The 72,089-nt window shown below is 45.2% G+C and overlaps 1 long non-coding RNA gene and 1 pseudogene across 1 annotated transcript; both read right to left on the reverse strand.

Annotated features, from left to right (window-relative positions):
- Positions 1–6,265: 6,265 nt before the first annotated feature.
- Positions 6,266–58,162, reverse strand: LOC103642806 (60S ribosomal protein L6-like; annotated as a pseudogene).
- Positions 7,697–12,323, reverse strand: LOC103641759 (uncharacterized). The gene is made up of 5 exons (XR_560488.3): positions 12,077–12,323; positions 11,810–11,945; positions 11,611–11,727; positions 7,965–11,481; positions 7,697–7,765 (listed from the first exon to the last, which is right to left on the reverse strand). It is a non-coding gene; the product is annotated as an uncharacterized lncRNA (long non-coding RNA).
- Positions 58,163–72,089: the final 13,927 nt, after the last annotated feature.

Genomic DNA, 72,089 nt, shown 5'->3' on the forward strand with positions numbered 1-72,089 from the left:
CAGCATCAGGTCCGAACAGGCGGTGGCGTTCTTCACCAACATCATCCATCGCTTTGGGGTCCCGAACTCCATCATCACCGACAACGGCACCCAGTTCACCGGCAGAAAGTTCCTGGACTTCTGCGAGGATCACCACATCCGGGTGGACTGGGCCACCGTAGCTCACCCCATGACGAATGGGCAAGTAGAGCGTGCCAACGGCATGATTCTGCAAGGACTCAAGCCACGGATCTACAACGACCTCAACAAGTTCGGCGGGCGATGGATGAAGGAACTCCCCTCGATGGTCTGGAGCCTGAGGACGACGCCAAGCCGAGCCACGGGCTTCACGCCGTTCTTTCTAGTCTATGGGGCTGAGGCTATCCTGCCCACAGACTTGGAATGTGGATCCCCGAGGACGAAGGCGTACGACGACCGAAGCAATCGAACCAACCGAGAAGACTCACTGGACCAGCTGGAGGAGGCTCGGGACATGGCCTTACTGCACTCGGCGCGGTATCAGCAGTCCCTGCGACGCTACCACGCCCGAGGGGTTCGATCCCGAGACCTCCAGGTGGGCGACTTGGTGCTTCGGCTACGACAAGACGCCCGAGGGCGCCACAAGCTCACGCCTCCCTGGGAAGGGCCATTCATCATCGCCAAGATTTTGAAGCCTGGAACATACAAGCTGGCCAACAGTCAAGGCGAGGTCTACAACAACGCTTGGAACATCTGACAGCTACGTCACTTCTACCCTTAAGATGTTTTCAAGTCGTTCATACACCTCGTTTACATACGCCAACAAAGTCTAACCATCAAGGAAGGGTCAGCCTTGCCTCGGCAAAGCCCGACCCTCCCTCGGGGGCTAGAAGGGGGGCACCCCCTCTGCGTCAAAATTTTCCTCGGAAAAAGTCTTTCTGCCAGAACATCTTTCGTGCTTTTCGACTACTTCGAAAGTGGGATCCTGAAAACGACGGAGTACACGTAAGCAGGCAAGGCCGACCGAGCCGAGGGACTCCTACGCCTCCGGGATACGGATACCTCACTCATCACCTTCTGCGATAAGTAACTCACGCTCGGATAAGCGATTCCGCTGGCCGAACAAGTCTTAACGTTCGAAAGCTGTTCTGCCGAAACGATTTTCGTGCCTTCTCGACTATATCGATAACAGAATCCAACAGACGAGTAAGAGTACACGTAAGCGGCAAGGCCGACCGAGCCGAGGGACTCCTATGCCTCTGGGATATGGATACCTCACTCATCACCTTCCGTGAAAAGTAACTCTTGCTCGGATAAGAAATTCTGTTACCGACGAACAAGTCCTGATACTCGAAACAAGGGGAAAAGAAACGCAGCTTTACAACACGACGACAGTATGTTTGGGCCTCGGCAGCCGCAAAAAACATACGCACACTACAGATAAATTGATTCCGGCAGGATCAGACATCAGCGGGGGAGCAGCAGCACCCTCGGCGTTGACTCCACCTTCGGCGGAATCCGACCCGGCCTCTGACGACAACACGGTCGAAGGATCTCCACCCCGAAGAAAGACGTCAACACCGCACCAGGGCCATCGCCGCCAGGGTCTCCTCCAGGAACCCGGCCCGAGCAGACGCCTCGACCGGCCGCTCCGTAGCCTCAGCCAGCTGTACCCCGGGGACATCAGCCCGGCTCATGGCCTCCGCAACCCAACTCCGCGCGTCGGTCCCGCCAATGGACGGCCCGGCCAGGCTCCGGCCAACGAAGCTTCTTTTCGAGCCAACTCTGCCTCTGTTCGTGCTGACACCGCTGCCTCCGGCTCTGGCTCATCGCAGAGCGGCCGAGGGTTTCTTTAACTAAGCGAGAGAAGCCTCGGGCGGCAAGGCCGATCGAGCCGAGGGACTCCTACGCCTCCGGGATATGGATACCTCACTCGTCACCTTCCGCACGAGGCAACTCACACTTGGTTAAGCGGTCCAGCTAGCCGACAGGCGAGTCCTAGTGCTCGAAATGAGGGAAAAACATGGTATTACACCCAAAATACCTACATGTTCAGGCCCCGACAGCCGCAATGAACAGACACCGACACTCAAGGTGCCATTACAGACGGAACTCCGGTTCCACTCCCGCAGGTACAAACAACCCCCCACATTGGAGGGCCTGCGGGACAACAAAACCCCAGGTGGCTCACCGCCGCCCGCTTCGGCAGCAACGACAACGACCTCCGCTCCGGGCGGCCAAACAACAGCAGCGATGACCTCAGGGCAGACGCTGTTGCGACAAGGCCCTCGCCCACGACCCCACTCGAGGGGCGAGGACAAGCTACCAAGGCCGTGGAGCCGGAGGTCAGTCCGTGAGAGGCACTGACTATCTCGTCGACCGAGAAACCTCTTTCGGCTGCCTCGGTGGGAGGTGGCACCGGAAGCAGCGCCGAAGCCGCTCGGGCCGGAGAGCCAGACACGCGGCAGCTGCCAGCGCCACGAACGGCGAACGCCCTTCCCCCCGATCACTGAGGGAAGGAGCGAGCCGCCGCCCGTGCGGAGACAGGCCCCAACTCGGCGCACTCCCCTCCCCAGCACTGATGATGAACATCCTTGAAGCTGAGGGCGGGGCAGGGGCCGCTGCCCGGCTTGCTTCTCCCCACCGTCGAACTGGTGGTCACCGTCTTGGGTGACCACCGGCGAGGGGATGCAGCTGGGCTGCCTGATGAAAATCCTTGAAGCCGAGAGATGACTGAAAGGTACCAACTTCCGCGAAGTTGCGTTCCTCCAACGACGACAAGACGAAAGCAACGCAGGCGCTCCCCATCCGGGGGCTCGGAAGGTGGAAGGATGCGATGCATGAGGAGAGTGCAAAGACATGGTTGCCATCCAAGGGGGTCGCCCTCCTTTTAAAGGCGACTCTCCCCACTTGTGTCCTCAGCCGTCGCGGACGGAGTCTTCACCAACAAGCTCCAAGGTCTTCCCCCTACGACACGGGGGTTGGGTCCCACGCGTCATGCAAGCTGGCCCAGGGCAGAAGAAGCCAAACCACCGCGCGCGGAGCGCACAACTGCCCAGCGGTTACAGGCGCTCCTCCACTTTCGCCTAGACCGGCGGGTGAAAGGGCGGATCGCCATGCAGGCGGCATGCAACCGCACCAAGGGGGCGCACCCTTTAGACTTCGACGCGTCCAGCATGGAGGCCCAGGCCCACACGTCATGTAACCGGCGTGCCGGTTACTACGTGCGAGAAACTGCACCGCCACTTGCGCCAGTACCGCGCCTTCTCGACTGCGGAATCGATGCCGCGACTCGAGGCAACCCTGCGCATGGCCCAACAGTGCCAACCGAGCACATCGATCACGGGTCAGTCAGCCGCGGGAGAAGGCGCGACGGTCGATACGGCCAAAAGTGGGCCGACAGTAATGGCGGCGGCAGGCGGGCGGAAGCAGCGGTCAAGTCGTCTGCAGGCTCACGTCCCCTCCTGGGACAGCGAGAGACTCGCGCACGCACAACGGCTGCCCCGCGAACCACTCGTCCCGTCGCATTAACTCTGCGGCAGGACAGGCGGCACCTTTGGCAGGCGAAGCAGGCGACGCTTCACCTCCGCCATAATGACCGCGTCAAAAAAGGTGCGCCACGTCGTTCGATTTCGTATCCTTTTCCTCATCCTCTTTCTCTCTCTTGCTACAGGGACCGGGAAAGGGGATACTTTGAAAGGGATCCTTCTCCGCGAAGGAAGCGGGCCCCGAGCCCCCCTACTGATCAGAGGTTCGAAGGCTGGCCCCTCGGAAGGGTTCGACAGCCGCCTCAGAGCACTCGGGCTCCGAGCCCTCCTACTGATCAGAGGTTCGAAGGCTGGCCCCTCGGAAGGGTTCGACAGCCGCCTCAGAGCACTCGGGCTCCGCGCCCACCACTGGTCAGAGGTTCGAAGGCTGGCCCCTCGGATGGGTTCGACAGCCGCCTCAGGCCACTCGGGCTCCACGCCCACTACTGATCAGGGGTTTGTAGGCTGGCCCCCGAAGGGTTCGACAGCCGCCTCAGAGCACACAGAGTGAGGGATGACTCTGGGTACGTCCGATACATGGCCGAGGCTCGGGCTATGCTCCCGAGGTACCCTAGGACATTTCCGAGACCAGTAGGAGCGATTCTGTAACGAAATCCCATCAGATGGAGGCATCGAGCCCTCAGACCCTATCAAACGGGATCGGGTCCGGCAAATCACCTGCAGGTACTTTTGGAGCGCGCCTCTGGGCCACTAGCCGACCCTTATCGAACGGGGCACGGGCGTCCACTCGGATCACCCGTTAGCAACTCACTGGAGACACCATGTTTGGCGCCCTCCGAGGGCAACATGGCGCTTTCCCCCCTCCTCCTTGCGGAAAGGCGACGCAGGGGCGTATGAAAAAAGCCGAGTCAGTCCTTGACCGTCCTCTCGCTCTGTGCGGAGGCTCGGGGGCTGCTCTCGCAAACCCGGCTCCGGCCAAACCGTTGACAGCGTCAACATACCAGCCCGAGAACTTGGAACCTGACTATGCACCCGAGCAACGGCCAGTTCGCATGAGGGAACAACCAGACCGGCCGAAGCATCACGAAACGCGCTAAGACCTCGAAGGAGTCAAGCCACTCCTCCGAGGCCTCGGGGGCTACACCCGGCGGGTGCGCTCGCGCGCACCCACCGGAACGAAACGCAACCGAGAAAGGTCGATCCCCTTGCAAAAGAGTGCGACAAAAGCCTCCAAGCGAGTACCAACACTCCCTTCGAGGCTTGGGGGCTACTGTCGGGGACCATAATTAGGGGTACCCCCAAGACTCCTAATCTCAGCTGGTAAACCCCATCAACACAAAGCTGCAAAGGCCTGATGGGCGCGATTCAGGTCAAGGCTCCGTCCACTCAAGGGACACGATCTCGCCTCACCCGAGCCCAGCCTCGGGCAAAGGCAGCCGACCCGGGAGGATTCACGTCTCGCCCGAGGGTCCACTCAAGCAACGGACGCACCTTCGACTCGCCCGAGGCCCAGCTCGGGCAGGCTTCGCGGAGAAGCAACCTTGGCCGGATCGCTACACCAACCGACCGTATCGCAGGAGCATTCAATGCAAGGATCGCCTGACACCTTATCCTGACGCGCGCTCCTCAGACGACAAGGCCGAAGTGACCGCAGTCACTTCACCCCTCCACTGGCTGACCTGACAGGAAAACAGCGTCGCCTGCCCTGCTCTGACTGCTGTGCCAGCCATCAGGGTGAGGCTGACAGCCACCAAGACTGGCCTCAGGCGCCATAGGAAGCTCCACCTCGCCCGACCCCAGGGCTCGGACTCCACCTCGACCTCGAAAGACGGACTCCGCCTCGCCCGACCATAGGGCTCGGACTCAACCTCGACCTCGGAAGACGGACTCCACCTCGCCCGACCACAGGGCTCGGACTCAACCTCGACCTCGGAAGACGGTCTCCGCCTCGCCCGACCCTAGGGCTCGGACTCAGTCTCGACTCCGGAAGGCGGTCTCCGCCTCGCCCGACCCCAGGGCTCGGACTCAGCCTCGACCTCGGAAGACGGTCTCCGCCTCGCCCGACCCCCGGGCCCAGACTCGACCTCGACCTCGGAGGAGCCTCCGCCTCGCCCGACCCCGGGCTCGGACCGACCACGTCACAGGGGGGCATCATTACCCTACCCCTAGCTAGCTCAGGCTACGGGGAACAAGACCGGCGTCCCATCCGGCTCGCCCCGGTAAACAAGTAATGATGGCACCCCGTGTGCTCCATGACGACGACGGCTCTCAGCCCCTTACGGAAGCAAGGAGACGTCAGCAAGGATCCAACAGCCCCGACAGCTGTACTTCCACGGGGCTCAAGCGCTCCTCCGACGGCCACGACATCACATGAACAGGGCGCCAAAACCTCTCCGACAGCCACGACGGCATGTACATAGGGCTCTGGCTCCCCTTTGCTAGACACGTTAGCACATTGCTACACCCCCCATTGTACACCTGGGCCCTCTCCTTACGCCTATAAAAGGAAGGTCCAGGGCGCTCGTACGAAGAGGTTGGCCGCACGGGAGAACGGGCCGACGCACAAGGCTCTCTCTCTCTCTCTCTCCCACGCGAACGCTTGTAACCCCCTACTGCAAGCGCATCCGCCCTGGGCGCAGGACAACACGAAGGCCACGATTTCCCCTTGCTGTTTCTCCCCCCTTTGTGTTCGGTCTCGCGCCGACCCATCTAGGCTGGGACACGCAGCGACAATTTACTCGTCGGTCCAGGGACCCCCCCCCCCCCCCCCCGGGTCGAAACACCGACACTCCTTCCTTCAAAGAGCACCCTACGATAGATCAGGCAAATATAGAAAACAATCTCATGGGCTTGTTGTCGTCCCTGAGAGAGAACCATGCACCAAGGTAGGTTTTCAGATCCGGCACAACCTCAATAGCTTTGATCAGCTTAGCGTCCACCGCCTTCTGGTCGTCCTTCTTGAGCTGTGGCAGGTCCTTGGTTGCTTGAAAGGTACACGTAGGTCCCTTTTAAGTTAAGGAATGTTAGGTTACTAAAAACAAGATCTAAGTTATGTATAAACACACACCACCTGTGTATAAAAGTTCACCCCCAGTCTTCGTTGCCTTCTTCTTCTCCCTTACAAAGTACTTGTCATCAAACTTCTCTACATTAACACCAGAGATATCAACCTTCATGAAGGTTGCAATGACGTAAGTCTAATTCACACGGTAGATTGGGACTCCATTGACCTTGAAAGGTCCTGAAAGAGATAGATACTAATCAACGCATGCCATATATATATATATATATATATATATATATATATATATATATATATATATATATATATATATATATATATATATATATATATATATATATATATACACACACACACACACACACACACTAGGTGAGTGCCCGTGCGTTGCAACGGAAACATATAATACTACAATAACTTATGTACAACTATTTCAACGAGAATATTAGAATTCTTGTGAAAAAACTCTAGTTCAGTTCACGGAGCCATAAGAAACTAAAACTCATAGCTGACAAGTCACAGATTTTTTATTTGACTAAAAGGATTTATGGATGAAGTAGTGGTTACCAAAGTTTTGGATCCTAACCATTTCTGATCTCCTTCCAACAAAAATAATCCATTGATTATTTCATCCATGCACCTGCAGGCGCCTGGAGATATGTCCCGGATCCTCCTTAACTTGAAACCCAACACTCTTTAGCGAGCTGGTAACACCATGCTGAATAGTGAGCAGATGGCAGACACCTCTAGCTGCAGGCCAAGAAAGCTTAAATGAGAAACTCACCAATCACAACAACACAATATGTAGCAACCAACAATTTGGTGTAACATATATGTTTCTTCTTCTCCTCCAATCTAGAATGCGATCCCCATTCTCATCCACGACAACTGTGTCAGGCGAATCACCTCCTCAACAGAGTAAATCATGTTACCCCAACGAGCAACTCAACACATACGCACCAAACTAACTTCTACATCATCAACACGAGATGAGGAGGCTAAAGACTTTTTCATCCTAGTTGTTATAACCATCCCTACAAGATTTGGGTATTTGTATAAGAGGTATGAAACCATATTGACATTGCACTCCCACACGCCCACACCCTCAATGACTCTTTCGAGAAGAGAATGCAAACATAATATGTAATGTCTACTAAGTTACTAACTGCTTCTAGCAAATATAAAGCGCCCATAATTAAACTAAATTGATGAGTTGAAAGACACAAACCTGCAAGAACTTCCACTTTTGAGACCAATGCCTAGGGGTAGGTACTGTATTTCTGTATGCCTTGTGTCACTGTTTATACATAAGTACATCAGATACGACTGAGCCAAATTACAGAAGCATTTTATCTGATCAATGCAGACAAAATTAATTTTGAAATCTCTAAAAGAAAATATAGACATAATTATTTCCGTTGAACAGAAACATCTTCAAATCAATGCATGGACACTGAACACACTTCTTTTTCAGCAAGAAAGATGTTTTAACTAACCTCCCCAGCACTAAGGAACAAATAAGTCTGCTCTGTCAGGGTACCACGAACCATCTTGAGTGTTGCTAATAAACCTGCAAGGACCACTGATGTTGGCCCTGCAAACATTCATATTTTCAAATCAGTACAATTCAGAAGGCAATAAACTAAAGGATGATGAACGCTTACAACCGATGGATCAAATCCTCCAAGAGCAGTGTATAGAGCAAGTTTGCCTACATGAATTCCCATTCCTTGTAGAAGGATTCGGTATAATATAAGCAAAGGTCCTCATCCTCAGCTCCATCATCAACCTCATCATCAAGGTCCTCATCATCACTCTCAATGTCCTGCAGCATATATAGAAGTACATCTAAGAATATTATCAGAGAGGCTAAGTGGCTAGCTATAACGACAATCAACCAAACATGTTTCATTCCCTCGAGATGAGTAAATTATACTTCCACTTAACGAAGTTCAATTTCAAAGCAAAATTTCTGACAGAAAACAATAGAACAATAACCAGAGTTTGCTATTACAGACATGCAACACCTGTCATGTATAAACATTTCCAAATCACTTGCTTACCCAAGACATAGAAAAACTTGGAACATGTCCCTGTGCAAAGTAACCTTTTCTTTTACTTTTCTTTAGCAACAAAAATAAGAAGAAGCCATGTAGTTTAATCAACAAAAATAAGAAAAAAGCCACGTAATCTGGTGTTTGCTGCTGTACAACAACAATCATTTGACCAGAGCTTAGAGGTGCACCCGATACACTGGGAACCTTATCAGTCACCAGCTTTGGCGTTGTACTGTTGTAGCCTTTCTTTTGTCGAGTAATGAAAGGGTTTCAAGTTGCTTTTGTATTACTTCATTCTTTTCCTGTGAAATACAACAACAAATGTATTCAGGGTCTACGAACATCACCATAATGCATTCTGAATGCCCAAATTTTGAACCAAGAAAACTGTATAGGAATGAGGTGTTTTGCTGTATTAGATCGCAACGAAAGCCAATGGTTCTCTCGAAGTTGAGAAAAATGAATGATATCTAATCTATTAAAATTAAGTCATTCATGGACAGGTCCAGGAACGCCTGGTCGGGAGGTAGGGGCGAACTGGCATAGTCACCATCTCTAGCTTCACCAGAGCAGAAGGCCCCTCCAGTGTGCCCTCCATCGTGTCGCCAGCGACTGACAAGTACCGTAGCGTGGGTGGCAACAGCGGGAGCATACCAGCGAGCACGTTCCACGCGAGGTCGATGTGGAGCAGCCGGGAGGCTGCGAAGCCGATAGAGATCTCCACGGACACCCCGTTGTTTGTTGGGGAGGATGAGCACCTTGAGGCTGGGCGAGCCCAGCAGAAGCAGGTCTAGCGGGACGGAGGTTGGTGCGACTCTGACGTGCGCGCATGGCGGGGCTCGACTTTTGGTGTACGCGATCCTAGTCCTAGTAGAGAGTAGACGCCGACGCTGAAGCCAGGCCCAATGAAGGGGGAGCACCGCCGGGTTGCGTGTGTTGGAGGCTTCCGCGTGCGTGCCTACCTTCAGGCGGGCGGACGACCCGAATCAGCCGAAGTGGTGGTAGTGAGTGGGTGAGGGGAGAGGATGACAACTACCACGACGCATCGACGGGGGCGAGAGCAGCTTAGGGCGATCACGGCACCTCACGGTCACCACCGAGTACCTCCTCTGCCCCCATTCCTGCACAGGGATTGCTGTCGCATGGTCGGCACGACTCTCGGACTCCTCATGCTCATTGAGAAGTTGGTGGAGCCTCCGGTCCAAGTTGATGGCCGCGGCGTCTGCCCGAACCATCCTCGTGCCGAGCGTGCCGCCATGGCAGATGTACTTGAGCCTAGACTCGGAATTCCTGTCGACAGTACATATAAGATGGAGCTTGTCAAAATTGGCATTCCTGTCGACAGTACATATAAGATGGAGCTTGTCAAAATTTCGTTCTTATATGGAATGTTTCAGAGCAAACCATCGACAGATTATCCTTGGAGATTCGTTCTCCCCATTGACAGATGGAGCTGTTTCCACTGCGGCATGCATGATGACATGGGCCAGGTCGCCACGGAAAAAACGAGATTTGGGCGGAGTGTTTGGTGCGCCGAATAGGATTGGTATATGCAGGTAATTGGTCGTTGTGCAGCGTAGGTACAGGGTCATTGGTTGTTTGAATCGTACTTCGTGAGCAGTTAGTGCTATTGATCAGTTCAGGATCTCGTATCTGGTAGAAGGCACGGATCAGGCATGCAGACTGTACGAGGCCTCATGCTTGGTAGACTGGTAGTCGTCTGTAGCTAAAGACAGGTATGGTTTTTACTGGACTTGAAAATGTTGTTAGCTAGCTAGTCTATCGATGTTAGTTTCGTAGAGAGTCAACGCAAATCACCTTTGCTAATGGTCAATTGTATACTCCGAAGTCCAAACACACACCTTTTTTATCACTTACAGTACGTCGCAAGTCTGTCAAAACGGCGCCAGTTCAGACAGTGGTGTTCGTTTTCACTCTGAGCTTCCATGAATTGCTCACTCTTTTGCTAACAGTATTGGAACCCAAGGGCTAGTGATCTTCATTTAGCTGTTATGTTAATTATCTGAAACATTCCATGCACTCCTTTTTTTGTCGTCTGAATCTTAACATATAAGATATAACTGTACCTTGAAGAAACCCAGCTGAGCACAACCAGTTGTAAGGGGGAAAAAAGAAAGAAAGAAGCTGATGACACACCCAATGGCTTGATCAAACCTTTCATATTCCCCAGTTTTTAGAACTCAGATCCACAACATTGCATTTACATACACCTCGGAAACAGATGTAATCGTTTATGACGGGCAGAATGGGCGGCATCAGTAAACTACTTTCTCTGCATTTCCTCGTGCATGTATGTTATGTAATGTTGCCACTGCCCAGCATCAGTAAACTAATGTTCTCCCCATTGACAGATGGAGCAATTTCCACTGCCCAGCTATTTCCACTGGAAAATGCACTAAGGAAAGACAACAACTCAGACTCAAGTTATATGCACAACCAACAATGAATAATAGTTTTGTGTCAGTTTAAGGATGTCATGATAATAGTTGTAGCAGAACAAGTTAACCAAGAGAAACCGCTTCCAATTATTAAATATTCATGCACCACATAAAACCAATTTGTTCTTGTTGGAAACCTTTGGAAGCGGCAATAACCAAAAACTGTCGACACCATGGATGATTCAGTAGCACTGCGCATAATTAAAGTTGGAACAGCTTTGTAAAATAAACTAAGAAGTAGGACCACTTTTATGCTAACGAGAAGAAAAAAGGCTAAAAATAATGTAATAAAGATGTCTACAGAATCAAAGAAATATAAGAACATCTGTAACATCTTAAAATAGATAATGGCTAACATAAGTTTATCAATAGAAGACCTGGTCTGCACCACCACGGAGAACAATAGTCATTGTCTGGCCAGAAGGGCAACCACTAAATATATTGAACCTTTCATTGCCTACTTGCTTTTCCTCGAATACCTCACAGGACCCGAGTACCTTTATGGAAAAAAGGAGAAAATATCAGCTTGAACTCAGCATCAAGTAGCTGACATGAATCCTAAATTTCCAGTTAACAATCTATCAAAAATTGACAATTCAACAGAACACAAGCAAATACACGCTTACATCATCGACGACATTATTTACAGAAGTTTGAACAGTTCCACCAGTTGCTGTAGCAACACGTTGCAAATCTTCTTCAGTGACACGGCGAGCACATAAAATGTCTCGATCTGCAAAATACTGTATAGACCCAAATTATCTGAGATAGGCTGCAGAAGTACATCACAGAAAAGCATTCAGTTAGACAAGAACATCGGACTACCTGTGTTGCAAGATCACCAATAGCTAGCCGAGACAGAACTATCTTTGCTCCACTTTTCACACATTTATCCAGTTTATCATAAATAATGTTCCACTCAGCGTCAACAATTGATTGGTATTGCAGAGGGTCAGACAATCTACAGGTATGATGGAAATTATAAAGCCAATATAAGCGACCATTGAAAAGAATATAAAGCAACATAAGTAAAGAACGAAGAACACATTCTGTTCTATAGCAGATGGGGCTTGAGTGAACCGGTACGGATACCTGATCTCTGCATTTTCCTTCTCAGATTTCAACTCGAAACTCAAAATCAGTTGTTACTTCTCGCATGCCGGGAGCATGTTATAAGTGAATTCGCCAAAGCAAAACAGGTCTGCTAATACTCTTGGATCACCTGACAGTGGCAGCAAGTAACAACTCTACCAGACAGCATCCGTCCCCTTTTCCCCCTTTCCCCTACTTTTCGTTTTTAGACCATCACAAATCTCCCCTGCAACAGGAAAATCGGATGTGGAATATACTATACGTCAAAGCAGCTACTAACCTTCTTTAGGCTTCGTTAGGCTTCTAACAAACGCGACGTGGGAGAAAAAAAGTATCGTAGAATTGTAGGCGGCTCGAATGAGAAAACCCGAAACACGGAATTTTCTTGTCACTGGCCCAGAGTACCCACTGAGCGACTGAAATGGACCAGGAGCCCAAACACCACACGCACGGAGCGGTGGTGGCGACGCCTAGGCCCAGTCCGTCCCCGATGGACTGATAAGTGATCATCTGAAAAGGAGGAAGGAGACTGCGACCGGAGCAAAGTGGCAGGCAGTCTGGCAGCGGTGGAGTGGCCATACCTGATGCAGCCAGCCAGTGTGTGCAGTGCGGCAAAGAGGCCCTGAAGAAGTTGCATACCATGGGCTCTGAGCCAACGCCTGGAAAGCGAGCTGCATTTGTCTGCCACTCTGTGAATTTGGCATTTTTGAGCATCCCCAGTCTTGGCCCCAGACCCAGAGCTGTGCCTGCAATCAAAGTTGTTGCTTGGATCGTCAGGATTAAAAAGAAATCATGCTTTCACCGACTGTTCAGGCTTTCGTTTGCCCTTGTAACGGGTATAAGACTGAATCCAGATGTCCTCATGATATCCAGTCGTCAAATGCGTGCTCCGTAAATGATCGATGGACAACTCACGTTTGCTGTCTGAATATTTCGGTGTTCAGCGCTCACAGAAACCACTGGACATTTATTCAGAAATGTGAGCGAAACAACTGCATAGACAAATATATGAGCATTTTGAAGCAGATCGAGGGCCGGTATGTAGAACAATGTCACATCACAAACTTGGTCGGATTATGAACTTTGGTTGCACACTGCATACACAGACGTAAGCTGTAAAACAATACAGCACACGCAGACACTTCAGAGTTCTAAGTTGTTCAGTTGGGAGTTCGATACATTAAAAAAAGAGCTGTAACCTTTCCAAAAAGCCATAAGAAGAAGACAAAACTGAAAAAGAAGATTCACGTCCTACTACTGGATTCCTTTCCAAACTGGCCCTGGCCAGTTGGCGCCCCGTTCAATATCTTTGAAGATGATCTTACTGCATTTTTTTACTTTCTGGGCAGTAGTATCTGCAAGCCTTCAACTGCAATAACTGCCATGAAGCATTTGATATTCAGAGTGGTTCAAATATTCCAAGATTCTACGAGCAGAACCTAGCACACACCGAGAGAGAGAGACGGGAACTCTGGTAATGTTTACTTCTACCAACTGATGGGCAAGGAAAACAGGGTTAAGCGAGCTACAAGTTGTTTTCCTCATAAGCCAGCTACAAGTTTCTACGATAGGTAAAACGTGATGTCCTGTAGGGTCTATAGAAGGATTAAAGTCGCAGTTCCTATTTGTGCCTTCTATATGGGTATGGCTGTTTTGCTGCCAGGTTCCTGATCTTTTCAACCAATGATGGCTCAAGATACAGCAGCGTACTTTTCTATGAGTTTTCCTAGATTGAGTTCAAGAAATGTTACACCTAGCAGTTAGTATTACAAGGTAAAAGAAACAAGACCCCCATTTTTTTATCAGATGGGATTCTGACCTGGTAACCTTTCAGCAGGTTTCTCCACTTGTCCTGGACCAAGAAACGACATAAGAGTACTGTATTAGCCAATAACATCTAAGGATGAATTTACACCATATGGGTGCAATGCATTACTGGTATAATGTTTCACCTTGAGGTTTACTGCCGTCGGGTGGGCGAGGGAGATCCCAATCCTCGACGGACGGGTGGCGCTCCCCTCATCGTTGGTGCGTCAGAGCATATGTGGCGCGGACAGGGAGGGAGGCGGCCAGGCAGTCGGGAGAGAGAGAGGCCAGGAGGGAGAGGATTAGGGCGGAGACCGTGAGGAAAGGGAGCGAGGCGAGGGGAGCAGCGCCGAGGCTCCGAGATCGTTGGAGATCGGCGTCAGGGCGGCGGGGATTCGGCTGTCGAGGTGCGCGCATTGCCAAATCGGGCATCCAAGCGCGGGCGCGATGAAGAGGATTGTGCGCAGGGTACGGTGGGTGCATGGAGGGGAGGTGAGGGCGTGGTGTCGCCAGGCATTCTTGGGAAGGAGGCGGCGTGCGCGCTGGAGACAGGACGGAGGCGGGAATCACGGAGGCGGGGAGCAAACAAGAGTGATTGAGGGCAGAAAGGAAGACGAAGCGGGAGTGAGTGGAGACGGTGGAGATCGAGGGCATGTCTGGCGGCGAGGAGAGGAAGGCGAGCCTTGGTCGCGTCGTGTGGAAGAGGAGGCGACGGCCGCGAGCATCACGCACGGATGGGGTCACCGTGGCGTGCGTCACGGGGACGGGGCGGGCGCAGGGGCGGGCATCGCGAGGACGGGTGCGGGGGCACGCGACGGGAGCGGTGCCACGGTGAAGTCGGTTGCGGGGGCGGGATTGAGGGAAGCGACGGCGCTTGCGGGGGGGATTGAGGGACGGCGCGGGCAGGATTGTAGGGAGGAAGACGGCGCGGGCGGGGCTGGAGCAGGGGCACGGTGAGGGTGGTGGACGCCCTCGCTCCAGCCTTGTGTAGTAGAGATTAAGAGCTCTGGGCTTCCAATAACTATAGGAAGCTCAGGTCGGACGGTGCAATCCGGTCGAGCCGGACCACATCCGTACGTCTATAAAATAGGATCCGAAGTGCTAGGGTTCAATTTTTTACGCTCCACCCTGATTCATTAGCGACGCCGCGTGCGACGACGACGGTTGCCCCAGAGCGTGCGCGGCGGTGGACCCCCAGCCGGTGGCCGCAACTCCATGACCTCGACGTGCGGTGGCGGAGGTTCCTCGATCCGGAGTAGTGACGGCGGTTCCCAGGTCGGTGGCGGCGGCTCCCCGATCCAGAGAGCGAGCGACAGCGGGGCCCTTGTGTGGTCAAGCGGCGGCGTCCCCGAGGCCCCGAGGAGGCGGCACTTCCAAGGCCGTCGAGCAAGCGACGCCCGTCGACGTGCGAGTAGCGACGCCAACGCATAAGGGGCGATGTTCGAGCGAGCGGCGTCACGGAATCTCCGATCCGGTGCAGTTTTCTTTTCGATTATTGTGTTTTATGCCTACCATATGTATTATTTACGCTAAAAACTGCACGATTTTATGCTTAAACACAGAGTTCGTATATCAGTTTACTGTATGCACATTGGAAAGGCAATTACTTAATTTATGATGTTCGTAATTTGCGTGCATGCAATGGAAACTTCCATGAGTTTACCATAATTTTTGGATCTGTATAAAAATAGAAATCGCATGCATGTGACTGTCATGTTTTTCGGATCTGTCATAAAAATAGGATCGTAATAACAACATACTAGACCTATTAACCTCTCACATTGACTCGGTATTTACGCTTATAATTGAGGGATTTTATGCTCAAAACTTAAGGTTTTTACGCTCCACCCGGAGATGCGTCCACCAGTGAACAACATGCCAGATTTTTTACGCAGTGTAAGGAATTGCATAAATACCTACACTGTGTAGTATAATTTGTTTCGGTATATATCATAAACTAGTTCTAATGCGTTTAGCTGCATGGCTGTTGGAGGGATCCTATATTTATGAAGTAAATAAATCATTAAATGCGATTTTTTGTTTCTATGCATGCAATTCATTTCCTTTCATTGCATATTCTTTCCATCATAAATTCGTGTGCATGCAGCTGGTAACATATTTTTACGCAGCATACTGAATTGCATAATTATCTACTCAGTGTAGCATATTTAGTATCAGTATATATCATAAAATGGTCATTACGAGTCTAGTTGCATGACTGTTGCAGCGATCCTAAATTTATAGAGGAAATAAAACACTTAAATAGAAACTGTCACACATATCTTTCCTAAATTTACGCGCATGCAAGGGAACGTGTTTGACTCATGCATGCATTTTGCCATAATTTTTGGATCTGTATAAAAAATAGAAACCGCATGCATGCGACTGCCATGTTTTTCGGATCTACCATAAAATAGGATCATAATAACAACCTACTAGAGCTATCAACCTCTCACATTGGCTCAGTATTTATGCTTATAATTGAGGGATCTTATGCTCAAAACTTAAACTTTTTACGCTCCAACCCGAAGATGCGTCCACCAGTGAACAACATGCCAGATTTTTTATGTACTGTATCGAATTGCATAAATACCTACACCGTGTAGTATAATTTGTATCAGTATATATCATAAACTAGTTCTAATGTGTTTAGCTACATGACTGTTGGAGGGATTCTATATTTATGAAGGAAATTGTAACACCCCTGGTGTTACTATAACTAAAACTTGAGCATGACATCATAAGCATTGGCATTGCATATGTGTGACACACCTAGAGTGCATTCACTAGGCAAAAATTTCAATCAAGTTGTATTGTTTTAATGTTTTGCAAATAGGACCCTGGATAGGAAGCTTTACCCTAAATAGGGATTAAAGGGGTAAAACTTAACCCAAGTTGAGAAAACCTAAAAGCCTTAGGGTAAAAGTCATAAAATGACCCTAAGAATAGACTTGAATCACTTTTATACCCCTGGGATACCAGAAACCCTAATTGGAACCCTGGAAAACCCTAAAACCAAACCCTAGGGGCTTATGTGCAAAATTAGTCCACTTTTGGACTAAAGTGCAAAAACCAAGCCAAATAAGTATTTGAAGTCAATTGGTTCACAAATATGTGGACTTGAAAGCTAAACCCTAAGTTTTGGACTTAAATGCAAAATGGACCTCATTTGATTCCTATGCTAAGTCTGAAATCAGGGTTATAGACCCAACTTTGGGGCTGTGTAGCTTTCAAAATAGTGAGAATTCATATTAGGTCACCACACCAAATTTGTAGAGCATTTAAAGGAGAACAACTTTGCTTAAGAGAGTGAGCATAGTTGCTATATAGAATTCTGAGATAAATGAGCCTAAAGTTGGGCTGTCAGGCTGTTATGGTCTGAATTTTCAGACTGACAGTGACATTGGATCATCTTTGGAAACAGTTTATGACTAATCTAGCAAGAATTTGCCCATGGCTGCTGTAACAAAGATGAAGATGGTATAATGGACAACAACTTTGCTGCAGAACCTTAGCTTAGGTTTCACATGAAAATTTGAGAAAACTGGGCTCCAACTTGCTCTGTCAGTCGACTGAATACCATTTCCTATGGTACAGTGTCTGCACCGGATCAGACCGCCAGCGCGGATGTCTTCACCGCCGACGACCGGTCTTCGCCGTGATTCGCGCCACCGCCGTTGTGATTCACGTCGACGATGACCCGATAAGGCCGCCAAGTAAAAGCCATGCACCTGGGGATAACTCCGGTGACTCACCGCCGTACCCCTCGTGCTCCGCGGATGTGGAGGATAAGTTCACCGACGAGAGCCGCCTTCCGGCCTTGTGCCACGTGCCTGAGTACCTCCACCGCACCGCCGTAAGCCTTAGTGACTCTCTGTTGATCGCCGGAATGACCGCCACGGTAGAAGCCACGAATTCATTGCGCCAGTACTTTCTTCCACCTCCGGCCGCCGCGCGTCCTCCTAAAAATTCACGGCCACCGTCTTACCCTCCTATAAATTGAGACCGTGACTAGCTCCGTGAGGTCGTCAGCTAACTAGCCACCGCTAATCAGCCACAATCATCCACCAGTGAGCTCGAATTCGCGTTTTCCCCCAAATCTCTTTCCGCCACCGTGAAACAAGCTTCACCGTCGTCAGCCCTTTTTCCGGTCAGTCCAACCCTCCCTTTGCTTCGTTTAAGCTTCTCCCCGTGTCTGTGATGCTTACCGAACCGTCCAATTGAGCTAGAAGTCCCCTGACCGTCGGGAACACATGGATCTTTGGTCCATCCACGCGCTCTCCGTGGCCAGACCAAATTAATCCACCAATTATGCAATTAACTTAGGGGAATCGTTGACTGGGGTGTGAATTCGGTTTCGACCGAAGAAGGACGTCAGTCCTTGCCCCAATCGGCCGGCGCAGACAGCTCGCCGGAGCTCGACCGTGCTCCACGCCGTCGGGGACTGTGAAACGTAAAGGAATAGAACTCGAGGGGCTTTCTTGCAAAGTGTCAGTGACTCTGTTAAATAGTGAGAGAACCCGTACGCAGTTAGTTAAAACCCCAAGGGCCTCTGCGCAAGTCTGCCAGCGCGGGCGCTTTTCCTCCCTGGTACTGGGCCGCTGGGCTGAATCTGGCCCATCACTGTTGGAACATTTTCCTTTTTCTTTTACAGCAGAGCCAAAACAATTATAGAAAAATGTAGAAAAATGATAAAATTGTGAAACTAATTTTCCTAGGTTTGTTATTTTCCATAGTATTTAATAAAAATAAGTTTTGTGATTTTTAGTGAAAATAAGAAATTTTAAGGTATTTAAAGTAGTTAAAAGTCTTGGTTATAGATTTTTAGAAAATAATTGGTAAGTCCTAAAATGCCCAAAATTTTTATGAGTGTTATACACTATTTAGAAACCTTGGGTAGAGTTTGAATTGATTTGGACCTTGTTTGATCACCAAACCCCAAAACACCCCCCTGCCCTATGAACTCCTTTACCGACTCCGGAAACCCTAAGTTCCCGGAACTCCGTGAAGGCAAGTTGTATTCAAGACATAAATAATAAGTTTATGTTATCTTTGCATCCTCATGAGCATCCCATGGCATCCATTCTTATACTTATGTATGGTTATGATTAGAACGTGAAGAAGAGGTAGAAGTCCCCGAAGACAGGACACCACCACCTTCGGAGTCTCAGGCCGGGAATCATTTCTACTTTGACATCTGTGGATCTGAGCCTGATTCACCTGTGAACGAAGGCAAGCCCCGGTGCATTTGCCACCTCCCTTGATGTTTTTACAATCTTTCTCACTTGATTGCTGCATTAGGTGATAGGAGTTGATTGATTAAACAATTCCTGCATTACCTCCCTTGATCTTGATTACCCTCCTTGAAATCCTGTTTTTACAAAAAGGTTTTACTTTGCTTAGCATTGCTTTAGAAAAACAAAGGATTTGTTTTACAAAAGATGTTTGGCAAAGTGGGAGGGTTGTTTTGAAAATAAAACTTGATGGTGGATCCATCACGGCCGTGATGGATTCAACATCGGAAAAGATGTACCTCTGCTAGGTACCAAGTTTTTGGGGTGAAATGATTAAGCTGAGACCGGGCGGGTGACTTGCACGAGAAGAGAGTCTCGGTGTAGTGTCTCCGTCTGAGTCGATTAAGGACCGTCTCGATGTAGGCTTGTTGATCGAGGACCCTTTAGCTGGTCACATGCCTCGTCATGGGTAAGCCTTGCCTCGGGCAGACTAAGGCCGGAATAAGACAACACGAGATGGGCGTGGAGCGGTGGCGGGAGTAGCGTGTACCCTCCGTGGCAAGAGGCTGGACGGTGGTGTATCTGTGCTCTCGGTCTGCGTGAACCTGATCCGGTCTTAAGAACCCCGGTGGCGGGTTGACATATGCAAGGGTTAAGTGCTACATATGTCATGTGATTGGAGATCCTCAGCTGAGTACAATCGATTCGGATCGCCGTACCTTCGCGGTCATGAAGACTTGGTCACTACCCTACACGTAGCATTCCACTAAAGACGATGGGCTCTTGTTAAGAAATTGGCTAGTGCAGGACCAGTGATTGAACTAGGGTAGAAAGAACTCTAGTGCAGGTAATTTTACCTAACTTGACAAATAAAATTGGATTTTTAAGGATCCACTTTAGTAAGCATTTCTGCAAAACAGAGTCTTTGAATATTGAAAAGCCTTACCTTGACTCCCACATAACCAGCATACCCTTGAGAGTCTTTTCTTTAGTCGGGTAAGACTTGCTGAGTATTCCATACTCAGGGTTTATCCCTTCGTTGTTTTTAGGTGAGGAAGTAGCAGACTTTTGCTGCTTCTGTGCCAAGGTGGTTCCAAAAGAAGAAAATCAGGACTGAAGTGCGGGAGGACTCGGTCCTCCACTTAAGATCTTTTGCTTTTAGCTTCTCGGGAGGAGTTTGTGCCTCCCTGGTTTGTATAATATTACTTCTCTGCACTCACTTTTAGTCTGGTCTGTAATAAAAATAACTCAAGCTTGCTTTTGAAATAAAATGTAAGTTTATGTAATTCGCTTCCGCATTTCTTCATCTCTGATGTTCTGTAATGTCTACAAGACGGGTGAGACGTTCCTGGTAAGGTAAGGAAAGATACCGAACTTGTCAAGTAGTTCAGGGGCACCTACAGGGTTGTCTGATGTCTGTGAGACAAGGACAACTGTAGGTGGGCCTAATTACTTGGGAGGTTCCGTCACAGCTGGTATCGGAGCGTAGCCCTTCTTGGCAGATATTATGAGGCATCTTCAAAAGAATTTTCAAAAGTCTTACCTAGAAATTCTTTTCTCTTCTTACCTAAGTATTCTGAAGAAGTCTATCTTAAAGACCAGATAGGAAGAGTGCAACGTATAGAAGGTTGAATCGACTAAGGTTGATTCTGTAATTATACATGCATCATGCTAAGCACTATACTAATAACATTTTCCCCCTTAGAAAAGATGCCGCCACGTACCAGGCTAACGGCACGCAAGTCTACGGGACCAATTGGGGTGCCTCGGCATCAATTGGCTCCCCGACATGAAAGGAGCAGCAGTGGAAGTAACGACCCCATCGGAGACCTTGAAGCTCGTGTGAGTCGACTTCAAGCAGCGCTTCAACATAGGACTGATGCTTGGGTCGCTGACGGTGATAGAATCAACGAACTGAGAAGGGACATCCGACACTTGCAGGATCAACTCGCTGATCGAGACTTAGCACTTGACTGGGCCGTACAGTCTCGTTTGCTAATGTGCGCTAAGGAAGCAAGGGCTCAGGCCCGAGTTAAAGAACTTAGCTCGACTGTTGACAACCTGCAGGTTTACTGCAACACGTTGCACGAGGAAGTCCATATACTATACTCACAACTACACCCAAGTGAGCCTGCACAACCTGCTGAGGCGGAAGCTGGACCATCTCAAGTGGCGGGACGTGCGCTGGGTGGGGAGTTAGACCTTTTGAGCCCCCTCCTTCTTTGAGGTTGGTTGATGTCTGGACTCCCACACCTGACGATGAGGCCGCCAAGACTGATGGCAAGCAGGAATAAGGGTGTAATAGAAGTAAAAGTAGTGTATTGTAGGGTATTGTAGGGTGTACTGTTGTATAATAGGTTGAACCTTTGTATAATGGGTATTGTATCCTGTTATGTAATATCGAGTCTGTATCATTACTTTTTATAGTAATGTAAAATGGAAGGTTTTCTCTGGCACATTATGTTTACTTCAAATGTTTTTGCCACAGATGCCGACCAGGACTCGAGGACAGGATGCAGCAGGAACTTCTGGGGGACGGGATGTTACCCCAAACCCACCTCCAGTTCCTCCCACGTTAGCCGAGGCGATTGCCGCCTTGGTGAATGCCACCGCCGATAATACCCGCTTCCTTAGGGAAATGGCGGGTCAGCAACAATTCCAGTAGCAGGCGGGAAGAGGTTATCCGCAGGGTCCCCGTGAGACCACTTATCTGGACTTTTCTGAAACTCGTCCACCCCTATTCGTCAAAGCGGAAGATCCCCTAGAAGCTGACGAGTGGATTCGGGTTATTGAGCAAAAGTTTGGTCTTCTCCGTTGCTCAGAGACGCAGAAACCATTGTTCGCCGCACAACAACTCCGTGGTCCTGCCAGTACCTGGTGGGGAAACTTCGTGGCTATCCAACCTGTCAACCATCAAGTCACCTGGGATGAGTTTAAAGCAGCCTTCCGTGAACACTACATCCCCGAAGGAGTGCTGCATATGAAACAAGAGGAATTTATGAAGTTACAACAAGGTGGAGATACCGTCACTCAATATCTCAACAAATTCAACCACCTGTCGCAGTATGCTATCGACCAGGTGAATACGGATTTAAAGAAGAAGAACTGTTTTATGCGGGGACTGAATGATCGGCTACAAAGGAAAATGGCCACATGCATAGATCTCACGTATGGAAAGGCTGTCAGCACAGCCTTATCTATTGAAGCCAAATATACAAATTCTGGGAAGAATAAGGGATTCGGTGGTGAGAGGCCTAATCAGGGCCAGGCGAAGAAGCAACAGTTTGTGATTCGACCCTCAAACCAAAATCGCACTTTTTCTCGTCCACCTTCATTTCCCTTCAAACAGCCTATCATTATCCGCCCCAACAATGCCCCCACTACCCCAAAACAGCCGGGTGCCCCAGGCACTCGATTCCCTGCCTTGCCTAGTTCTTCAACTGGGTGCTTTAATTGCGGCAAGTCAGGACACTTCATCAAAGACTGCCCATATCCTAGGCAAAATCAATCCAATGCTCAGCAAGGAACCGGGAAGTCCTCTCAGCCTAAAGGAAATGCTATGGGGAAGAATACGAAGAAAACGGGGCGTGTATATTACACTCAAGTGGCTACTACACCGGAAGGAGAGCCGGTGATGATGGGTACGTTTCCCGTGGCCAGTCACCCAGCAATTATTCTTTTTGATTCTGGTGCTTCACATACATTTATTAGCAAGAAGTTTGTGGAACAACATCATATTGCATACCATGAATCAAAGGAGGGATTTAAAATTTATTCACCTGGGGGACACATTTATACTAGAGAAGTGGCCTATGGCGTGCCAGTAACAATGGCCGGACGGAACTTTCCTGTTAACATGATTGTTCTGAAAGGCCAGGATATAGATGTAATCTTGGGTATGAATTGGTTAACCCAATACAAGGCAATCCTCAACACTGAACTCAGAACCGTCAGGTTGAGCTATAACCAAGAAGAGATTCTTCTGACTCTCCCCGCAACCAATCCAGCCAAAGCTTCTGGTAGAGTCTATGAAGCCATTGTACCGGAGATCAAGAACATTCCGGTAGTATGTGAGTTTCCAAATGTATTTCCGGAAGATTTGCCTGGACTGCCCCCTGAAAGAGATGTAGAATTCGTAATTGAGTTAAAGCCCGGTACGGCTCCCATCTCCCGAAGATCGTACCGCATGCCCCCTAATGAGTTGGCGGAACTGAAGATTCAATTACAAGATCTATTGAATAAGGGATTCATCCGGCCAAGCTCGTCCCCGTGGGGTTGTCCCGCCATTTTTGTTAAGAAGAAGGACCAAACCTTGAGAATGTGCGTGGATTATCGACCCCTGAATGAGGTCACTATCAAGAATAAGTACCCTCTTCCAAGGATCGACATCTTATTTGATCAACTGACTGGGGCGAGGGTATTTTCCAAAATTGATCTCAGGTCGGGCTATCATCAAATCCGTATTCGGACCGAGGATATACCGAAGACCGCGTTTACTACGCGATATGGATTGTTTGAATACTTGGTAATGTCTTTCGGGCTTACAAATGCTCCTGCCCATTTCACCTACTTGATGAACTCGGTGTTCATGCCCGAGTTGGACAAATTCGTGGTAGTCTTCATCGACGATATCTTGATATATTCTAAGAATGAAGAGGACCATGCTCAGCATTTACGGATTGTATTGACGCGCCTAAGGGAACATCAGCTATATGCCAAGTTCAGTAAGTGCGCATTCTGGCTGGAAGAAATTCAATTTTTGGGGCACGTGTTATCAGCTAAAGGAATTGCGGTAGATCCTAGCAAGGTCAAAGATATTCTGGAGTGGAAACCCCCAACAACTGTTCACCAAGTCCGGAGTTTTCTTGGACTAGCTGGGTATTATCGCAGATTCATACCAGATTTTTCTAAGCTTGTGAAGCCAATCACAAGTTTATTGAAGAATGACATTAAGTTCAATTGGTCTTCTAAGTGCAATGAAGCCTTCGAGCAACTGAAGACACTATTGACCACTGCTCCGGTATTAGCTCAACCGGACATCACTAAACCTTTTGATGTATATTGTGATGCATCTGGCAGTGGGCTCGGCTGTGTACTGATGCAAGAGGGCCGAGTGATCGCGTATGCTTCGAGACAGTTACGCCGACATGAGGAGCACTATCCAACTCATGATCTGGAGCTAGCTGCTGTGGTTCATGCCCTAAAGATTTGGCGTCACTATCTGCTGGGTAATATCTGTCACATATATACAGATCATAAAAGTCTGAAGTACATCTTCACCCAGTCAGAGTTAAATATGAGACAAAGACGATGGCTTGAGCTCATCAAAGACTATGAATTGGAGATCCATTATCACCCAGGCAAGGCCAATGTGGTGGCAGATGCGTTGAGTCGTAAGACTTCCTGCCACTGTCTTATGGCGAGGACCTCCAAGAACACTTTGTGTCAGGAAATGGAAAAGCTAAACCTAGGGATCATCCAACAAGGGACTCTAAATCAGTTAAAGCTTGAGTCAATCATTTTGCAAAGGATAATTGATGCTCAAAAGGATAATCTGGGTATGAAGCACATTCGAGAGAAGATAAAGGCTGGAGTAGCCAAGTGTTTCAAGGAAGACGATCAAGGTGTGATATGGTTCAAAAACCGCATAGTAGTACCAAAGAACGAAGAGCTCCGCCAGCAAATTCTTGATGAAGCACATCTTAGTCGCTATTCTATTCATCCCGGAAGCACTAAGATGTATCAAGACTTAAAACAACATTACTGGTGGACTAAGATGAAGATTGAAATTGCACGCTATGTGGCTAAATGCGACACTTGCAGACGTGTCAAGGCCATACACATGAAAACTGCGGGTCCATTACAATCTTTGCCAATCCCAACCTGGAAATGGGAAGACATCAGCATGGACTTCATTGTGGGATTGCCCAGAACCGCAAAAGGCTTTGACTCCATCTGGGTTATCATCGATCGACTTACAAAGATCGCCCACTTTCTCCCGGTCAAGGTAAAATATCACGTCAATATCTATGCGGAGTTGTACATCGCCCGTATTCTCAGTTTGCATGGTATCCCAAAGACTATAGTGTCGGATCGTGGACCACAATTTGTATCTAAATTCTGGGAAGAACTTCATAAATTCCTGGGTACTAAACTGCTCCACAGTTCGGCCTATCATCCTCAAACCAGTGGACAAACTGAGAGAGTGAACCAAATACTTGAAGATATGCTGCGGGCATGTGTCCTGGATTTCTCATTAAAATGGGATGAATGTTTACCTTTAGCGGAGTTTTCATATAATAATAGCTACCAAGAAAGTATCAAGATGGCACCCTTTGAAGCTTTATATGGACGACGGTGTCGGACTCTGCTAAATTGGTCTGAACCTGGAGAAAGATACTTCTTTAGACCTGATATGGTGAAAGAGGTTGAAGAAAAGGTTCAGAGAATTATCCATAATATGAAGAAAGCTCAAGCACGGCAAAAGAGTTATGCAAACAAACGGCGAATGCCCTTATATTTTCTTGAAGGGGACTATGTCTACCTGAAGGTATCGCCAATGAAAGGCGTATCGCGTTTCGGAGTTAAAGGAAAACTTGCACCACGATATATTGGTCCTTTTCTTATTCTGGAAAGATATGGGCCAGTGGCGTATCGACTCCAACTCCCCGAAACCTTGTCTGCTGTGCATAATGTGTTCCACGTATCACAACTGAAGAAATGTCTTCGGGTTCCTGATCGAACCGTTGAAGTGACTGATGTTGTCCTGAAACCAGATTTAACGTACTCGGAACATCCTATTCGAGTTCTGGATCAAAAGGACAGGGTCACCCGAAGAAAGACTCTCAAGTTCTACAAGATACAGTGGAACCAGCATTCGGAAGATGAGGCTACATGGGAAACCCAAGACTTCTTAGATAAGAATTTCCCAGGCTTTTTAGCCTCATGTAAATTATAAAGTCTGTATAATTGTTGTAATAAAGGAGTAACCCCCACATCACCCCTGCCTTGTACCAAAATTAAGGAAATAAAAATGTGATGCGTTTCCTTTACCATTCCCTACCCTAGGATTTTTAATCTCGGGACGAGATTCTTTTATGGGGGGAAGGATGTAACACCCCTGGTGTTACTATAACTAAAACTTGAGCATGACATCATAAGCATTGGCATTGCATATGTGTGACACACCTAGAGTGCATTCACTAGGCAAAAATTTCAATCAAGTTGTATTGTTTTAATGTTTTGCAAATAGGACCCTGGATAGGAAGCTTTACCCTAAATAGGGATTAAAGGGGTAAAACTTAACCCAAGTTGAGAAAACCTAAAAGCCTTAGGGTAAAAGTCATAAAATGACCCTAAGAATAGACTTGAATCACTTTTATACCCCTGGGATACCAGAAACCCTAATTGGAACCCTGGAAAACCCTAAAACCAAACCCTAGGGGCTTATGTGCAAAATTAGTCCACTTTTGGACTAAAGTGCAAAAACCAAGCCAAATAAGTATTTGAAGTCAATTGGTTCACAAATATGTGGACTTGAAAGCTAAACCCTAAGTTTTGGACTTAAATGCAAAATGGACCTCATTTGATTCCTATGCTAAGTCTGAAATCAGGGTTATAGACCCAACTTTGGGGTTGTGTAGCTTTCAAAATAGTGAGAATTCATATTAGGTCACCACACCAAATTTGTAGAGCATTTAAAGGAGAACAACTTTGCTTAAGAGAGTGAGCATAGTTGCTATATAGAATTCTGAGATAAATGAGCCTAAAGTTGGGCTGTCAGGCTGTTATGGTCTGAATTTTCAGACTGACAGTGACATTGGATCATCTTTGGAAACAGTTTATGACTAATCTAGCAAGAATTTGCCCATGGCTGCTGTAACAAAGATGAAGATGGTATAATGGACAACAACTTTGCTGCAGAACCTTAGCTTAGGTTTCACATGAAAATTTGAGAAAACTGGGCTCCAACTTGCTCTGTCAGTCGACTGAATACCATTTCCTATGGTACAGTGTCTGCACCGGATCAGACCGCCAGCACGGCTGTCTTCACCACCGACGACCGGTCTTCGCCGTGATTCGCGCCACCGCCGTTGTGATTCACGTCGACGATGACCCGATAAGGCCGCCAAGTAAAAGCCATGCACCTGGGGATAACTCCGGTGACTCACCGCCGTACCCCTCGTGCTCCGCGGATGTGGAGGATAAGTTCACCGACGAGAGCCGCCTTCCGGCCTTGTGCCACGTGCCTGAGTACCTCCACCGCACCGCCGTAAGCCTTAGTGACTCTCCGTTGATCGCCGGAATGACCGCCACGGTAGAAGCCACGAATCCATTGCGCCAGTACTTTCTTCCACCTCCGGCCGCCGCGCGTCCTCCTAAAAATTCACGGCCACCGTCTTACCCTCCTATAAATTGAGCCCGTGACTAGCTCCGTGAGGTCGTCAGCTAACTAGCCACCGCTAATCAGCCACAATCATCCACCAGTGAGCTCGAATTCGCGTTTTCCCCCAAATCTCTTTCCGCCACCGTGAAACAAGCTTCACCGTCGTCAGCCTTTTTCCGGTCAGTCCAACCCTCCCTTTGCTTCGTTTAAGCTTCTCCTCGTGTCTGTGATGCTTACCGAACCGTCCAATTGAGCTAGAAGTCCCCTGACCGTCGGGAACGCATGGATCTTTGGTCCATCCACGCGCTCTCCGTGGCCAGACCAAATTAATCCACCAATTATGCAATTAACTTAGGGGAATCGTTGACCGGGGTGTGAATTCAGTTTCGACCAAAGAAGGACGTCAGTCCTTGCCCCAATCGGCCGGCGCAGACAGCTCGCCGGAGCTCGACCGTGCTCCACGCCGTCGGGGACTGTGAAACGTAAAGGAATAGAACTCGAGGGGCTTTCTTGCAAAGTGTCAGTGACTCTGTTAAATAGTGAGAGAACCCGTACGCAGTTAGTTAAAACCCCAAGGGCCTCTGCGCAAGTCTGCCAGCGCGGGCGCGCGCGCGGGCGCTTTTCCTCCCTGGTACTGGGCCGCTGGGCTGAATCTGGCCCATCACTGTTGGAACATTTTCCTTTTTCTTTTACAGCAGAGCCAAAACAATTATAGAAAAATGTAGAAAAATGATAAAATTGTGAAACTAATTTTCCTAGGTTTGTTATTTTCCATAGTATTTAATAAAAATAAGTTTTGTGATTTTTAGTGAAAATAAGAAATTTTAAGGTATTTAAAGTAGTTAAAAGTCTTGGTTATAGATTTTTAGAAAATAATTGGTAAGTCCTAAAATGCCCAAAATTTTTATGAGTGTTATACACTATTTAGAAACCTTGGGTAGAGTTTGAATTGATTTGGACCTTGTTTGATCACCAAACCCCAAAACACCCCCCTGCCCTATGAACTCCTTTACCGACTCCGGAAACCCTAAGTTCCCGGAACTCCGTGAAGGCAAGTTGTATTCAAGACATAAATAATAAGTTTATGTTATCTTTGCATCCTCATGAGCATCCCATGGCATCCATTCTTATACTTATGTATGGTTATGATTAGAACGTGAAGAAGAGGTAGAAGTCCCCGAAGACAGGACACCACCACCTTCAGAGTCTCAGGCCGGGAATCATTTCTACTTTGACATCTGTGGATCTGAGCCTGATTCACCTGTGAACGAAGGCAAGCCCTGGTGCATTTGCCACCTCCCTTGATGTTTTTACAATCTTTCTCACTTGATTGCTGCATTAGGTGATAGGAGTTGATTGATTAAACAATTCCTGCATTACCTCCCTTGATCTTGATTACCCTCCTTGAAATCCTGTTTTTACAAAAAGGTTTTACTTTGCTTAGCATTGCTTTAGAAAAACAAAGGATTTGTTTTACAAAAGATGTTTGGCAAAGTGGGAGGGTTGTTTTTGAAAATAAAACTTGATGGTGGATCCATCACGGCCGTGATGGATTCAACATCGGAAAAGATGTACCTCTGCTAGGTACCAAGTTTTTTGGGGTGAAATGATTAAGCTGAGACCGGGCGGGTGACTTGCACGAGAAGAGAGTCTCGGTGTAGTGTCTCCGTCTGAGTCGATTAAGGACCGTCTCGATGTAGGCTTGTTGATCGAGGACCCTTTAGCTGGTCACATGCCTCGTCATGGGTAAGCCTTGCCTCGGGCAGACTAAGGCCGGAATAAGACAACACGAGATGGGCGTGGAGCGGTGGCGGGAGTAGCGTGTACCCTCCGTGGCAAGAGGCTGGACGGTGGTGTATCTGTGCTCTCGGTCTGCGTGAACCTGATCCGGTCTTAAGAACCCCGGTGGCGGGTTGACATATGCAAGGGTTAAGTGCTACATATGTCATGTGATTGGAGATCCTCAGCTGAGTACAATCGATTCGGATCGCCGTACCTTCGCGGTCATGAAGACTTGGTCACTACCCTACACGTAGCATTCCACTAAAGACGATGGGCTCTTGTTAAGAAATTGGCTAGTGCAGGACCAGTGATTGAACTAGGGTAGAAAGAACTCTAGTGCAGGTAATTTTACCTAACTTGACAAATAAAATTGGATTTTTAAGGATCCACTTTAGTAAGCATTTCTGCAAAACAGAGTCTTTGAATATTGAAAAGCCTTACCTTGACTCCCACATAACCAGCATACCCTTGAGAGTCTTTTCTTTAGTCGGGTAAGACTTGCTGAGTATTCCATACTCAGGGTTTATCCCTTCGTTGTTTTTAGGTGAGGAAGTAGCAGACTTTTGCTGCTTCTGTGCCAAGGTGGTTCCAAAAGAAGAAAATCAGGACTGAAGTGCGGGAGGACTCGGTCCTCCACTTAAGATCTTTTGCTTTTAGCTTCTCGGGAGGAGTTTGTGCCTCCCTGGTTTGTATAATATTACTTCTCTGCACTCACTTTTAGTCTGGTCTGTAATAAAAATAACTCAAGCTTGCTTTTGAAATAAAATGTAAGTTTATGTAATTCGCTTCCGCATTTCTTCATCTCCGATGTTCTGTAATGTCTACAAGACGGGTGAGACGTTCCTGGTAAGGTAAGGAAAGATACCGAACTTGTCAAGTAGTTCAGGGGCACCTACAGGATTGTCTGATGTCTGTGAGACAAGGACAACTGTAGGTGGGCCTAATTACTTGGGAGGTTTCGTCACAGAAATAAAACATTAAATACGTTTTTTGTTTCTATGCGTGCAATTCATTTCCTTTCATTGCACATTCTTTCCATCATAAATTCGTGCGCATGCAGCAGGTAACAGATTTTTATGCAGTATACCAAATTGCATAATTATCTACACAGTGTAGCATATTTAGTATCAGTATATGTCATAAAATGGTCCTTACAAATCTAGCTGCATGGCTGTTGCAGCTATCCTAAATTTATGGAGTAAATAAAGCATTTAAAAATAGAAACTGTCACACATTTCTTTCCTAAGTTTACGCGCATGCAAGGGAACGTGTTTGACTCATGCATGCATTCCTTTTTTGCGCGCATGGGCGGATGGCGCACCCAACAGCCTGGTTGAGTCGGCGCGTTAGGTTGAACCACGTTGCAGGGTGGTCGGCCTGAGCTTCCTTTAACTATTGAAAGCTCAGGGCTCCCGTTATACCTATATATATATATAGGAGGAGGTAATGGAAGCCCTGGGCTTCCATTAGTATGGGAAGCCCTAGTCAGGTCACGCGCCCGATCGTGTGTTGGTTCTGGCTCGAGCGGATTCCAGCGTAAAACGTGAGCCCTAGGCTCTCTTTAACTACAGGAAGCCCCGACAACCTACCGACCGGGCCGACCAACCAGGTGTGCAGACCGCACCAGACCGTTTTTGGTTTACTGTCCCCGACTGCTTACGCCAAATTAACATATGAGTTACGATGATGTGTTGTCGTTTATGCAAATATAGTTTGTGCACGATTTAGCTTTCTGGGCCCACGAGAAGATTATGCTCCCGCAATCTAGGCATCCATACTAGTCCCCACGTGAACTTTTATTTGATGGCCCATTTTACCCACGCATTTCTGATAGTCGCCTAGAGGGGGGTGAATAGGGCGAAACTGAAATTTACAAATATAAACACAACTACAAGCCGGGTTAGCGTTAGAAATAAAAACAAGTCCGAGAGAGAGGGCGCAAAACAAATCGCAAGCAAATGAAGAGTGTGACACGCGGATTTGTTTTACCGAGGTTCGGCTCTCGCAAACCTACTCCCCGTTGAGGAGGCCACAAAGGCCGGGTCTCTTTCAACCCTTACCCTCTCTCAAACGGTCCCTCGGACCGAGTGAGCTTCTCTTCTCAAATCAAAACCGGGAACAAAACTTCCCCGCAAGGGCCACCACACAATTGGTGCCTCTTGCCTTGATTACAATGGAGTTTTGATCACAAGAACAAGTGAGAAAGAAAAGAAGCAATCCAAGCGCAAGAGCTCAAAAGAACACGGCAAATCTCTCTCGCTAATCACTAAAGACTTGTGTGGAATTGGAGAGGATTTGATCTCTTTGGTGTGTCTAGAATTGAATGCCTAGCTCTTGTAAGTGGTTGAGAAGTGGAAAACTTGGATGCAATGAATGGTGGGTGGTTGGGGGTATTTATAGCCCCAACCACCAAACTAGCCGTTTGGTGGGGCTGTCTGTCGCATGGTGCACCGGACAGTCCGGTGCACACCGGACATGTCCGGTGCGCCAGCCACGTCACCAAAGCCGTTGGGTTCTGACCGTTGGAGCTCTGACTTCTGGGCTCGCCTCGATGTCCGGTGGCGCACCGGACATGAACTGTAGAGTGTCCGGTGCGCCAGTATGGGCGTGCCTGACGTCTGCGCGCTCTGGCGCGCATTAATTGCTGTTGCAGGCGACCGTTGGCGCGAAGTAGCCGTTGCCCCGCAGCTACACCGGACAGTCCGGTGTACACCGGACATGTCCGGTGAATTATAGCGGAGCAGCCGCTGTGATTTCCCGAGGCTGCCAAGTTCCAGAGCCACGATGTTTTGGAGCACCGGACACTGTCCGGTGTACACCGGACAGTCCGGTGAATTATAGCGTGCCGGCTCTGAGAATTTCCCGAAGCTGAGGAGTTCTGTGCGAAGTCCCCTGGTGCACCGGACAGTCCGGTGCGCCAGACAAGGGAGCCTTTCGGGATGCCTTTTAGCTCTCTATTTAGAACCCAACTTTGATCTTTTTAATTGGCTTTGTTGTGAACCTTTGACACCTGTATAACTTATACACTAGAGCAAACTAGTTAGTCCAATTATTTGTGTTGGGCAATTCAACCACCAAAATTATTTAGGAACTAGGTGTAAGCCTAATTCCCTTTCAATCTCCCCCTTTTTGGTGATTGATGCCAACACAAACCAAAGCAAATATAGAAGTGCATAATTGAACTAGTTTGCATAATGTAAGTGCAAAGGTTGCTTGGAATTGAGCCAATATAAACACTTACAAGATATGCATGGATTGTTTCTTCATTTTTAACATTTTGGACCACGCTTGCACCACATGTTTTGTTTTTGCAAATTCTTTTTGTAAATAGTCAAAGGTAAATGAATAGGATTTAGCAAAGCATTTTCAAGATTTGAAATTTTCTCCCCCTGCTTCAAATGCTTTTCCTTTGACTAAACAAAAAAACTCCCCCTAAATGAGATCCTCCTCTTAGTGTTCAAGAGGGTTTTGATATATCATTTTTGAAATACTACTTTCTCCCCCTTTTGAACACAATAAGATACCAATTGAAAATACTCTTTGAAAAACTAAGTTTTTGAAATTGGTGGTGGTGCGGTCCTTTTGCTTTGGGCTCATACTCTCTCCCCCTTTGGCATGAATCGCCAAAAACGGAGTCATTAGTGCCCTTGAAGTACTTTCTTCCCCTTTGGTCAAAAAAATAAATGAGTTAAGATTATACCAAAGACGAAGTCCTTTTGCTTTCTCCCCCAAAGATGGAGAGTGACTCGGAGCGACGGCGAAGGATGAGTTACAGAGTGGAAGCCTTTGTCTTCGCCGAAGACTCCAATTCCCTTTCAATACACCTATGACTTGGTTTGAAATAGACTTGAAAAACACATTAGTCATAGCATATGAAAGAGACATGTGTGCAAGTTAGCAAAAGAAATTGCGTGAATCAAGAAAATTGAGCTCATGCCTAAGTTTGTTAAAAGTTTGTTCATCAAGAGGCTTGGTAAAGATATCGGCTAATTGATCTTTAGTGTTAATGTAAGAAATCTCGATATCTCCCTTTTGTTGGTGATCCCTAAGAAAATGATACCGAATAGCTATGTGTTTAGTGCGGCTATGCTCGACGGGATTATCCGCCATCTTGATTGCACTCTCATTATCACATAGCAAAGGGACTTTGGTTAATTTGTAACCATAGTCCCGCAGGGTTTGCCTCATCCAAAGCAATTGCGCGCAACAATGGCCTGCGGCAATGTACTCGGCTTCGGCGGTGGAAAGAGCGACCGAATTTTGCTTCTTTGAAGCCCAAGACACCAAGGATCTTCCCAAGAACTGGCAAGTCCCCGATGTGCTCTTCCTATTGATTTTACACCCCGCCCAATCGGCATCCGAATAACCAATCAAATCAAATGTGGATCCCCTAGGATACCAAAGCCCAAACTTAGGAGTGTAAGCCAAATATCTCAAGATTCGTTTTACGGCCGTAAGGTGAGCTTCCTTAGGGTCGGTTTGGAATCTTGCACACATGCATACGGAAAGCATAATATCCGGTCGAGATGCACATAAATATAGCAAAGAACCTATCATCGACCGATATACCTTTTGATCCACGGACTTACCTCCCGTGTCGAGGTCGAGATGTCCATTAGTTCCCATGGGTGTCTTGATGGGCTTGGCATCCTTCATCCCAAACTTGTTGAGAATGTCTTGAGTGTACTTCGTTTGGCTAATGAAGGTGCCCTCTTGGAGTTGCTTCACTTGAAATCCCAAGAAGTACTTCAACTCCCCCATCATAGACATCTCGAACTTTTGTGTCATGATCCTACTAAATTCTTCACATGTAGACTCGTTAGTAGACCCAAATATGATATCATCAACATAAATTTGGCATACAAACAAGTCTTTTTCAATAGTTTTAGTGAATAGAGTAGGATCGGCCTTTCCGACTTTGAATTCATTAGTGATGAGAAAATCCCTAAGGCATTCATACCATGCTCTTGGGGCTTGCTTGAGCCCATAAAGCGCCTTAGAGAGTTTGTAAACATGGTTAGGGTACTCACTATCTTCAAAGCCGGGAGGTTGCTCAACATAGACCTCTTCCTTGATTGGTCCATTGAGGAAGGCACTCTTCACGTCCATTTGGTAAAGCTTGAAGCCATGGTAAGTAGCATAGGCTAATAATATGCGAATTGATTCAAGCCTAGCTACGGGTGCATAGGTTTCACCGAAATCCAAACCTTCGACTTGGGAGTATCCCTTGGCCATAAGTCGAGCTTTGTTCCTTGTCACCACACCATGCTCATCTTGCTTGTTGCGGAAGACCCATTTGGTTCCTACAACATTTTGATTAGGACGTGAAACTAAATGCCATACCTCATTCCTAGTGAAGTTGTTGAGCTCCTCTTGCATCGCCATCACCCAATCTGAATCTTGGAGTGCTTCCTCTACCCTGTGTGGCTCAATAGAGGAAACAAAAGAGTAATGCTCACAAAAATGTGCAACACGAGATCTAGTAGTTACCCCTTTATGAATGTCGTCGAGGATGGTGTCGACGGGGTGATCTCGTTGGATTGCTTGGTGGACTCCTGGGTGTGGCGACCTTTGTTCTTCATCCTCCTTGTCTTGATCATTTGCATCTCCCCCTTGATCATTGTCGTCATCTTGAGGTGGCTCATTTGCTTGATCTTCTATTTCATCAAATTGAGCTTCATCCTCATTTTGAGTTGGTAGAGATGCTTGCATGGAGGAGGGCGATTGATCTTGTGCATTTGGAGGCTCTTCGGATTCCTTAGGACACACATCCCCAATGGACATGTTCCTTAGCGCGATGCATGGAGCCTCTTCATTACCTATCTCATCAAGATCAACTTGCTCTACTTGAGAGCCGTTAGTCTCATCAAACACAACGTCACAAGAAACTTCAATTTGTCCAGTGGACTTGTTAAAGACTCTATATGCCCTTGTGTTTGAATCATATCCTAGTAAAAAGCCTTCTACAGTCTTAGGAGCAAATTTAGATTTTCTACCTCTTTTAACAAGAATAAAACATTTGCTACCAAAGACTCTAAAATATGAAATATTGGGCTTTTTACCGGTTAGGAGTTCATAAGATGTCTTCTTGAGGATTCGGTGTAGATATAACCGGTTGATGGCGTAGCAAGCGGTGTTGACCGCCTCGGCCCAAAACCGATCCGAAGTCTTGTACTCATCAAGCATGGTTCTTGCCATGTCTAATAGAGTTCTATTCTTCCTCTCCACTACACCATTTTGTTGTAGCGTGTAGGGAGAAGAGAACTCATGCTTGATGCCCTCCTCCTCAAGAAAGCCTTCGATTTGAGAGTTCTTGAACTCCGTCCCGTTGTCGCTTCTTATTTTCTTGATCCTCAAGCCGAACTCATTTTGAGCCCGTCTCAAGAATCCCTTTAAGGTCTCTTGGGTTTGAGATTTTTCCTGCAAAAAGAGCACCCAAGTGAAGCGAGAATAATCATCCACTATTACAAGACAATACTTACTCCCGCCGATGCTTATGTAAGCAATCGGGCCGAATAGATCCATGTGGAGTAGCTCAAGCGGCCTGTCGGTCGTCATGATGTTCTTGTGTGGATGATGGGCACCAACTTGCTTTCCTGCCTGGCATGCGCTACAAACCCTGTCTTTCTCAAAATGAACATTTGTTAGTCCTAAAATGTGTTCTCCCTTTAGAAGCTTGTGAAGATTCTTCATCCCAACATGTGCTAGTCGACGATGCCAGAGCCAGCCCATGTTAGTCTTAGCAATTAAGCAAGTGTCGAGTTCAGCTCTATCAAAATCTACCAAGTATAGCTGACCCTCTAACACTCCTTTAAATGCTATTGAATCATCACTTCTTCTAAAGACAGTGACACCTACATCAGTGAAAAGATAGTTGTAGCCCATTTTGCATAATTGGGATATAGAAAGCAAATTGTAATCTAATGAATCTACAAGAAAAACATTGGAAATAGAATGGTCAGGAGATATAGCTATTTTACCAAGACCTTTGACCAAACCTTGATTTCCATCCCCGAATGTGATAGCTCGTTGGGGATCTTGGTTTTTCTCATATGAGGAGAACATCTTCTTCTCCCCTGTCATGTGGTTTGTGCACCCGCTATCGATGATCCAACTTGAGCCCCCGGATGCATAAACCTACAAAACAATTTTAGTTCTTGACTTTAGGTACCCAAACGGTTTTGGGTCCTTTGGCATTAGAAACAAGAACTTTGGGTACCCAAACACAAGTCTTGGAGCCCTTGTGTTTGTCCCCAACAAACTTGGCAACTACCTTGCCGGATTTGTTAGTCAAAACATAAGATGCATCAAAAGTTTTAAAAGAAATGTCATGCTCATTTGATGTACTAGGAGTTTTCCTTTTAGGCAACTTAGCACGGGTTGGTTGCCTAGAGCTAGATGTCTCACCCTTATACATAAATGCATGATTAGGGCCAGAGTGAGACTTCCTAGAATGAATTCTCCTAATTTTGCTCTCGGGATAACCGGCAGGATATAGAATGTAACCCTCGTTATCCTGAGGCATGGGAGACTTGCACTTTACAAAATTAGACAATCTTTTAGGAGGGGCATTAAGTTTGACATTGTCTCCCATTTGGAAGCCAATGCCATCCTTGATGCCAGGGTGTCTCCCATTATAAAGCATACTACGAGCAAATTTAAATTTTTCATTTTCTAAGTTATGCTCGGCAATTTTAGCATCTAATTTTGGTATATGATCATTTTGTTGTTTAATTAAAGACATGTGATCATGAATAGCATTAATATCAACATCTCTACATCTAGTACAAATAGATACATGCTCAACGATAGATGTAGAGGGTTTGCAAGAATTAAGTTCAACAATCTTAGCACGCAATATATCATTCTTATCTCTAAGATCGGAAATTGTAATATTGCAATCATCAAAATCTTTAGCCTTAGCAATTAATTTCTCATTCTCACTCCTAAGACTAGCAAGAGAAATGTTTAATTCTTCAATCCTAGCAAGTAAATCATCATTATTATTTCTAGGATTTGGAATTAAAACATCACAAACATGAGAATCAACCTTAGCTAATAAGTTATTATTTTCATTTCTAAGGTTGGCAATAGTATCATGACATGTGCTTAGCTCAGTAGTTAATTTCTCACATTTTTCTACCTCTAGAGCATAAGCATTTTTAACTTTAACATGTTTCTTATTTTCCTTAATTAGGAAGTCTTCTTGGGAATCCAAAAGGTCATCCTTTTCATGAATAGCGCTAATTAATTCATTTAATTTTTCCTTTTGTTCCATGTTAAGGTTGGCAAAAAGGATACGCAAGTTATCCTCCTCATCACTAGCATTATTGAAAGTCGCCTAGAGGGGGGGTGAATAGGGCGAAACTGAAATTCTCAAAAAACAATCACAACTACAAGCCGAGTTAGCGTTAGAAATATAATAGAGTCCGCGAGAGAGGGCGCAAAACAAATCGCAAGCGAATAATGAGGTAAGACACGCGGATTTGTTTTACCGAGGTTCGGTTCTCTCAAACCTACTCCCCGTTGAGGAGGCCACAAAGGCCGGGTCTCTTTCAACCCTTCCCTCTCTCAAACGGTCCCTCGGACCGAGTGAGCTTCTCTTCTCAAATCTCTTGGGAATCAAAACTTCCCGCAAGGACCACCACACAATTGGTGTCTCTTGCCTCAATTACAAGTGAGTGTTTGATCACAAGAAATAATGCGAAAGAAAAGAAGCGATCCAAGCGCAAGAGCTCAAATGAACACTACAAATCACTCTCTCTAGTCACTAGGGCTTTGAATGAAGTTGGGAGAGGATTTGATCTCTTTTGGTGTGCCTTGCAATGAAAGCTAGCTCTTGTAAGGTGGTTGGAAGGTGAGAACTTGGATGCAATGAATGGTGGGGTGGTTGGGGTATTTATAGCCCCAACCACCAACTTGACCGTTGGTGGAGGTCGTCTGTTCGATGGCGCACCAGACAGTCCGGTGCACACCGGACATGTCCGGTGCCCCCGCCACGTCATCAGTGCCGTTGGAAATTGACCGTTGGAGTTCTGACTTCTGGGCCCGCCTTGATGTCCGGTGGCGCACCGGACATGCACTGTTCACTGTCCGGTGCGCCGGCATGGGCGATTCTGACTTCTGCGCGCGCTGCGCGCGCATTAAATGCCGTCGCAGGTAGCCGTTGGCGTGAAGTAGCCGTTGCTCCGAGGATGCACCGGACAGTCCGGTGTACACCGGACATGTCCGGTGAATTATAGCGGAGCAGCCCTTGCAAATTCCCGAGACTGGCGAGTTCCGGAGGCCGCCCTTCCTTGGAGCACCGGACATGTCCGGTGTGCACCGGACAGTCCGGTGAATTATAGCGGAGTCGTCTCCGGAAATTCCCGAAGGCGAGCAGTTCGGAGTTGGAGTCCCCTGGTGCACCGGACATGTCCGGTGGCACACCGGACAGTCCGGTGCGCCAGACCAGAGGAGCCTTCTATTGCTCCTTTGCTCTTGTGTTGAACCCAACACTTGGTCTTTTTATTGGCTAAGTGTGAACATTTTGCACCTGTATAACTTATTCACTAGAGCAAACTAGTTAGTCCAATATTTGTGTTGGGCAATTCAACCACCAAAATTATATAGGAACTAGGTGTAAGCCTAATTCCCTTTCAATCTCCCCCTTTTTGGTGATTGATGCCAACACAAACCAAAGCAAATATAGAAGTGCATAATTGAACTAGTTTGTATGATGTAAGTGCAAAGGTTGCTTGGAATTGAGCCAATATAAATACTTACAAGATATGCATGGATTGTTTCTTCATTTTTAACATTTTGGACCACGTTTGCACCACATGTTTTGTTTTTGCAAAAATCTTTTGTAAATCTTTTCAAAGTTCTTTTGCAAATAGTCAAAGGTAAATGAATAAGAGTTTGCAAGGCATTTTCAAGTTTTGAAATTTTCTCCCCCTGTTTCAAATGCCTTTCCTTTGACTAAACAAAACTCCCCCTAAATGAAATCATCCTCTTAGTGTTCAAGAGGGTTTTGATGATTCAAATTGAAAAACTATTTTCTCCCCCTTTTGAACTCAATAAGATACCAATTGAAAAATACTCTTGGAAAACACTAAGTTTTTGAAGTTGGTGGTGGTGCGGTCCTTTTGCTTTGGGCTCAACCTTTCTCCCCCTTTGGCATGAATCGCCAAAAACGGAATCATTAGAGCCCTTCGAAGTATTTTCTCCTCCTTTGGTCATAAAATAAATGAATGAAGAGTATACCAAAGTTGGAGAGATGCTCGGAGTGACGGCGAAGGATGAGTAGTGGAGTGGAGTGGAAGCCTTTGTCTTCGCCGAAGACTCCAATTCCCTTTCAATATACCTATGACTTGGTTTGAAATACTCTTGAAAACACATTAGTCATAGCATATACAAAAGAGATATGATCAAAGGTATACTTGTGTGCTATGTGTGCAAACTAGCAAGAGAAATTTCTAGAATCAAGAATATTGAGCTCATGCCTAAGTTTGGTAAAAGTTTGTTCATCAAGTGGCTTGGTAAAGATATCGGCTAATTGATCTTTAGTGTTAATGTATGAAATCTCGATATCCCCCTTTTGTTGGTGATCCCTAAGAAAATGATACCGAATGGCTATGTGTTTAGTGCGGCTATGCTCGACGGGATTGTCGGCCATTTTAATTGCACTCTCATTATCACATAGCAAAGGGACTTTGGTTAATTTGTAACCGTAGTCCCGCAAGGTTTGCCTCATCCAAAGCAATTGCGCGCAACAATGGCCTGCGGCAATATATTCGGCTTCGACGGTAGAAAGAGCGACCGAATTTTGCTTCTTTGAAGCCCAAGACACCAAGGATCTTCCCAAGAACTGGCAAGTCCCCGATGTGCTCTTTCTATTAATCTTACACCCTGCCCAATCGGCATCCGAATAACCAATCAAATCAAATGTGGATCCCCGAGGGTACCAAAGCCCAAACTTAGGTGTATAAGCCAAATATCTCAAGATTCGTTTTACGGCCGTAAGGTGTGATTCCTTAGGGTCGGCTTGGAATCTTGCACACATGCAAACGGAAAGCATAATATCCGGTCGAGATGCACATAAATAAAGCAATGAACCAATCATCGACCGGTATACCTTTTGATCCACGGACTTACCTCCCGTGTCGAGGTCGAGATGCCCATTGGTTCCCATGGGTGTCTTGATGGGCTTGGCATCCTTCATCCCAAACTTGTTTAGAATGTCTTGAGTGTACTTCGTTTGGCTAATTAAGGTGCCCTCTTGGAGTTGCTTTACTTGGAATCCTAAGAAATACTTCAACTCCCCCATCATAGACATCTCGAATTTCTATGTCATAATCCTACTAAACTCTTCACATGTAGACTCGTTAGTAGACCCAAATATAATATCATCAACATAAATTTGGCATACAAACAAGTCATTTTCAAGAGTTTTAGTAAAGAGTGTAGGATCGGCCTTGCCGACTTTGAAGCCATTAGCAATAAGGAAATCTCTAAGGCATTCATACCATGCTCTTGGGGCTTGCTTGAGCCCATAAAGCGCCTTAGAGAGCTTATAGACATGGTTAGGATACTCACTGTCTTCAAAGCCGGGAGGTTGCTCAACATAGACCTCTTCCTTGATTGGTCCATCGAGGAAGGCACTTTTCACGTCCATTTGATAAAGCTTAAAGCCATGGTAAGTAGCATAGGCTAATAATATGCGAATTGACTCAAGCCTAGCTACGGGTGCATAGGTTTCACCGAAATCCAAACCTTCGACTTGGGAGTATCCCTTGGCCACAAGTCGTGCTTTGTTCCTTGTCACCACACCATGCTCGTCTTGCTTGTTGCGGAAGACCCACTTGGTTCCTACAACATTTTGATTAGGACGTGGAACTAAATGCCATACCTCGTTTCTAGTGAAGTTGTTGAGCTCCTCTTGCATTGCCATCACCCAATCCGCATCTTGGAGTGCTTCCTCTACCCTGTGTGGCTCAATAGAGGAAACAAAAGAGTAATGTTCACAAAAATGTGCAACCCGAGATCGAGTGGTTACCCCCTTATGAATGTCGCCAAGGATGGTGTTGACGGGGTGATCTCGTTGGATTGCTTGGTGGATTCTTGGGTGTGGCTGCCTTTGTTCTTCATCCTCCTTGTCTTGATCATTTGCATCTCCCCCTTGATCATTGCCGTCATCTTGAGGTGGCTCATTTGCTTGATCTTTTACTTCATCAACTTGAGCTTCATCCTCATTTTGAGTCGGTGGAGATGCTAGCGTGGAGGAGGATGGTTGATCTTGTGCATGTGGAGGCTCTTCGGATTCCTTAGGACACACATCCCCAATGGACATGTTCCTTAGCGCTATGCATGGAGCCTGTTCTTCACCTATCTCATCAAGATCAACTTGCTCTACTTGAGAGCCGTTAGTCTCATCAAACACAACGTCACAAGAAACTTCAACAAGTCCTGAGGACTTGTTAAAGACTCTATATGCCCTTGTGTTTGAATCATATCCTAGTAAAAAGCCTTCTACCGTTTTAGGAGCAAATCTAGATTTTCTACCTCTCTTAACAAGAATAAAGCATTTGCTACCAAAAACTCTAAAATATGAAATATTGGGCTTTTTACCGGTTAGGAGTTCATATGATGTCTTCTTGAGGATTCGGTGTAGATACAACCGGTTGATGGCGTAGCAAGCGGTGTTGACCGCCTCGGCCCAAAACCGATCCGAAGTCTTGTACTCATCAAGCATGGTTCTTGCCATGTCCAATAGAGTTCGATTCTTCCTCTCCACTACTCCATTTTGTTGTGGAGTGTAGGGAGAAGAGAACTCATGCTTGATGCCCTCCTCCTCAAGGAAGCCTTCAATTTGAGAGTTCTTGAACTCCGTCCCGTTGTCGCTTCTAATTTTCTTGATCCTTAAGCCGAACTCATTTTGAGCCCGTCTCAAGAATCCCTTTAAGGTCTCTTGGGTTTGAGATTTTTCCTGCAAAAAGAACACCCAAGTGAAGCGAGAATAATCATCCACTATTACAAGACAATACTTACTCCCGCCGATGCTTATGTAAGCAATCGGGCCGAATAGATCCATGTGGAGTAGCTCAAGCGGCCTGTCGGTCGTCATGATGTTCTTGTGTGGATGTTGGGTTCCAACTTGCTTCCCTGCTTGACATGCGCTACAAATCCTGTCTTTCTCAAAATGAACATTTGTTAATCCTAAAATGTGTTCTCCCTTTAGAAGCTTATGAAGATTCTTCATCCCAACATGGGCTAGTCGGCGGTGCCAGAGCCAACCCATGTTAGTCTTAGCAATTAAGCAAGTGTCGAGTTCAGCTCTATCAAAATCTACCAAGTATAGCTGACCCTCTAACACTCCCTTAAATGCTATTGAATCATCACTTCTTCTAAAGACAGTGACACCTACATCAGTGAATAGACAGTTGTAGCCCATTTGACATAATTGGGATACGGAAAGCAAATTGTAATCTAAAGAATCTACAAGAAAAACATTGGAAATAGTATGGTCAGGTGATATAGCAATTTTACCCAGTCCTTTGACCAAACCTTGATTTCCATCCCCGAATGTGATAGCTCGTTGGGGATCTTGGTTTTTCTCATATGAGGAGAACATCTTTTTCTCCCCTGTCATGTGGTTTGTGCACCCGCTGTCGAGTATCCAACTTGAGCCCCCGGATGCATAAACCTACAAAATAATTTTAGTTCTTGACTTTAGGTACCCAAACGGTTTTGGGTCCTTTGGCATTAGAAACAAGAACTTTGGGTACCCAAACACAAGTCTTGGAGCCCTTGTGTTTGCCCCCAACAAATTTGGCAACTACCTTGCCGGATTTATTAGTCAAAACATAAGATGCATCAAAAGTTTTGAATGAAATAGCATGATCATTTGATGCATTAGGAGTTTTCTTTCTAGGCAACTTGGCACGGGTTGGTTGCCTAGAGCTAGATGTCTCACCCTTATACATAAAAGCATGGTTAGGGCCAGAGTGAGACTTCCTAGAATGAGTTCTCCTAATTTTGCTCTCAGGATAGCCGGCAGGGTACAAAATGTAACCCTCGTTATCCTGAGGCATGGGAGCCTTGCCCTTAACAAAGTTGGATAAGTTCTTTGGAGGGGCATTGAGTTTGACATTGTCTCCCCTTTGGTAGCCAATGCCATCCTTGATGCCAGGGCGTCTCCCATTATAGAGCATACTTCTAGCAAATTTAAACTTCTCATTTTCTAAGTTATGCTCGGCAATTTTTGCATCTAATAATGCTATATGATCATTTTGTTGTTTAATTAAAGCCATGTGATCATGAATAGCATTGATATCAACATCTCTACATCTAGTACAAATAGAAACATGCTCAACATTAGATGTAGAGGGTTTGCAAGATTTTAGTTCTACAACCTTAGCATGTAACATATCATTCTTAGTTCTAAGGTCGGAAATAATAGTATTGCGAACTTCAAAATTTATAGCCTTAGCAATCAAATTTTCATTTTCTACTCTAAGGCTAGCAAGAGACTCATTCAATTCCTTAATCTTTGCAAGCAAATCATCATTATCATTTCTAAGATTGGGAATTGAATCAATACAAACATGAGAATCAACCTTAGCAATTAATCTAGCATTTTCATTTCTAAGGTTGTTAATGGTCTCATGGCAAGTGCTTAGCTCACTAGACAATTTTTCACATTTTTCTACCTCTAGAGCATAAGCGTTTTTAACCTTAACATGTTTCTTGTTTTCCTTGATTAGGAAATCCTCTTGGGAGTCCAAGAGATCATCCTTTTCATGGATAGCACTAATTAGCTCATTTAATTTTTCTTTTTGTTCCATGTTAAGGTTGGCAAAAAGGTTATGCAAATTGTCTTCCTCACCACTAGCATTATCATCACTAGAAGATTCGTATTTAGTGGAGGATTTAGATTTAACCTTCTTCTTTTTGTCGTCCTTTGCCATGAGGCACTTGTGGCCGACGTTGGGGAAGAGGAGTCCCTTGGTGACGGCGATGTTGGCGGCGTCCTCATCGTCGGAGGAGGAGTCGGTGGAGCTCTCGTCGGAGTTCCACTCCCGGCAAACATGGGCATCGCCGCCCTTCTTCTTGTAGTACTTCTTCTTTTCTCTCCTCTTTCCCTTCTTGTCGTCGCCCCTGTCACTGTCACTAGACATAGGACATTTTGCAATAAAATGACCGGGCTTACCACATTTGTAGCAAACCTTCTTGGAACGGGATTTGTAATCCTTCCCCTTCCGTTGCTTGAGGATTTGGCGAAAGCTTTTGATGATTAAGGCCATCTCCTCATTGTCAAGCTTGGAGGCGTCAATTGGTTGTCTACTCAGTGTAGACTCCTCCTTCTTCTCCTCCGTCGCCTTAAATGCCACCGGTTGTGCTTCGGACGTGGAGGGTTCATCAAGCTCGTTGATCTTCTTGGAGCCCTTGATCATACATTCAAAGCTCACAAAATTCCCGATAACTTCCTCGGGGGTCATTTGAGTATATCTAGGATTACCACGAATTAATTGAACTTGAGTAGGGTTAAGAAAAATAAGTGATCTCAAAATAACCTTAACCACCTCGTGGTCATCCCATTTCTTGCTCCCGAGGTTGCGCACTTGGTTCACCAAGGTTTTGAGCCGGTTGTACATATCTTGTGGCTCCTCCCCTTGGCGAAGACGGAAGCGACCGAGCTCCCCCTCGATCGTTTCCCGCTTGGTGATTTTGGTGAGTTCATCACCCTCGTGCGCGGTCTTGAGTAGGTCCCAAATTTCCTTTGCATTCTTCAACCCTTGCACTTTGTTGTATTCCTCCTTGCTTAAAGAGGCGAGGAGTATGGTTGTGGCTTGAGAGTTGAAGTGCTCGATTTGGGCCACTTCGTCCGTATCATAATCCTCATCCCCTACAGAAGGTACCTGTGCTCCAAACTCAACAACATTTCATATACTTTTGTGGAGTGAGGTTAGATGAAATTTCATTAAATCACTCCACCTAGCATAATCTTTGCCATCAAAAGTTGGCGGTTTGCCTAATGGAACGGAAAGCAATGGAGTATGTCTAGATGTACGGGGATAGTGTAAGGGAATCTTACTAAACTTCTTGTGCTCTTGGCGCTTAGAAGTTACGGACGGCGCATCGGAGTTGGAGGTCGATGTTGATGAAGTGTCGGTCTCGTAGTAGACCACTTTCCTCATCCTCTTGTGCTTGTCGCCTTTCCGATGCGACTTGTGAGAAGAAGATTTTTCCTTCTTCTCTTTGTGGTGAGAAGAGGAAGATCTTTTCTCCTTCCGTTTGGAGGAGTCCTTCTTCTTCTCCTTCCTCTTGGTGCGGGACTCTTCCGATGAAGTGCTCCCGTGGCTTGTAGTGGGCTTTTCGCCGGTCTCCATCTCCTTCTTGGTGTGATCTCCCGACATCACTTCGAGCGGTTAGGCTCTAATGAAGCACCGGGCTTTGATACCAATTGAAAGTCGCCTAGAGTGGGGGTGAATAGGGCGAAACTGAAATTCTCAAAAAACAATCACAACTACAAGCCAAGTTAGCGTTAGAAATATAATAGAGTCCGCGAGAGAGGGCGCAAAACAAATCGCAAGCGAATAATGAGGTAAGACACGCGGATTTGTTTTACCGAGGTTCGGTTCTCTCAAACCTACTCCCCGTTGAGGAGGCCACAAAGGCCGGGTCTCTTTCAACCCTTCCCTCTCTCAAACGGTCCCTCGGACCGAGTGAGCTTCTCTTCTCAAATCTCTTGGGAATCAAAACTTCCCGCAAGGACCACCACACAATTGGTGTCTCTTGCCTCAATTACAAGTGAGTGTTTGATCACAAGAAATAATGCGAAAGAAAAGAAGCGATCCAAGCGCAAGAGCTCAAATGAACACTACAAATCACTCTCTCTAGTCACTAGGGATTTGAATGAAGTTGGGAGAGGATTTGATCTCTTTTGGTGTGCCTTGCAATGAAAGCTAGCTCTTGTAAGGTGGTTGGAAGGTGAGAACTTGGATGCAATGAATGGTGGGGTGGTTGGGGTATTTATAGCCCCAACCACCAACTTGACCGTTGGTGGAGGCCGTCTGTTCGATGGCGCACCGGACAGTCCGGTGCACACCGGACATGTCCGGTGCCCCCGCCACGTCATCAGTGCCGTTGGAAATTGACCGTTGGAGTTCTGACTTCTGGGCCCGCCTTGATGTCCGGTGGCGCACCGGACATGCACTGTTCACTGTCCGGTGCGCCGGCATGGGCGATTCTGACTTCTGCGCGCGCATTAAATGCCGTCGCAGGTAGCCGTTGGCGTGAAGTAGTCGTTGCTCCGAGGATGCACCGGACAGTCCGGTGTACACCGGACATGTCCGGTGAATTATAGCGGAGCAGCCCTTGCAAATTCCCGAGACTGGCGAGTTCCGGAGGCCGCCCTTCCTTGGAGCACCGGACAGTCCGGTGAATTATAGCGGAGTGGTCTCCGGAAATTCCCGAAGGCGAGCAGTTCGGAGTTGGAGTCCCCTGGTGCACCGGACATGTCCGGTGGCACACCGGACAGTCCGGTGCGCCAGACCAGAGGAGCCTTCCGTTGCTCCTTTGCTCTTGTGTTGAACCCAACACTTGGTCTTTTTATTGGCTAAGTGTGAACATTTTGCACCTGTATAACTTATTCACTAGAGCAAACTAGTTAGTCCAATATTTGTGTTGGGCAATTCAACCACCAAAATTATATAGGAACTAGGTGTAAGCCTAATTCCCTTTCAATTATCATCACTAGAAGACTCATATTTAGTGGATGATTTGGATTTAACCTTCTTCCTCTTGACGTCCTTTGCCATGAGGCACTTGTGGCCGACGTTGGGGAAGAGGAGTCCCTTGGTGACGGCGATGTTGGTGGCGTCCTCGTCGTCGGAGGAGTCGGTGGAGCTCTCGTCGGAGTCCCACTCGCGGCACACGTGGGCATCGCCGCCCTCTTCTTGTGGTACCTCTTCTTTTCTCTCCTCTTGCCCTTCTTGTCGTTATCCCTGTCACTGTCACTTGATAATGGACATTTAGCAATAAAGTGACCAGGCTTACCACACTTGTAGCAAACCTTCTTGGAACGGGATTTGTAATCCTTCCCCTTCCGTTGCTTGAGGATTTGGCGAAAGCTTTTGATGATTAAAGCCATCTCCTCGTTGTCGAGCTTTGAAGCGTCGATTGGTTGTCTACTTGGTGTAGACTCCTCCTTCTTTTCCTCCGTTGCCTTGAATGCCACCGGTTGTGCTTCAGATGTGGAGGGATCATCAAGCTCGTTGATCTTCTTTGAGCCCTTGATCATACATTCAAAGCTCACAAAATTCCCGATAACTTCCTCGGGAGTCATTAGTGTGTATCTAGGATTACCACGAATTAATTGAACTTGAGTAGGGTTAAGGAAAATAAGAGATCTTAGAATAACCTTAACCACCTCGTGGTCATCCCACTTTTTGCTCCCGAGGTTGCACAGTTGGTTCACCAAGGTTTTGAGCCGGTTGTACATATCTTGTGGCTCCTCCCCTTGGCGAAGACGAAAGCGACCGAGCTCCCCCTCGATCGTTTCCCGCTTGGTGATCTTGGTGAGTTCATCACCCTCATGCACGGTCTTGAGTAGATCCCAAATCTCCTTCGCATTCTTCAACCCTTGCACCTTGTTATATCCCTCTCTACTTAGAGAGGCGAGGAGTATGGTTGTGGCTTGGGAGTTGAAGTGCTCGATTTGGGCTACTTCATCTTCATCATAGTTTTCATCCCCTACGGATGGTACCTGTGCACCAAACTCAACAACATCCCATATACTTTTGTGGAGTGAGGTTAGATGAAATCGCATTAAATCACTCCACCTAGCATAATCTTCACCATCAAATGTTGGTGGTTTGCCTAATGGGACGGAAAGTAAAGGTGTATGTTTAGGAATGCGAGGGTAGCGTAGGGGAATCTTACTATACTTCTTACGCTCTTGGCGCTTAGAAGTGACGGATGCCGCGTCGGAGCCGGAGGTAGATGCCGATGAAGAATCGGTCTCGTAGTAGACCACCTTCCTCATCCTCTTTTTCTTGTCCCCACTCCGATGCGGCTTGTGGGAAGAAGATTTCTCCTTCTTCTCCTTGTGGTGTGAAGAAGACTTCTTCTCCTTCCTTTGGAGGAGACTTTCTTCTCCTTCCTCTTGGTACGGGACTCTTCCGATGAAGTGCTCCCATGACTTGTAGTGGGCTTTTCGCCGGTCTCCATCTCCTTCTTGGCATGATCTCCCGACATCACTTCGAGCGGTTAGGCTCTAATGAAGCACCGGGCTCTGATACCAATTGATAGTCGCCTAGAGGGGGGGGTGAATAGGGCGAAACTGAAATTTACAAATATAAACACAACTACAAGCCGGGTTAGCGTTAGAAATAAAAACAAGTCCGAGAGAGAGGGCGCAAAACAAATCGCAAGCAAATGAAGAGTGTGACACGCGGATTTGTTTTACCGAGGTTCGGCTCTCGCAAACCTACTCCCCGTTGAGGAGGCCACAAAGGCCGGGTCTCTTTCAACCCTTACCCTCTCTCAAACGGTCCCTCGGACCGAGTGAGCTTCTCTTCTCAAATCAAAACCGGGAACAAAACTTCCCTGCAAGGGCCACCACACAATTGGTGCCTCTTGCCTTGATTACAATGGAGTTTTGATCACAAGAACAAGTGAGAAAGAAAAGAAGCAATCCAAGCGCAAGAGCTCAAAAGAACACGACAAATCTCTCTCGCTAATCACTAAAGACTTGTGTGGAATTGGAGAGGATTTGATCTCTTTGGTGTGTCTAGAATTGAATGCCTAGCTCTTGTAAGTGGTTGAGAAGTGGAAAACTTGGATGCAATGAATGGTGGGTGGTTGGGGGTATTTATAGCCCCAACCACCAAACTAGCCGTTTGGTGGGGCTGTCTGTCGCATGGTGCACCGGACAGTCCGGTGCACACCGGACATGTCCGGTGCGCCAGCCACGTCCAAAGCCGTTGGGTTCTGACCGTTGGAGCTCTGACTTCTGGGCCCGCCTCGATGTCCGGTGGTGCACCGGACATGAACTGTAGAGTGTCCGGTGCGCCAGTATGGGCGTGCCTGACGTCTGCGCGCTCTGGCGCGCATTAATTGTTGTTGCAGGCGACCGTTGGCGCGAAGTAGCCATTGCCCCGCAGCTACACCGGACAGTCCGGTGTACACCGGACATGTCCGGTGAATTATAGCGGAGCAGCCGCTGTGATTTCCCGAGGCTGCCAAGTTCCAGAGCCGCGACGTTTTGGAGCATCGGACACTGTCCGGTGTACACCGGACAGTCCGGTGAATTATAGCATGCCGGCTCTGAGAATTTCCCGAGGCTGAGGAGTTCTATGCGAAGTCCCCTGGTGCACCGGACACTGTCCGGTGCGCCACCGGACAGTCCGGTGCGCCAGACAAGGGAGCCTTTCGGGATGCCTTTTAGCTCTCTATTTAGAACCCAACTTTGGTCTTTTTAATTGGCTTTGTTGTGAACCATTGACACCTGTATAACTTATACACTAGAGCAAACTAGTTAGTCCAATTATTTGTGTTGGGCAATTCAACCACCAAAATTATTTAGAAACTAGGTGTAAGCCTAATTCCCTTTCAATTTCTTTACCCTAACTGCTCCCATCTTTATCTCTCGAAGGCACGTAGCCACCGCCAGTTTCTTCTTCCCCCATCTTCATCTTCCTCGCAGCGTCAGTACTACATCTCCAGACTGCCCCTGCTCCGTGCGGACCCACTCTCCAGCGTGACTGCACGGCTGTTGTTCCTAGCGGCGGTGGTGTTCCGCGACGCGACAGCGAAATCGACGATCGTAGGAACATGCTCGACTTCGACTCTCCAGGCGACGCCAACCGCATCGTCCCCTGTGAGGGCACCCCTTGCGTGCCAACCATTGTGTCTGCGGCGACTTGGCCTCCCCTCCACCGACCAGATCCACACCGCCAACGGGCTCACCGCCGTTTCAGCCCCAACTGCTTCGTATGTCACCTGGAGGTATAGATCCATGATTCTAGCGATTCGATCTGTTGTTCAGAGTGGTTGATCTGTGTCGTCTTCCCATCTGGTCCCCATATGTGGCATCATCCGTCAAAACATAGGCCTAGGGTTGATTGTTCTAGATTTGTTTTTATTAGTATTGCATAGGATCGTTAATGTCATGTGATTTAGTTTTTATTAGTATTGCATAAGATCAGAAATATCTAACTGACTCTTGTTATCGGTAGCTCTCCTACTCGATTTGTTAAATATCTAACTGACTAGTGATATATGCAGGGAGGAAAAGCAGGGTAGCCAGAATCTCTGTTGGCGTCGCCTGTTTCATTGTGTTCATGATGATCCTTTCAATAATAGGCATTTTTAGGTAGTAAAGGAAACGTTTGTGCTCTGGTTTCTGCAAGAGGTTTGCACATAAACAATTTTTTACTGTAGTCTAGGCTCCAACCTTTGGTTGATAAACGCTCTCACCATAAGTAACGAGGGAATAAGAATAAATGATGGGCGATACAATAATCTGAAAATGAATAAATGATGTGACAGGTTGTTGTAGATCAGCATGATCTAAATGCATAACTCTACTCTTATATTATATCATTCCTCTCAATCCATGTCTTTTAACTGGTGAATCATTTTAGGTTTCTGTTTGATTTACTTATGCTTGTTCTGACGTGTCTTTATGCTTTATACAGGCTTACATAGACCTGTTTTGACAAGAGCCGAGTAGCGATGCTTCCATTTCGGACCACGACCTAGCTAAAGGCTAATGGTTCCAAATGTCTGAAGTACCGAAGACAGGGCTAGCTCCTCGTTTTTTGTCATGTCAAAAAATCGTGTATGATTGCAACAATATTGGCAAAATATCGTTGTACTTTATATTTTGATATACTGTGAACAAAACAAGTGCCCTATGAGACCATCGTGATTTATGCATTTTCAAACGAAATTTTACGACACTTCTTGTTGTGTTCTATGCTTCCATTAAAACAGTCTTACTGCGTTTTACGCCAAATTTATGACACTTTTTTATGTGTTTTACAACAATCTGTTGCGAAGTGAGATTGTGCGCGTGTTTTACACTAAATTTCGTACTCATTTACGTTGTTTTAGCTCGCGTTTTACGCTGAAATCATTCGAGCCAGAACCCGCGCACGATCGGCTGCACGCGATTTTCACACCGTAATTTTGGGCCTCTTTTGCTGTTACAAAATATATATAGGATTTACGATAAAATTCGTACTCATTTACGATGTTTTAGATCACGTTTTACGCTCGAATCCGCCTGAGACAGAACCCGTGCACGATCGGCTTCACGCGATTTTCACGCCGTAATTTTGGGCCCCGTTTGCTGTTACAAAACAGATATAGGATTTACGCTAAATTTCGTACTCATTTACACTGTTTTAGCTCACGTTTTACGCTGGAATCCGCCCGAGCTAGAACCCGCGCACGATCGACTGCACGTGATTTTCACGCCGTAATTTTGGGCCCCATTTGCTGTTACAAAACAGATATAGGATTTAAGCTAAATTTCGAACTCATTTACATTGTTTTAGCTCACGTTTTACGCTGGAATCCGCCCGAGCCAGAACCCGCGCACGATCGGTGCACGCGATTTTCACACCATAATTTTGGGCTCTGTTTGCTGTTACAAAATAGATATAGGATTTACGCTAAATTTTATACTCATTTATGCTGTTTTAGCGCACGTTTTACGCGTGGATATATATATAGGGAGGAGGTAATGGAAGCCCTGGGATCGTGTGCTGGTTCTGGCTCGGGCGGATTCCAGCGTAAATGAGTACGAAATTTAGCGTAAATCCTATATATGTTTTGTAACAGCAAACGAGGTCTAAAATTACGGCGTGAAAATCGCATGCAGCTTATCGTGCGTGGGTTCTGGCTAGGGCGGATTCCAGCGTAAAACGTGATCTAAAACAGCGTAAATGAGTATGAAATTTAGCGTAAATTCTATATCTGTTTTGTAACAGCAAACGGGGCCCAAAATTACGGCGTGAAAATCGCGTGCAGTCGATCGTGCACAGGTTCTGGCTCAGGCGAATTCCAACGTAAAACGTGAGCTAAAGCAACGTAAATGAGTATGAAATTTAGCGTAAATCCTATATTTGTTTTGTAACAGCAAACAGGGCCCAAAATTACGGCGTGAAAATCGCGTGCAGCCGATCGTGCGCTGGTTCTGGCTCAGGCGAATTCTAGCGTAAAACATGATCTAAAACAACGTAAATGAGTATGAAATTTAACGTAAATTCTATATTTGTTTTGTAACAGCAAACGGGGCCCAAAATTACGGCATGAAAATCGCGTGCAGCCGATCGTGCGCGGATTCTGGCTCGAATGCTTTCAGCGTAAATCGTGAGCTAAAACAGCGTAAATGAGTACAAAATTTAGTGTAAAACACGCGCACAATCTCACTTCGCAAGAGATTGTTGTAAAACACATCGAAAAATGTCATAAATTTGGCGTAAAATGCAGTAAGACTGTTTTTTAATGGAAGCATAAAACACAACAAGAAGTGTCGCAAAATTTAGTTTGAAAATGCATAAATCACGATGGTCTCAGAGGGCACTTGTTTTGTTCACAGTATATCAAAATATAAAGTACAACGATATTTTGCCAATATTGTTGCAATCATACACGATTTTTTTGACATGACAAAAAACGAGAAGCTAGCCTTATTTTTGGTACTTCAGACACTTGGAACCATTAGCCTTTAGCTAGGTCGTGGTCCGAAATGGAAGCATCGCTGCCCGGCTCTTGTTAAAACAGGTCTGTGTAAGCCTGTATAAAGCATAAAGACACATCAGAACAAGCATAAGTAAATCAAACAGAAACCTAAATGATTCACCAGTTAAAAGACATGGATTGAGAGGAATGATATAATATAATAGTAGAGTTATGCATTCACTTAGCTCATGTTGCTCTCCTACAATCTGTCACAACATTTATTCATTTTAATATTCTTGTATCTCCCATCATTTATTCTTATTCCTTCGTTACTTATGGTGAGAGTGTTTATCAACCAAAGGTTGGAGCCTAAACTGCAATAAAAAATGTTTATGTGCAAACCTCTTGCAGAAACCAGAGCACAAACGTTTCCTTTACTACCTAAAAAGGCCTATTACTGGAAGGATCATCTTGATGCCCTGTTTTATGCGCAGTTCAGTCAGCATATGCAGAAATCAGAAAAGGGATCACTATCAGTTGTTTACGAATTTGTATAAGTTTTGATCTTCAAAACATATCATTAAGTCAAAAGGAAATTTTATTAAAACTACCAAACTCCGGCCTCGCTTGCCAAGAAATCCTAACAATTATCTCTAGCACAGTTGTCATGTGATTCTGATTATTTTAGGACCAACAAACCATTTGGAAGCCAAACAAATCCTTGTTCAATTTGCCAAACAAATCCACTAGAACAATCAAACAGGCTAACAAGAGAATAGTGGAAGTACCTGTTAATTAAGTGTTTATGCCATTAATCCAAGTATCGGTGGTGGTGGGTGCACTCAGCCACAAAATTGATTTGATCTAGACCTGTGGCAGGTTATATTAATCTAAAAAATACAAAACTACAATAGCAGGACGAAAGAACTGGAGCGCGAGGTCGGCGCGACCTGCGGATGCGGCCTCGGGGATGACACCGTGGACCAGCAACACATAAAAATGTTTATGTGCAAACCTCTTGCAAAAACCAGAGCAAAAACGTTTCCTTTACTACCTAAAAAGTCATATTACTGAAAGGATCATCATGAACACAATGAAACAGGCGACGCCAACATAGATTCTGGCTTCAGAAGGCTGCTTCTTAAAGCACCCCTGATAACAGCTGCATTGTTCCAGAAGCACCATATGTGAATATATGACTTTTCTGTGAATTATACACAAAAGTACTGGCATATAAGATCATATAAAACACACTGGCATATAAATCAAGGAGATCATACGAATGACAACAGCACATAGGAACATACTGCTATGACCACAACATAACCACCTCTTATGAGATGTTTATTCCAGAATCCCAGATCTAGTGGCACATGCCTTAAATAATATGGGTGTGCCACTACAAAACCAATACAAATGTCTTCCAAAATAAAATAGTGGATAAAAAATGCAGCACACGAAGAAATTCATACAAACTAGTTTGAGGAAAAAATCCATACAAACAAGAAAATATATATATATATATAATATATATATATATATATATAATTTATTCCAGCAAGTACAAAATAAACCTAACATGGCTAGTGACTAAATTTCATTAGTTGAACTGAGATTGAAAAGCTCTGTCGCCTAAGGTGTCATGGAGCATTCTAAATATATCTCTCGTCTTGGCAGGAAACATATAATGGATAGTAGATAAAAAATGGGTAAAGTGCACACACACACACACACCTTACAATTTCACCTCCATTGTCGCATAGAGCACAAAATAAATCAACACTGGCGTATTTATCTTCACAAGCGTGCTCGGCCATTACCTCTAAGTTATCAACCCTAAATATTTGTTTGATCTTTCCACTTCTATGGAACCTATTAAGGCACCAGAATAAGTATGCATTCAACATAGCTTTTGGCAAAAAAGGGGATTGTTTTTATAACTCAAATTCTTCTTGCACGAGAGAAACATTGCATATAGATTTGTGAAATCTATTATATAAGTGCTGAGTAAAATCACTCTGACACCAAAACTGAAACATCATACCTGAGAACATCTGGCCAAAATAAACCACAACTTTATAAAGCTTGAATAGAAGCATGGAACTTTGGAAGTGCACACAACTAACTTGGGAAAATATGAGTATTGACATCACTCTTGAATTTCAACAGATGAGCACTTTTAAAGCGCCCTCATCTGATGCAGGAGGTAATCAGAGACAATCCAAAAATGAGTCTGAGTTTGGTTACCATTTGGGGACAACTCATATGATGTTTATTCTTTAAGACAACACAGAATCATCACAATACATAATTATAGTGTATAATTTGGATCCAGCAAAGGAACAATTAGAATCATCACAACTCATACTGTGGTCGTCGCCCTCCTCCACCACCGCCAAACCGTTGTAGTACCCCCAGATCTAGCGGTTCCTGGGGCAGGAGAACGGGCAGGTGAAACCTGTAGTGCTTCTCGAGGTGTGGGAGGGGAAGAATGGCGAGGTGCAGGAGGGGAGGCGGACGCAAAGCATGTGGGTGAAGCTGGTTGGGATCTCCTCGTGGCTGACCCATCTTCCTACAAACGCCACCCCTCATCCTTCATTGCCTCACGTGGCGTCCGTGGCCTCCTCCTCGAGCACACGGAAGGCGGCATCGAGCGTCTCGTGGTAGTGCTTCCTGGCCGCGACGGTACGGGCGAGCGTCGTGGAGCGGATGCAGCAGCGGGGTGGAGTGGTGGTGGTGGGGGTTGGCGGCGGGTGGAGTGGTGGGGGAGTTGATCCGCATCTCACGTCAGGTGGCTGGGCGGTGGTGGAGGTGTGGGTGTGGGGGGGCACGGGCACCATGATACGCGCTAGGGTTCTGGTGAATCGACTGAGTTGAGTTGCAGACCAACCAAGTTGGATCGGCCGGTATTTGAGTGTGAATCATTACCATTACCGCCGGTATTTGAGTGTGAATCATTACCATTACCATTTATGTTACATTTCATGAACCAAACGGCACCTAATAGGAGTTCATAACCTGCTCATGTTTTTATGATGCCTTAGTAGCTAGTAATAGCATGCGAGAAAGAAATAATGCATATACTAAACCTACTATAGCATAAACAATTAAGGAGCAACTGCTCAATATATACACATCTAATATAGGTGCAAAACATGCACGAGCAAAGAACTGATTTAAAAAGCTCCTAAATCGTACAAAACAGAAACCAAGTTTTTAATATCTTGTACTAGTCAACCATTAGGTACATTCATCTGTCAAATTGGTGTTGCCTCAAATCAATATTAACATTGTAATATGTGTAAAAAGATAATCTAACAAGGTTTGAAATAGCATCAAATTACTCGAAGTAAGCAGTGTTGATATATGATCAGAACACTCAAAACAGCATGATAATGCATTCAGGATTTATCATTGTATGTTGAAACAATGGAGATTTCACCCATTCTATAAAACAATGTGGGAAAAGGAAACAATCAATGCAAGCAGTAAAACAAATGTTCATGACAAATTCATCCCAATCTATTCCCACAAAAAAGGGTCATGTGACAGGGCTTTTACAGAATTTGAAATCAAATTCTAGTAGTTCCAACCATTTCTGATCAATGTGTTGGATTTGCTATACACACAATTATTGAGACTCTCATTTCCAAATAAAACACGTCCATAAAATTCAATATCACTGCAATACAAGTAGTTTCCATCATCGAATGCAAAGACAGATAGCAGAAACAGATTTCCATAGTAGTCATCAAATTTCAAGACAATATTAACTTCAACATCAAGCATTTCAACTCCAAGACGACTGTACTGACTAATGTTCAATCTACAACGTTCCACTACAGAAGAAAGGCAAGGAGATGTTGACAGAAAACAACTAATGTAGTTATTCAAGACAAATAATGCATTTATAACACACCATTCAATAATTCAACAAACAGAACTTCGAACTAAACAGTTCAGACTAACGTAGGCTCACCGGTAACAAGGAGCAAGCCAGATTTGAGCTGCTAGAGGAAAATAACTCTCTTCCCCATGAACCTCCCGGTGAGTAGAATCAGCATGGTGCTCGGAGTGATTGACTACCTGCATGCACCAGTAACCGTTAGGACTCGTAGTTCACGACGAACAAACAATACTGAAGAAAGTGGTGCAATCCACACACAGGTACCTAAGCTTCTGGGCTTCGGCTTGCGGGTGCTGGGCTTGCGCGGCTTCGTGTCATCGGCGAGATAAAACTTGGGCTCGGCGACCACGGTGGGCTTCTCGGCCTTCGGGAAGGCGCCGTCGTGCTTAGCCTTGATCGCCCACAGACCGCGCCGGTGGTACGCGTGAGACCGCGAGGCCAGCACGGTGACATTGGACTCGCACGGCGACCGAGAGAGAAGATCTCTATCTGCCGCAACATGTATACTTCTCCATATTGTATATATTTAATACTAGATCGCTGAAGTCCACATGTTGAGGCTCAACATTATTGTATGTGTTTTCATTGGACTATAAAAGTGAGGGCACATGGGATACAGAAAAAATGGCTCATTCTCACTTACCCAAATTCCCCTCAAAGGGCAAGCCTTCACTTGGTCAAATATGCAACGTCACCCTTTACTCGAAAAGTTGGATTGGTGTTTTGTCTCACAGGCTTGGTCTTCCAACTTTTCCGCCACTTTCGCTCATTCTATGGCTAGGGGTGCCTCGGATCACGTTCCCTAGGTGGTCAACGTCCAAATTAACGTTCCTAAGCCGCCCATTTTTAGATTTGTAAATTATTGGCTTCAACTTGAAGACTTTCACTCAATCTTTCAAGGTTCTTGGACTCAATCATTGTTTCGGCCGGATCCAGCGAAACGGCTTATGGCTAAATTCAAACAGGCAAGAAAGGTGATCCAAGGGTGGCATAAATCCCTCCCTAATCTAGCTAAGTTGATTGTTAAGGTGGAAATGATCATTCAACTTATGGACTTCATTGAGGAAAGCAGAGACTTAACGATTCAAGAATGGAATCTTAAGGATGTTCTTGTTCATCATTTGCATGATCTTCTTTCCAAGCAACGAACATACTGGAAACAGAGAGGCCAAATCAAATGGGCTACTTTGGGGGATGCTAGCATGAATTTTTTTCACGTAAATGCCACTACCAAGCATCGTCATAACCTTATTTTGTCCCTCGAAGACGATAATGGCATTGCTGTTACCTCTCATGTGGACAAAGAAGATGTGCTCTTCTAAACCTTCAAAGATAGATTGGGGACCTCTCAACAAACGTCTATGGTATTCAACTTGTCTACACTGATTCAGCCAGTTAGCAACATGTCATCATTGGAGATGCCCTTCTCACGTAGCGAGATAGACCAGATCATCAAAAACTTGCCTACAAATAAGTCGTCAGGCCCTGATGGTTTCAACATGGATTTTGTGCGTAAATGCTGGCTGGTGATTGCTTCAAATTTCTATGAGCTTTGTGATAAATTCTATGATGGATCAATCTGCAAGGATAGCATCAATGGATCTTATGTGACTCTCATCCCTAAACACAACTCTCCTGCCTCGGTGGGAGATTACATGTCGATATCCCTCCTCAACACAAGTGTGAAAGTGCTGACAAAGCTTCTTGCTAATCGTCTTCAGTTGGTGATTACCAAATTAGTCCACCAGAATCAATACGACTTCTTGAAGGCAAGGACAATTCAGGATTGCTTAGCATGGGATTTTGAATACATCTCTATCTATCACAAGTCGGGTAAAGAAATGGTGATTCTAAAGCTGGATTTTGAAAAAGCTTATGATAAATTAGAGCATGCGGCTATCATTGACATATTGAGGCATAAGGGTTTTGGGGCCAAATGGATCCACTGGATTTCAATGATTTTAGGATCTGGTACATCCCAAGTGCTTTTAAATGGTGTCCCTAGAAGACGTTTTCACTGTAGGCGCGGGGTTAGACAGGGGGACCCCCTGTCCCCTCTTCTCTTTGTCCTGGCAGTAGATCTCCTTCAGTCAATTGTTAACAAGGCTAAAGACTGTGGCATCCTCAACCTCCCAATCCCGCATTCATGTGGGGCTGACTTCCCGGTTATTCAATATGCAGATGACACTATTTTGATCTTGGAGGCTTGTCCTATACAACTTTTCTTCCTCAAAGCGATGCTTAATTCATTTGCAGATTCCACAGGCCTCCATGTGAACTATCACAAATCTAATATTTATCACATCAATGTCTCAGATCAGAAATTGGCAATCTTAGCAAATACGTTTCACTCCAAGGTTGGAACTATGCCTTTCACGTATCTCGGGCTTCCTTTGGGACTTAAAAAACCCAACTTGGGAGCGTTCCTCCCCCTCATTCAGAAGATCGAAAGAAGACTCGCATCAACTTCTATCTTTTTATCTCAGGCTGGCAGATTACAAATGGTCAATGCGGTATTCTCCTCTCTCCCAACATATTTCATGTGCACCCTGAAACTCCCAAAAATAGTGATCAAGCAGATTGACAAATTCAGACGGCACTGCCTTTGGAGAGGAGCAGACATAAATGCAAAAAAAACCATCTCAAGTCGCTTGGAAAGCAGTCTGCAAACCAAAAGCCCAGGGGGGCTAGGTGTCATAAACCTTGAGTTGCAAAACAAAGCTCTTCTTATGAAAGGTCTCCATAAAATTTTTTAATAGAACCAACATTCTGTGGGTTAACATTATCTGGGCCAATCATTACAACAATTCTTTAGCTTCAGTTAAACCCGTTGGTTCATTCTGGTGGCAATATATCCTCAAAATTCAAGACGTATTTAAGGAACTAGCCCGGGTGGAGATTGGAGATGGAAAAACTACACTTCTGTGGCATGATAATTGGGATGGTTTGTGCAAATATGTAAGATTCCTGGAGCTTTGGTCTTTTGCCTCTCTCAAAGACATCACCATTCTTCAAGCAAGGCTGGCTTCATCGAATGAAATGTTTCACACTCCCATGTCTGCCGAAGAGTTTGAGCAGCTTCTTGCTTTACAAGACATTCTAACAAATCTTCAGTTGCATGATCACAATGATAAATGGCTCTGCATTGCCTCTTCCAGTTTGTTTTCTTCTCAGAAGGCCTACTCTCAGATGATCGATAACCAACCGACTCACCCCCTCTTTTCCTGGCTGTGGAAATCCAAATGTCAACCTAAGCACAAGGTGTTCTTCTGGTTGCTGCTTAAAAATAGATTGAATATCCGCTCTTTCCTCAGGCGGCGTTCAATTCCATTGGACTCTTTCACTTGCGATAACTGTATTCTTCAGATGGAAGATACAATTATTCATCTTTTTTAGATGCAACTTTGCTTGGAGATGTTGGTTACTATTGGACATCTGTCCGCTTCGAACAACGGATCTACTTCATACCTTGCTGAGGATTAGAACGAGATGGCAAGTCCCATGGAGGTTGGAAAGTGTCATCATTATGACGTGGTGCATTTGGAAGAGCAGAAACAATTGGATTTTCAATGAGATTCCACCCATAATTAATGAGTGCAAGGAAATGTTTATGAAAGAAATGTTCCTGGTGTGTCATCGAGTCAAGCCTTCTCTCAAAGAGGAAATTAGTAATTGGTTGCAGAATTCTGTATTGTAATCCTTCCTTTTTTTCTTTCCTTTCTTTGTAATTTGCATTACTCGACATTAGCCTTTTGAGTTAATAAAATTATTGTAGGTCCTTCCTACAGTACCTTCACTTCAAAAAAAACTCTCAGCAATACAACTTGCAAGTGCACGTAGGGTATTACGCTCTGATGGTCCGAACCACTATAAACCCTCGTGAAAAGGTCGAGATACGTTCGATTAATTAGGCTAACCGGCCGATAAATTGGTGGCGGTGGGTAAGGCCGTATCACCAATTTACCCATTTGATTTTGGGATATTTTATAAATTTTTAAAAAATTGCCGCCAAATTTTCTATAAATACTATGGACTATTTTAAGACTTCTCACTGAAACCAAATTTGAAAACACACAGCATATTTCAAACTAAAAATCAAACATGTTCCAAAAAAATAAAAAGGAGATAAATCGGGCAATTTTGCTCATTAGCCGCCCTTGCTAGCAGATTAATCGGTACTAGATAAAGATAAACCAGGAGCCTCTAGGCTCTAGTAGCTAGGTTTTGGGAATTTTCTCCTTTTTAACTTCAAATATTTTTAACATTGGTGCTGCTAAAGGTAATAATAGTTAATATTATTGTTATTTGCGGGGATTTTAGATCGGATCGATCCGGTTTGGGAACACGGGGACAATATATATCCCAGATTCAATGTGCTTTATTTGCCTAAAAAGATGTTCAGATGAGATGGACACCGAGAGTGACACCCCATTACCATCAAGCATCGTGGCTGGAGGCACTTCAAGGGAAAATTTGTTTGAGTGGGCTAAGAAAAATGTGGGAGACACTCACGTTGGTAAGCGAAATGTGCAATTCATGTTACCAAAAACGAGAAAGAAAGGAAAGAAAGCAGTGGCAAGCGGTGACGAGATCGATAGTGGAGATAAAAGTCCATGGTACCAAGAGTCCCAATACATTTCACATATACTACCAAATGTTGGTGGACTCGTGGAGTACGACTTCTACGTGGACCAGACAGACTTGGTCGGTACAATACGAAATTGATGCATGAGAAATTTATTACGTTACTCTCAACGAAGGAGTATAATATGGCACAAGATCATTGGAATACACACCCGTGCGGATGATCTTCACCCAGGGATGTATTGTATCTTTGATTTTGTTTGTGAACTATGAAACAATGGCATGTAATGTATTTAAACTGCTAAATATTGTTATTGGACTTGTGATAATATTTGGGTCATCTTTTATTCAAATTATAGGATCTCAATGTGCTTTATTTGTCAAAAAACAAGTGGTTTGATTGTTGCACCTTTGTTGCCGGTTTATCAGGTAAGCAACTGATTAATCGATCTTATGAACCAATTAATTGGTCTCGAGTCGTTTGAATTCAAAAATCGTGTTGATTTGGAATTCGGTCGATTTCTACTAGCCTCTACGGATTTATCACGATTAATCGGATATCGGTCCCGATCGGTTTTAGCTAGGGATCCGGTTTAGTGAACCTTGCCCACGTGTGTTTTTGGAACTCCTTCTCAGGCTAACCCTAGACAACCCCTTGTTCCAAGGATTAGACGGGTGCTTTCTGCCATCCGGCTGGAATTTAACTCCGACAGCTTTCCATGAGCACTCCCAACACAGATACAGATAAAATAGTGTTCGTTAGACAACTAAACATGTTGTTCTTAGAGTTTACATGTAATCTCTCCCTCCCAGGCATGCATAAATAGGCCCACCCAGGTGTTTGGTGTAGGTACCGAGATCCTTATGTTCCCTGGATCTTGATCCAACATCTTGGGCATGTTCAATTAAGATCAGCAATGCAACACTCTCATAAATACTCCCTCTGTTTCAATTTTAAAAGTTAATCTGCATCTAGACATGATGGGTTTGGTACTGCATTCTACAAGGCCTAATGATAAATCAATAAAGGGGAGGTGATGACAATGATCAATGATTTTTATGTAGAATACATGGTTATAGCTAGATTGAAAATAATGCTAGACAATTTGGAAATACAGATTCATAATGAATGTTAGTTTTGTTTTAAGATTTTTGCCAAGTTGGTGAGGTACTGACTATCTGGCCTAGCAAACTAATAACTAATCAGCAAGAGTCACATTGCATTAATACATAAACCATATGTAATTGATATCATACATGAGCTCGGACAAAATAAGTTAAAAAAGGTAAGATTGCTTTTGAAAAGGCTTATGATAATATATTAATTATGTCTTAGTGAAAAACAAAATGGTGAAGAAAGGTTCCATAAAAAGACTTATCAACACTACCAAGATTATCATCAAAGGAGCGACAATATGTGTGAACATTAATAGAGAAATTGAACTTATTTGCAACTTGCAGGCACTAACACAAAGGGACCATTTATATCCTTTTCTTGTCAATCTGGCTGCGGATGCTTTGGAAGAGGGTGTTAAGGGGATTGTGTCACATCTGTTCTAGGGAGTCATCACATGTAAGCAATATGATGATGATGATACTATTCTTCTAATGGAAGCATAGGATATGAATTATCACAACAACAAGCATAAGAGAGTGATGGTCATTCATGTACTATGACAAATTTAGATGAACCATAATCATTACGTGCTAGAGTATTTGGTCATTGAGAAACAATTTCACCTTAAGCGGGATGCAACCAACTACACCCTAATGCAAAGATATTTTTAAAGACACTTTTGCGATTGTTATCCATTTTCCATTGTGCTAAAAAGGCCTACCTTCCTCTCATACAAACATGGCTACTAAATTATGTATTTTTCCTTGTTTCTTGATCTGTTGCACTGAGGCTTTGCTTTCTTTATTTTTCCTAATATGTATATTAATTAAGGCTGCGTTTGGTTTGCTTGAGATTTTTGGAATCTCATTTTGCACAGAATCCAATGTACTATTCCAGAATTCAGTTGAAGTTAGATTCTATAGATTTTAGATACAAACACACTACCCTATGCATAATATCTAATGTGTTTGACTCATTATGAGATCTTTTTTATCTGGATTCTAAAAATCCCATGGGAACCAAACGCAGCCTAATTAGTATGTAGGTGAACCACTCCTATTGCCTATAAAAAACATTACCTGAGTCAATCCTTGACCTCATGATTTATCATCTGGGATTTGAACACTGATGATGCTTGCTGTTTTCTAGAGATAGGAACAAACACAAACATACATGGTGCAATTCTGTTTATTATCTGAAAAACGAAGTATTATAAATCTTCTGAATGAACACCGCTGGGGACAAGGAATGAAGATCTATCAGATCGACCCCTAATGGTCGGTTTAAAGGATAATTCCAACGTCATCGAGCCGACTATGGAGACTCTGTCGGCTGAAGATTAGCAGAATTTTGAGGAACACAAGGAACAACTGATCAAGGAAGCGCATGCGAAATTCCTAGCCAACTTCAAGGTGGTCAGGAATTATAAGGTCATGCGACAGTGGACGACTGATCCGACTTCGCTCCGACCTATTGCAGCTACCCCAAAGTAAGTGAAACAAACAAAATCTAATCTCTTAGATCTTACATAGACGAGCAACGAGAATAAATGCAACAAATAATAGAGGGTATGCAAGATGATTACAAAAGGCTAGCACGTGCATTTGATTAACCCGTTGTTGCTAATTTTCCCACGTACGAGGTTGAAACCAAGGAAAATATGCATGATTCATCGGTTGGAAATTGGCACGACCAATCCCAACCGCTTTACGGGATGCTGATGAACACATATCCCGAACAACTACAACCTTCTACGTAGATCAAGGGTAAATCCACTGATCTACGCATAGCTGGACCGTCCGCACGTGAGTGTGGACGTCCAGGCCTGCAACGGTTGGCCCCATTTTTTGGTCTGAACCACCAAAATATGTGTCAGGGCCACCGTACTCTACGCAAACCCTAGCAGACCTGCAAGAACAGTCCGCCTACACGGCCGGACCGTCCGCGTACATGGCTAGACAGTTCGTGCGTATACAGAACATGATGCAAATTTTTATCACCCATGTGTATACTCGTCTCAGTCAAGCTTCCCAATACTCCCTATGGCTCCTCAACACCATAGCACCACCCACAGATGTGTGGGGGAGATCAGTTTTCGCCCCTAGGAGGCTGGAAAAGGATGACTAGCTATTTGAAGCGCCGAGGGCAAGCATTAATGCCCCACAGAACCTAAACCCCTAGGCATGTAGGCAACATAATACACAAATGCCCACACCATTAATAGACCAAAGGGTCGGTAGGATATCACTGGCTGCCATTGACATAGTGAGGAAGAAATAGCTGGGGCATTCCGAGAGAAGCTCGAAGTTAGTATGAACCCTAGGGGACAGTCATATCAGAAACCTTATGACAGTCGATTTAATTATCACTCATACCCCTAGGGAACAAGGATACCCGAATTCACAAAATTCTTGGATGACCAAGGTAAAAGCACGCACGAGCACATAGGCCAGTTCCAAGCACAGTTAGGAGGATTGGCCGATACAGAGGCGTTCCACGTTCGTTTATTTTATTTGTCTCTGACTGGGCCTGCATTCGCGTGGTACGCCACACAACCTCCTAACTCTATTTTTCGTGGGGAGATTTAGAGCAAACAAATTTATGATCATTTATTCTCTGGTGATTATGAGTTAGACCTGGTAGACTTAGTACCTTTAGAACAAGGGAATGATGAATCGGTTAATGATTACATCCAGAGGTTCTAGGACATAAGAAATCGATGTTTCCAAATTTACCTTGTAGAAAAACAACTAGCGGGATTAGCTTTTAATGGAATGCAATACTATTTAAAAGAAAAAATAGAAGGCATTCAATTTTTTACGCTTACTCAATTACACTAGATTGGCTTGTGAAAGACGAAGCAAAGATACTACTAAAGCTATTCGTCACAACGTCCATGTGGTAGAATGTGACTAGAGTAGCTCAGACGATGAATCACAAGAAGTGTACGCAGTTGAGATGGTTTGGCCGCAGCAGGCCAAATCTCCAGTTTGGTCTTCTCTGCAGTCGATTCAAAATAAACAATAAGAAGAGGTGAAATTTACATTTAATGTTGGCAAATGTGACAAAATATTTGATGAGTTACTCAAGAGCAGCAACATTAAAATAAATTATACTATTCCATCTGCTGACGATCTTAAGAAATGCATGTGGACACAAAACTCTTTCCAATGAACATGATCAGTTTTGATGATAAAAAAAGTTATGGTTCGGCCTAGTGCAGTCGATAAGGACAAAGGAAAAGAGATCATCATTGGTGACCCACGGGAGGCCGATGAAACAACCAAAATTTATTGCAGGAAGACCAACACATCTAAAGCATCAGGTCGGCAAGTCAAAGCCAACCCAACCTTTGATCAATTATTATCCAATTATGTGAAAAATAAGGCTGGTCCCAACAATCAGCCAGCAAAATGACCTCATTCACCTCCTCATGAGAGGCAGGTAGAATCTATTGAGCCACCTAGGAACAATGTCCAATTAATACTCAATGCACTTACATGGACACCTCCACCCCATATCCACATGTGCCATATCAATATGCATACCTACTGCCACCTTATGTCCTAAATAGATGTGGGGCTTGCCACCATATCCTTATGGGATGCCACGTATCCCACTTGGGGGGACCCCAAACTTTCATATTTGACAGGTTGGCGCCACCAGTACAAGACCGATTGAGTCCTCCTCAATCTAGTCATCAGGCACATGTCCAACAAGGATGCCGGACTACTCGGACACAAAGTCCGGCCAATCCGGCAGGGGGTATGGAGAGAAAATATCCACGGGCGCCAAAAGAACAACAAATGGAGATATCATCAAGATAGGCACAATAGATGTCGTCATACAGGGGAACAATGAAGGGCCGATGATTTTTTGGTAAATCGACCAAGATAGACGAGGGGAAATACAGAGGAGCAGACACAGGAGCAACAAGTAAAACAGTTGACCCAAAATACTCCATGCCCCGATGGTGCTGATCGGGACTAACATGTTCACAAAAGCGCAAATCGGAACGCTTAAGAGCAAAAGAAAGCAAAGAAAGAGAGGCGGAAAAATATTTAATGACACACATCTGCAGCACCCGCCACCACAAAAGAGGTGGACACCAAAGACTGTCGAAGTAACTCAAGCAACTAGAAAAAATAGAAAACAAAAAATCAGATGTGCAGGTCCCTGTAGGTATCACGGACAATTCGGCTCCAGAAGCCGGACTGTTCGAACCAGGAGTGGACCGTTCGATCCCTAAGTCCGGATCATCCACACCCCACCAGGAAGCCTCCAACAACGTGCCAACACCTCTGGATGAAGACAACATTGAGGAGGACGATTTACTAGGAGAGGACCTAGTCGACACGGAGCCTTGCCTGAGCACCCAGGTATGGATGTTAATGTGATTACATTTTCAACCGATTACACCATCATCGGGGATGATGAACCTGTGGTTGCTCAGTTGGATTTGGTCCTAAAGAGGCATCCTTCACCAAGCCAAAAGAATCGGTCAATCATTTAAAACCACTCTTTGTGTGCGTTCATATCAATAGAGAATTGATTGCTAGATGGTGGGGCAACCATGAATTTAATGCCTTACTCATTGTACAGAAAATTAGGGAAGCGGGATGACGAACTAGTTAAGACTAATATGATGCTCAATGGCGTTGGGAGCGACAGTTCTATCAAGGCCAAGGAAGTCACGTCCGCTGAATTAACAAGCGGGACAAAGACCCTTGCTGCTGCTTTCTTTGTCGCCGACATAGAAGGAAATTATAGTCTAATCTTATGTATAGATTGGATCCATACAAATCAATGTAAACCTTCTACTTTATATCAAATGCTATTGCAATGGGTAAACGATGATGTAGAATAGGTACATGATGTGATGATGATGCATCGGCTTGCATTGCCATAGCTGATGCCCCTGTACTTTGGACCTATGAGACTATCACATGTTTCACAGGAGTTGATTTTTCTAATTACCAGTTCATAAGCATATGTAGGAGAGGGTTCATCACTATAATGTTAGAGTTGATGGAGAATCGACTAAATCATAAATAAGGTTAAAATGATGGACACACCCATAAGTGATAATTGCTAGGACATGAACGGTCCGGCCCCTGAGGACGGACGGTTCGAGGTACACCAGACAACGCCACAAAGCGAAGGCCATGTCATGAATGGTCAGACCCTTCAGGTCGAATAGTCTGATGACCCCGCAGATGGTCTGTCCCCTAAGGCCGGATAGTCCGGTGACCGCAAGAGAGGGCCGTAGAGAGAGTCCATTGTTACAGACAGTCCAGTCCCTGAGGCCAGATAGTCCGCGAATGCGTAGAGAACCTCAAACTCTTTCGAGGTAAGCACAATAGAAGAGTTTAGAGATATTGACCTAGGGCAGGGGTTTAAATTGGCTGATCCTTTGGAGGAGATTGGCATAGAAGATGGTAAAACTCACAGACCGACTTTTGTAAACAAGACCCTAGAAATCGATCCTAGGGATTAAATGATCGGCTTATTAAAAGAATATTCTGATTGCTTTACTTGGAGCTACACTAAGATGACAAAATTAAGTCGAGAGCTACTGGAGCATCGGTTACCTATTAAGCATGGCTTCAGGCCCTTTAAACAAATACTAAGGTCATTTCGTCCGAACTTACTCCCTAGCATTAGGAACGAAATTCACCGGCTCTTGGAAGCTAACTTTATTAGGCCTCGCGGATATGAGGAGTGGGTCTCTATATTGTGTCGGTGGAGAAGAAGGATTCAAGTAAGCTCAGGGTATGTATTGACTTCCCAAATCTAAATAGAGCTACTCCTAAAGATGAATATCCTATGCATGTAGCCGACATGTTAATTAATAATGCATCAGGAAATAAAGTTATTATCTTTCTTGATGGTAATGTTGGATATAATCAAATTTTAATGGCTGAGAAAGATGCGTCCAAAACGACCTTTATATGTACAAGCTTTATTGGGTTGTTCGAGTGGGCTGTCATGAGACTCAGTTTAAAAAATGTCGGTGATATAATCAGATCTTCATAGTTGATCTTGATTAGATCTTGGTGATTGTTTTGCTCAACTTGTAGCTTTGGTTGTGACTTCACTTATGGTTTCACTAGATTTTTGGTTAGGCAAATTGAGGTGAGGTGACCCCAAGTGTGGCACTTGGAGCACTTCGCATGCTTTAGCTTCTCTCCCTTCTTCAACTTGAGCTTTTCTTTGTTGGGACATGTTTTGCAATATGACCCATCTTACAACATTAATAGCACATGAAATAAAAAAAGATTATTTTCTTCTTGTAGCTTCATTTCTCTTGCACATCTTTTCTTGCCCCATCTTTTGCCTTTGATACTACTCGTGTTGAATCCAAGGACACATCATAGCTTCTTTGATTTATAACATATGCTCAAAGGTGACTTTGGTGTAAACTCTCAATCTTTTTGCTCAAATTCTTCAGTTAATTTGTCGAGCTCATTGTTCTCCTTTAAAAGGTTAGTCTCAAAAGGCAATGAAGAGCAAACATCAATTTGTGAAGAACAAGGTATAGCTAATAAATCATCGCAAGAGGTGGAGACATACTTATTTTCTATATCACAAGGGTTAGCAAGGTATAGATAATAATTCATCGCGAGAGGTGGAGACATACTTATTTTCTATATCACAAGGGTATAGAAATGTTATCGCAAGAGGTGGATACATACTTAGTTTCAAGTCCTCATGAGCAACGTTAAGCTCCTTGTGAGTCAAATTTAGCTCCTCCAGTGGACAAGTGATAACATAAAGTTTTTTGTTGTTCATAAGCATTCTTTAGAAATGATTTTAAATTTTCCAATTTCATTATCGTAGACATCTCATTTTCTAAAAGTATGTTCATGCTAACTAGTTTATCTACAAGCTCATCATATGAATAGACATGATGAATCACATTAGCATTAGATATCCTTGTGTCACCTAGTGACATGAAGCAACATGGTGAATGTGATGGGCTTATAGAAGCATCACTTTCATAACTCGAGCATGAACAATCATCATCTTCAAATGAACTTGAGATAGAGACATTATCATCACTTGATTTTCACTTGAGGTGGAGCACCCATCAACAGTTTCCTTGTAATTGGTGTGCTCATCACCCTCAAACATCATTCCTTCTTGTGAACACTATTATTATCAATTAAGTTACTCCATATATTGAATTAAGATAGGTCCAAATTTCATGGACAACCTTCATGGTCATGATTTCTCCAAAGATCTAATTACTCAAGTATTTATAAAAAACGTTAGAATCTTAATGTTTGAGATCTAGACATTTCTCTTTTGCTTGGGTGAGGTATTTCCTCTTCTCATCCAAGGGCTTAGAAAAACTTACGTTTAGGATTAAAGATAGCAATGGGGGCCCGATCCTGATTCCCCACAGAGAATTCCCCTATTGAGGGACGAGTATGGGAGTAATTTTGTCCCCACGGGGATCGAAACGAGGAAAATTTAGTCCTTGTAGGGTCTGCGGGGACAGGGATTAGGAACCATCCCCCATCCTCGTTCCCTGCATACCCGCCTCACAAACTTTTCTTGATCTAAATTAGTTCATTTACTTGTTATAATTATACTAAAAACTCAATACATACCCTATTAGAAAATAGCAAACTAAACTCTAAAGTAGATGTATATGGTTTTTTTAAATTTTATTTGTTCTGTTTATATTAATTTGACATAATCAATTTAAATTTTTCTCTAAATATTGCACATACTAACGGGGACAAATTCCCCGCAGAGATAAATTCCCCAATGGGGCTGAGGATGGGAGAAAAATCTTCCCCGTGAGTGTGCACGGGAACGGGGACAGAGAATTTTTCTCTCCATGGGGATGGGAATGGGGAGCCATTCCTCGATGAGGAATTTTGTGTTGTCGTCTCTATTCAGGATCCACCATAATTGAAGGCTAGTTCTATGAAAGTAACTAGCCACATAAATTTTCTATCATAAAAAGTTTCTACCATAAAAATGTCTGGATCTAGTTTATTAGATGCCATCCTCTCGGGTTGGTTAAGACACAAATGAGATACCGAGCTTTGATACCACTTGTAGGGTTGAGATAGTGGACAATGGACTAGGGGAGTGAAAAGTATTTTTAAAAAACATAAACCTTTAGTGTAGCAGAATTAAACTTGTCGGTCTAGTTAGGACTATACCCCCACTCTCTATTACTAGCACCTTGTACATATCTTAGTTAAACAACTAAGGTGTTAGACTAGATAGAGCTCACCTACACAATTATACCTGGCAAGGTCACACAAACCTATGCAACTAGTACTCAAACAATTTGGGAGCTCCTACACACACTAGTGAGCAAAGTGCAGCAAGCCTAAGCACACTAGCACTACTCAACTTAGCAAATGTACACAAGCTAGATTAGTGAGGTAAACAACTTAACTACATAAGTCAAGTAAAGTTATGAAGCTACACAAGCTTACAAGCAAAAAAGAAGAACTACTTCACTACATAAGTAAACTAGTTACAAGAACAACAATAAGAAATAGCTCAAATATGAACAAGAATGAATAAGCTAGTGTTAGATAGTTGCAAACCAATAGGAATACAAATGTTGACATGATGTTTTTTGTTGAGATTCGGTGGTTTGCCAACCGCTTACTCTATGTTGAGACAAGCCCAAGGTTATAGTTGACCCTTTTTACCAATGGTGACTCTTAAGTCACACTCTCCCACGTGGAATGCATACACTTGAGCTTTAGCACTTGATATGGCTGACCACTTAATGCTTTTCCAACCTTACTTTACTAGTGTTGCTCTTTGTATCTCCTGTGGGTGAGCACAATACTCTATATAATGCCTTCTTCCCAGTCACACACAACTTCACGTGGGTTTCCATGGAGCCACAACCTCCAAGCCATCTAAGAGGTGGCAGCCTCCACGACTTAACAAGCAACACTGGCTGCAACTCGACCACCTAGTGCCACTGAAGGCAATGCACTAGAATCAATCTCGCTATCAACCGCATATGAGTAGAGGACCAAGGCTAAGCGCTACACTTGGAAAACACATCCCCAAGTGCTCTATTTATAGAGGAGAGAGAGGACAAGTAGTCATTACTGAACTTTTTGAAGAATCTACACACTTGTGGACAATCTATAGTTCAATTCACAGAAAGTCTACAATAGAACAACAACGAATATATTTCAATTAAAATCGTGTAGGCAACTTAGTTAGTGACCGATGAATAGTCAGTGCAAGGGTGCAAATAGTATGTTGGCCAAACATATCTGGACTCAGATAGTTCCTAGACATTGTTCGCCACTAGAAAGGTCTCATGGACAGTTTGCCCCCAAGCCTAGATAGTCCACCGTTCAAACTTTAGCACAAGACACAAAACATTGTGTCTCTCCACTCTCTGGGTAGCTTTGCTGATAGTCCACCCTCTAGGTCGGACAACGCGTGGAACAGAGTTTTACCCTTTTTCAACGATTGCCAACTCCCAAGAGTTCTACCAACTCGAGCACATGGGCCAACCTTTC

This window comes from Zea mays, chromosome 10, assembly GCF_902167145.1.
Source record: "Zea mays cultivar B73 chromosome 10, Zm-B73-REFERENCE-NAM-5.0, whole genome shotgun sequence".
Taxonomy (NCBI): domain Eukaryota; kingdom Viridiplantae; phylum Streptophyta; class Magnoliopsida; order Poales; family Poaceae; genus Zea; species Zea mays.